The sequence below is a fragment of the Oncorhynchus keta genome, chromosome 2 (assembly GCF_023373465.1).
Source record: "Oncorhynchus keta strain PuntledgeMale-10-30-2019 chromosome 2, Oket_V2, whole genome shotgun sequence".
Lineage (NCBI taxonomy): Eukaryota > Metazoa > Chordata > Actinopteri > Salmoniformes > Salmonidae > Oncorhynchus > Oncorhynchus keta.
In genome coordinates, this window is record NC_068422.1 from 31,433,566 (window position 1) to 31,494,513 (window position 60,948).

Below are 60,948 nucleotides of genomic sequence, written 5' to 3' on the forward strand. Positions count from 1 at the left end.
TCTCCCTACAAATACCTTGGTATCTAGCTTGATGACAAACTGTTATTTAAAAAAGATGTCACTGAGCTGGTGAAGAAGTTGAAGTTCAAGGTTGGTTTCTTTTACAGAAACAAAGCATGTCTGACTTTTGCTAATAGGAAGGAACTTGTCCAGGCCACTTTTATGTCTATTTTAGATTATGGGGATATTATCTATATGCATGCAGAATCTACACTTAAACCACTAAATGCTATATTCTATTGTGCTCTTAGGCTTATTACTGGCGATGGTTTAGAGCCCTCTCTGGTATGCAATCTGGTTTCCGCTCGGGCTATGGATGTGTCACTGCAACCTTAAAGGTCCTCAATGATGTCACCATTGCCCTTCTAAGCAATGTTGTGCTGCTATTTTTATTGAATTGCCCAAAGCTTTTGATGCGGTAGACCATTCCATTCTTGTAGGCTGGCTAAGGAGTATTGGTGCTTCTGAGGGGTCTTTGGCCTGGTTCACTAACTACCTCTCTCAAAGAGTGCAGTGTATAAAGTCAGAACATCTGCTGTCTCAGCCACTGCCTGTCACCAAGGGTGTACCCCAAGTCTTGATCCAAGGCCCCACGCACTTCTCAATTTACATCAACTACATAGCTCAGGCAGTAGGAAGCTCTCTCATCCATTTATATGCAGATGATACAGTCTTAAACTCAGCTGGCCCCTCCCCGGAATTTGTGTTAAACGCTCTACAACAAAGGTTTTCTTAGTGTCCAGCAAGCTTTCTCTGCCCTTAACCTGGTTCTGAACACCTCCAAAACAAAGATGAGAAGGATGCCCCTCTCCCCACAGGTGTGATTACTACCTCTGACAGTTTGGAGCTTGAGGTAGTCACTTCATACAAGTAGTTGGAAGTATGGCTAGACGGCACACGGTCCCCAAAGCACACTAATCCCTGGGTCGCTCGTCTTTTCAGTTCGCTGCAGCTAGCGACTGGAACGAGCTGCAACAAACACTAAAACTGGACAGTTTTATCACAATCTCTTCATTCAAAGACTCAATCATGGACACACTTACTGACAGTTGTGGCTGCTTTGCATGATGTATTGTTGTCTCTACCTTCTTGCCCTTTGTGCTGTTGTCTGTGCCCAATAATGTTTGTACCCTGTTTTGTGCTGCTGCCATGTTGTGTTGCTACAATGTTGTTGTAACCATGTTGTTGTCATGTTGTGTTGCTACCATGCTGGGTTGTCATGTGTTGCTGCCATGCTTAGTTGTTGTCTTAGGTCTCTCTTTATGTAGCATTGTGTTGTTTCTCTTGTCATGATGTGTGATTTGTCCTATATTTTTATTTGATTTATTTTTATTTTTAATCCCAGCAGGAGGCCTTTTTATTATTTTTACATTTCACCTTTATTTAACCAGGTAGGCTAGTTGAGAACAAGTTCTCATTTACAACTGCGACCTGGCCAAGATAAAGCAAAGCAGTGCAACACAAACAACAACACAGAGTTATACATGGAATAAACAAACATACAGTCAATAATAAAATAGAAAAAAGTATATTAACAGTGTGTGCAAATGAGGTAGGATAAGGGAGGTAAGGCAATAAATAGGCCATGGTGGCAAAATAATTATAATATAGCAATTAAACACTGGAGTAATAGATGTGCAGAAGATGAGTGTGCAAGTAGAGATACTGGGGTGCAAAGGAGCAAAATAAACAAAATAAATAACAGTATGGGGATGAGGCAGTTGGATGGGCTGTTTACAGATAGGTTATCTGTGAGCTGCTCTGACAGCTGGTGCTTAAAGTTAGTGAGAAAGATCTGAGTCTCCAGCTTCAGTGATTTTTGCAATTCGTTCCAGTCATTGGCAGCAGAGAACTGGAAGGAAAGGCATCCAAAGGAGGAATCTGCTTTGGGAGTAACCAGTGAAACATAACTGCTGGAGCGCGTTCTACGGATGGGTGCTGCTATGGTGACCAGTGAGCTGAGATAAGGCGGGACTTTACCTAGCAAAGACTTATAGATGACCTGGAGCGAATATGAAGCGAGAGCCAGCCAACGAGAGCATACAGGTCGCAGTGGCGGGTAATATATCGGGCTTTGGTGACAAAACAGATGGCATTGTGATAGACTGCCTCCAATTTGTTGAGTAGTGTTGGAGGCTATTTTGTAAATTACATCGCCGAAGTCAAGGATTGTTAGGACAGTCAGTTTACGAGGGTATGTTTGGCAGCATGAGTGAAGGATGCTTTGTTGTGAAGCCAATTCTATATTTAATTTTGGATTGGAGATGCTTAATGTGAGTCTGGAAGGAGAGTTTACAGTCTAACCAGACACCTAGGTATTTGTAGTTGTCCACATATTCTAAGTCAGAACCGTCCAGAGTAGTGATGCTGGACAGGCGGGCAGGTGTGGGCAGCGATCGGTTGAAGAGCATGCATTTCATATTATTTCCTTGAAGCTATCTACTGTTTGTTTATGCATTTCTGTGAATGACTTAGTTAGTAAATAAATTATTTAAGATGTTGATGTATGGATGACTCAAAGTGAAGACTGGGTTCGTGCAGATAACCAAGAATTTACGACGTTTGGAATGTGACTAAAGAAGAATTCATTAATCAGAAGACTATTTATCAGATATGAAAATATCTGAAAGTTATATTATGAAAATTATAACTTTAACTGTAAGGTCTACAGTTGTTTTCGGAGCATGTGACAAATAACATTTGATTTGATTTAGAGCTCAGAGACAGGATTGTGTCGAGTCACAGATCTGGGGAAGGGTAACAAAACATTTCCCAAGATCCCCATGATCACAGTGGCGTCCATCATTTTAAATGGAAGAAGTTTGAACCACCAAGACTCTTTCTAGAGCTGTCCGCCCAGTCAAACTGACCAGTCGTGGGACCAGTCTCCTCTGTGGAGATGGGAGAACCTTCCAGAAGGACAACCATCTCTGCAGCACTCCAACAATCAGGCCTTTATGATAGAGTGGCCAGACGGAAGCCACTTCTCAGTAAAAGGCACATGACAGTCTTCTTTGCCAAAAGGCATCTAAAGGCCTCTCAGGCCATGAGAAACAAGATTATCTGGGCTGATGATACCAAGATTGAACTCTTTGGCCTGAATGTCAAGCATGGAGGAAACCTGGCATTATGTTGTGGGGGATGTTTTTCAGCGGCAGGGACTGGGAGACTAGTCAGGGTCGAGGGAAAGCTGAATGGAGCAAAGTACAGAGAGATCCTTTATGAAAACCTGTTCCAGAGCGCACAGGACCTCAGACTGGGGTGAAGGTTCACCTTCCAACAGGACAACAACAAGTACACAGCCAAGGCAACATAGGACTAGCTTCAGGACAAGTCTGAATGTATCAAATAAAATCAAATTTATTTATATAGCCGTTCGTACATCAGCTGATATCTCAAAGTGCTATACAGAAACCCAGCCTAAAACCCCAAACAGCAAGCAATGCAGGTGTAGAAGCACGGTGGCAAGGAAAAACTCCCTAGAAAGGCCAAAACCTAGGAAGAAACCTAGAGAGGAACCAGGCTATGTGGGGTGGCCAGTCCTCTTCTGGCTGTGCCGGGTGGAGATTATAACAGAACATGGCCAAGATGTTCAAATGTTCATAAATGACCAGCATGGTCAAATAATAATAAGGCAGAACAGTTGAAACTGGAGCAGCAGCACGGCCAGGTGGACTGGGGACAGCAAGGAGTCATCATGTCAGGTAGTCCTGGGGCATGGTCCTAGGGCTCAGGTCCTCCGAGAGAGAGAAATAAAGAGAGAAGGAGAGAATTAGAGAACGCACACTTAGATTCACACAGGACACCGAATAGGACAGGAGAAGTACTCCAGATATAACAAACTGACCCTAGCCCCCCGACACATAAACTACTGCAGCATAAATACTGGAGGCTGAGACAGGAGGGGTCAGGAGACACTGTGGCCCCATCCGAGGACACCCCCGGACAGGGCCAAACAGGAAGGATATAACCCCACCCACTTTGCCAAAGCACAGCCCCCACACCACTAGAGGTATATTGTCAACCACCAACTTACCATCCTGAGACAAGGCTGAGTATAGCCCACAAAGATCTCCTCCATGGCACAACCCAAGGGGGGGCGCCAACCCAGACAGGAAGACCACGTCAGTGACTCAACCCACTCAAGTGACGCAACCCTTCCAGGGATGGCATGAGAGAGCCCCAGTAAGCCAGTGACTCAGCCCCTGTAATAGGGTTAGAGGCAGAGAATCCCAGTGGAAAGAGGGGAACCGGCCAGGCAGAGACAGCAAGGGCGGTTCGTTGCTCCAGAGCCTTTCCGTTCACCTTCCCACTCCTGGGCCAGACTACACTCAATCATATGACCCACTGAAGAGATGAGTCTTCAGTAAAGACTTAAAGGTTGAGACCGAGTTTGCGTCTCTGACATGGGTAGGCAGACCGTTCCATAAAAATGGAGCTCTATAGGAGAAAGCCCTGCCTCCAGTTGTTTGCTTAGAAATTCTAGGGACAATTAGGAGGCCTGGGTCTTGTGACCGTAGCATACGTGTAGGTATGTACGGCAGGACCAAATCAGAGAGATAGGTAGGAGCAAGCCCATGTAATGCTTTGTAGGTTAGCAGTAAAACCTTGAAATCAGCCCTTGCTTTGACAGGAAGCCAGTGTAGAGAGGCTAGCACTGGAGTAATATGATCAAATTTTGTACAGTAATACAATGCAATATATTAGCAAAAATGTCTAAAACCCTATTTTTGCTTTGCCATTATGGGGTATTGTGTGTAGATTGATGAAAATACGATTTAATCTATTTTAGAATTAGGCTGTAACGTAACAAAATGTGGAAAAATTGAATGAGTCTGAATACTTTTCGAAGGCACTGAATGTACTGTAGTCTATTCAATGCCACTCCGACATTGAGCGTCCTAACATTTACAATTCCATTATTTTACTTTGAGATCTGTGTGTATTTTTGTGAATATTTAGATACTACTGCACTGTTGGAGCTCGGAACACAAGCATTTCGCTTCACCCACAATAACATCTGCTGCCGCCGACGGAGATGGCAGCATTGCTACTAGCTCTTAAGCAACTCTGCAGTATTTTGTTTGTTCATGTACTATTTTTTACATTATTAGCTCAGGAATTGTTTTGTGTCATTACATACTGGGAAGAACTATTGGATATTATAGCGGCTGTAACTCACCAGAATTTCCAGCACTACAACCAGGATTATGACTTCCCTGGAGCGAATCCTTTGTTTGCTCTCCCTAGAGCAATCAAACTTATTCCAGAGGCTGACCCAAAACAACGCCAGCGAAGGAGAGGTACTCGAGGTGGTCTTCTGGTCCGACTCAGGAAATATGCCCAACACCCACCACTTCCGAGTATTTTACTCGCTAATGTCCAATCTCTGGATAATAAAATTGATGATCTCAAGGCAAGAGTTGCTTTTCAGAGGGACACCAGGGATTGGAATGTACTCTGCTTCACGGAAACATGGCTCTCTCTATATATACTGTCTGACTCTATAAAGCCAGTTCGGTTCTCAGTACATCCCACCGACAGGAACAAACATCTCTCCGGGAGGCAGAAGGGTGGGGGTATATGTTTTATGATTAACGACTTATGGTGTAACTGTGATAACACACAGAAACTCAAGTCCTTCTGTTCACCCGACCTAGAATATCTCATAATTAAATGCCGACCGTACTATCTCCAGAGACAAGGAAAACCAGCCACGTCGCGGACACCAACGTCTTGCTTCCAGACAGGCTGAACACCTTCTTCGCTCACTTTGAGGATAATACAGTCCCACCGACGTGGCCCGCTACCAAGGACTGTGGGCTCTCCTTCTACGTGGCCGATGTGAGTAATACATTTAAGCGTGATAACCCTCGCAAGGCTGCCGGCCCAGATGGTATACCTAGTCGTGTCCTCAGAGCATGCACAGATCAGCTGACTGGTGTGTTCACAGATACATTCAATCTCTCCCTATCCCAGTCTGTTGTCCCCACATGCTTCAAGATGGTCACCATTGTCCCTGTATCTAAGAAAGCAAAGGTAATTGAACTAAATGACTATCGCCACGTAGCACTCACCTTTGTTATCATGAAGTGCTTTGAGTGACTAGCCAAGGATCATATCACCTCCAACTTACCTGCCTCCCTAGCCCTTCTTCAATTTGCTCACCACCCCAATAGATCTACAGACGATGCAATCGCCACCACACTGCACACTGCCCAGTCCCATTTGGACAAGAGGCATACGTTAGAATGCTGTTCATTGACTATAGCTCAGCATTCAACACCATAGTACCCTCCAAGCTCATCATCAAGCTCGAGGCCCTGGGTCTGAACCCCGCCCTGTGCCACTGGGTCCTGGACTTCCTGACGGGTCATCCCCAGGTGGTGAAGGTAGGAAACAACTCCTCTTCGCTGATCCTCAAACCTGGGGCCCCACAAGGGTGTGTGCTCAGCCGCCTCCTGTACTTCCTGTTCAGCCATGACTGCGTGGCCAACTCAATCATCAAGTTTGCAGACGACACAATAGTAGTAGGGTTGATTACCAACAACGATGAAACGAGGAGGTGAGGGCTCTGGGAGTGTGATGCCAGGAAAATAAACTCTCTCTCAACTTCAACAAAACTAAGCAGATGATCGTGGACTTCAGGAAACAGCAGCAGGAGCACCCCCCTATCCACATCGATGGGACAGCTATCATTCAGAAGGCGAGGTCAGTACAGGTGCATCAAAGCTGTGACCGAGAGACTGAAAAACAGCATCTATCTCAAGGCCATCAGACTGCTAAACAGCCATCACTAGCACATCAGGGGGGGCTGCCTTATAGACATAGATTAGGAATTACTGGCCACTTTTAATAATGGATCACTAGCCACTTTAATAATGTTCCGTATCTAGCATTACTCATCTTATATGTATAAACTGCACAGCACACTATTCTACAGTATCTTAGTCACTTTAAAATTGTGTTTACATATTGCATCACCCATTTCATATGTATATACTGTATTGCATTCTATACTACACCACTGACTGTTAAACAGCCATGTCCAGCACATCAGAGGCTGCTGCCTATAGACATAGATTAGGAATCACTGGCCACTTTAAGGAAATTAAACACTAGCCACTTTAATAATGTCTCCGTATCTTTCATTACTCATCTCATATGTGTAAACTGTACTATATACTATTCTACAGTATCTTAGTTACTTTAATTGTTTGTAAATATTATGTCACCCATCTCATATGTATATATCGTACTCTATACTATGCCACTGTATCTTAGTCCAATGCAGCTCTGATATATATGTATATATATTCTTAATCCATTCCTTACTTAGATTTATTTTGTATTTTGGGTATATGTTGTGAAACTGTTATATATTACTTGTTAGATATTACTGCACTGTCGGAACTAGAAGCACAAGCATTTCACTACACCCGCTAAACACGTGTATGGGACCAATACAATTTGATTTGATTTAAATATGTGTATGTGACAATTATAAATGTATTTGATTTCTTTGTTCTTATAGGTAGCCAGATCCTGATTACAACAAAACATTTTACCACACTGTCTTGTTACATTGGTGAGGAAAAACTAATGCTTCCTCATACCTTTTAACTTTTTTGTCTGAAAATAAAATATTAATTTGACTCAACTGCGTTACACACTCCAGTTAGCAGATGGCGATGTCGGGCTTTAAGGCAATGCTGCCAATGTGACGTATAATCTAGTGGACGCAACGCTTCTTACACACAGCAACAGTTAGACAGCCACCTCCGTAGCGTGTTAGCCAAACCGATACAGCTCGTTAGACGCTTTCGTGTATATTAGCCACTATGTTTTAAACCCATGTCTGTTGTCTAGTTAGTTATCCCATTTAATGTAATATTTACTGTGTTGTTATTGGTAAACTAGCTGGCTGGTTAAATTAGCACTATCCTAGCAAGCAAGCTGACATCGCCGACCATGACCTCACTAAGCTACTCTCCAACTATTAAAGAAGAGGTCTGCTGGACGGAGAAGGAGGATGCTGTTCGAGTGAAAGAAGAAGAGAAAGAATTTACAGTAAAAGAAGAGGGAGACGCGGTCAGAGTGAAAGTGGAGGAGCAAGAGGAGGATGGAGTTGTCGGAGTGAAAGAAGAGAATAGGAAGATGACTGTCACATCGAAAAAGGAGGAAGAGGAAACTGGATATCTGGGCTCGGTTTCCCAAAGTGGTCTTAAGGCATCCTATGGTTCTAACGATGAAGTTAGCCTTAAAATGCGTTTGGGAAAATCGGCCCAGATTAACACTAGTAAGTAATTTGTAAGTCGCTCTGGATAAGAGCGTCTGCTAAATGACTTAAATGTAAATGTAAATGTACTGTCTTAAAACAGAGGCACAAACTCTGCAGTTGTTGAACTGACGTGTGGTGTTAAAGGGTAAATCTGCAGTTGTTACATCCATATTTAGACTTTATATATAGCCATTTATTCTCGAAGAATATAACATATGCACCATGGGCTTAGTTCAAAGTTTTGTCTTCGCTTGATTATTGTCCAGCTATGTGGTACTGCAAAGAAATATCTAGTTAAGTTGCAGCTGGCCAAGAACAGAGCTGCAGGTCTTGCTCTTAAATGTAATCAGAGGGCTAATATAAATGCAATGTATGCCAGTCTCTTGACTAAGAGTTGAGGAGTTGCCGTTTGGTTGGTTGGTTGATTGTTTGTGTGTCTTTTTTAAAGGGGCAACCAAGGATTTAAAAAGCAACAAAATGGTATCCCTAAGAATTGGTTTGGTTAACATCTGAGGGATGGGAGCTGGAGAAATGTAACCACACTCAAATCCACAGACAAAGCTATTGTAGAAATCTTAACCCAAAACCTAGCGACCTCATCAAGAAGTAAGGACATCTTGGCGTAACGGTTAAAATGTGTCGTCTTGACTGTGGCTGGGCTCCGGTTTGAGTCCAGCTCAGAGCTCCCCCTGAATTCGCTACACTATGGTTACAAGTAGTCATCCACCGATATGACATTTTTGGCCAATACCGATATCCAATATCTTTACTTGCCCAAAAAAAACACGATACCAATAACCAATATTTAAAATTTTAGCGGCCTTTTAAGCATTTTGGTACAGTTAAATAGTTAAAACACACACATGGACGCAACGGTCTAAGGCACTGCATCTCAGTGCAAGAGGTGTCACTACAGTCCCTGGTTCGAACCCAGGCTCTATGACATCCGGCTGTGATTGGGAGACCCATAGGGCGGCGCACAATTGGCCCCATTATTAGTAAAACATCATCAAAACCTATTTCTTTGACTTACTTGCTGTGCTGTTTCGTTGTTCAGTTGTTTCATTCTCAACCAAGATTTATCATACTAGCTCTAGTTAGTTAGCTAACATCATCTAAAATAACCCTAATTTACAAGATCGTTCTTATTTGATTAATGGTGGTCGGACCCATCTATGCGTTTAGCCTTCAAAATAAAAGTATGTAATTGACAGTGACGCAAATTAATACAAATAGTAGTATTATGCCATAATTGCATAAGCAAGGTTGGAGTGTTGTTATATAAAATCAACAAGGCAATAATTTGTTAATTTGACAATCAGTTGAAATCACACTGGATGTATTATATATTAGAATTGCGTTGGGGATATACTTATTTCACTGTACAGCCTTACCTATGGATTGTGGATCAATGACATCAGTCTACTCGGTGACACCCAGAGAACATTAGCGTTGTAGCTCTTATTGCGGTACTCTTAAACAACAGTAAATTGAGCCACATTTAATGTCAAATTATGTGTTTTGAACACTATTCTTGAGGAAAAACAATACTGCGTGGATGTTTTGGAGTCTGATAACTGAGGTGGACATTGGGAAAAAATATATTGTGTATTGAGTAGACTGATACCCCATTTCATTGATCCCCAATCCTTAGGTAAAGCTGTACAGTGTAATATAAATGTCACTACACACAATATGCTGACTGGGGAGGTGATTTCACACAGTCACAGTCCTGCGACAATGCTAATATTTTCCTAAACACAGTTGTGTTCTGTGGGTGTCACCAAGTTGACTGATACCCCATTTCATTGCTTCTCATTCCAATCTTGTTTAACATTATCTAGTCTAAATATGGCATGATTCCACCAATTGTATCCTTCTGCATCACTTTCAAAGAGTTACTTTTATTTTGAAGGCAAACCGCAAATTCCACTATTATGGCCAATCCTTATTGTGGCTAGCTTCACAACATATAACCTGGTCCGGTCAAGCATCACTAGCCAGATGAAGCTAAGTTAAGTAAGCAGGCTAGCTATTTATTTTCATCAACTGAATGTTCAATTTCAATAGGCAGAACAACAAGTGTCTACCTAGCTAATACTTACTCACAAGGATTCTTAAATAATTGCTAAGAATAATGAAAATGACTGCAGTTTCTACAGGTCATTGTTTTCAGGCTGGTTATATTGGTGCTAGCTAGGTACCAAGCTAAAGCTAGCTGCCCCAGAAGTTGCGGTCTAACAAATAATGCTTTATTACCAATGCGGTATTGTAAACACATTGTTCGTGGCCGATGCTTGCTTGTTTGCAGACCTTTTTGTACAGCTTTGACAGTGCTACTGATAGTAGTGGTGGCTCTAGGCTTGCACGTGTGCGTGCAAATTCAGAACACACAACATTCTGTAATAGAACTGTGTTATTTGACATGTTAAATTAAAAGCTTATTTAACGCGTCAAATAGTGTTATTGTCAAATAGTGTTATTTGACGTGTATCTTTTTTTGACACGCAAAGACCCAAACAGCGTTCCATAGTATTTTATTTATTTATTTAACCTTTATTTAACCAGGTAGGCTAGTTGAAAACAAGTTCTCATTTGCAACTGCGACCTGGCCAAGATAAAGCATAGCAATTCGACACATACAACAACACAGAGTTACACATGGAATAAACAAAACATAGTCAATAATACAGTAGAACAAAAGAAAACAAAAAGTCTATATACAGTGAGTGCAGATGAGGTAAAATAAGGGAGTTAAGGCAATAAATAGGCCATGGTGGTGAAGTAATTACAATATAGCAATTAAACACTGGAATGGTAGATGTGCAAAAGATGAATGTGCAAGTAGAGATACTGGGGTGCAAAGGAGCAAGATGAATAAATACAGTATGGGGATGAGGTAGGTAGATAGATGGGCTGTTTTACAGTTGGGCTATCTACAGGTACAGTGATCTGTGATCTGCTCTGACAGCTGGTGCTTAAAGCTAGTGAGGGAGATATGAGTCTCCAGCTTCAGAGATTTTTGCAATTCGTTCCAGTCATTGGCAGCTGAGAACTGGAAGGAAAGACGATCAAAGGAGGAATTTGCTTTGGGGTGACCAGTGAGATATACCTGCTGGAGCGTGTGCTATGAGTGGGTGCTGCTATGGTGACCAGTGAGCTGAGATAAGGCGGGGCTTTACCTAGCAGAGACTTGTAGATAGCCTGTAGCCAGTGGGTCTGGCGACGAGTATGAAGCGAGGGCCAACCAACGAGAGCGTACAGGTCGCAATGGTGGGTAAGTGTATGTGGCTTTGGTGACAAAACGGATGGCACTGTGATAGACTGCATCCAGTTTGTTGAGTAGAGTGTTGGAGGCTATTTTATAGATGACGAAGTCGAGGATCGGTAGGATGGTCAGTTTTACGAGAGTATGTTTGGCGGCGTGAGTGAAGAATGCTTTGTTGCGATATAGGAAGCTAATTCTAGATTTAATTTTGGATTGGAGATGCTTAATGTGAGTCTGGAAGGAGAGTTTACAGTCTAACCAGACACCTAGGTATTTGTAGTTGTCCATGTATTCTAAGTCAGAACCGTCCAGAGTAGTGATGCTGGACCAGGTGAGCAGGTGCGGGCAGTGATCGGTTGAATAGCATGCATTTAGTTTTACTTGATTTAAGAGCAGTTGGAGAGTTGTATGGCATTGAAGCTTGTTTGGTAGTTATTTAACAGTGTCCAAAGAGGGGGCAGAAGTATACAGAATGGTGTCGTCTGCGTAGAGGTGTATCAGAGAATCACCAGCAGTAAGAGCAACATCATTGATGTATACAGAAAAGAGAGTCATCCTGAGGATTGAACCCCGTGGCACCCTCAGACTGCCAGAGGCCTGGACAACAGGCCCTCCGATTTGACACACTGAACTCTATCAGAGAAGTAGTTGGTAAACCAGGCGAGGCAATCATTTGAGAAACCAAGGCTGTCGAGTCTGCCAATAAGAATGTGGTGATTGACAGAGTCAAAAGCCTTGGCCAGGTCGATGAATACGGCTGCACAGTAATGTCTCTTATCGATGGTGGTTATGTCATTTAGGACCTTGAGCGTGGCTGAGGTGCACCCATGACCAGCTCTGAAACCAGATTCGAAATGGTCGGTAATCTTTTTAACTTGGATTTCGAAGACCTTAGAAAGACAGGGTAGGATAGATAGTCTATAGCAGTTTGGGTCTAGAGTGTCACCCCCTTTGAAGAGGGGGATGACCGCGGCAGCTTTCCAATCTTTGGGAGTCTCAGATGATCCGAAAGAGAGGTTGAACAGGCTAGTAATAGCGGTTGCAACAATTTCTGCAGATAATGCTGATTTGTAGGGTCCAGATTTGTAGGGTCCAGATTTTGCCGCTTTTTCAGAACATCAGCTATCTGGATTTGGGTAAAGGAGAAATGGTGGGGGCTTTGGCGGGTTGCTGTGGAGGGTGCCGGGCAGTTGACCGGGGTAGGGGTAGCCAGGTGGAAAGCATGTCCAGCCGTAGAGATGTGCTTATTGAAATTCTCAATTATAGTGGATTTATCGGTGGTGACAGTGTTTCCTAGCCTCAGAGCAGTGGGCAGCTGGGAGGAGGTGCTCTTATTCTCCACTTTACAGTGTCCCAGAACCTTTTTGAGTTTGTACTACAGGATGCAAATGTCTGTTTTAAAAAGCTAGCCTTAGCTTGCCTAACTGCCTGTGTATATTTGTTCCTAACTTACCTGATAAGTTGCATATCACGGGGGGCTATTCGATGCTAATGCAGAACGCCACAGGATGTTTTTATGCTGGTCAAGGGCAGACAGTTCTGGAGTGAACCAAGGACTATATCTATTTCTAGTTCAATTTTTTTTTAACGGGGCTTGCTTATTTAAGATGGTGAGGAAGGCACTTTTAAAGAATAGCCAGGCATCATCTTCTGACGGGATGAGGTCAATGTCATTCCAGGATACCCCGGCCAGGTCGATTAGAAAGGCCTGCTCGCAGAAGTGTTTTAGGTAGCGTTTGACAGTGATGAGGGGTGGTCGATTGGTCGCAGATCCATTACGGATGCAGGCAATGAGGCAGTGATTGCTGAGATCTTGATTGAAAACAGCAGAGGTGTATTTGGAGGGTGAGTTATTTAGGATGACATCTATGAGGGTGCCCGTGTTTACGGATTTGGAGTTGTACCTGGTAGGTTCATTGATAATTTGTGTGAGATTGAGGGCATCAAGCTTGGATTGTAGGATGGCCTGGGTGTTAAGCATGTCCCAGTTTTGGTCACCTAGTAGCACAAGCTCAGAAGATAGATGGGGGGCAATCAATTCACATATGGTATCGTGGGCACAGCTGGGGGCAGAGGGAGGTCTTGCAAGTGGCAACCGTGAGTGACTTGTTTCTCGAAAGGTGAATTTTTAGAAGTGTGGCCGATTAATTAGGGCCGATTTCAAGTTTTCATAACAATCGGAAATTGGTATTTTTAGGCACCAATTTCCGATAATTAAAATATATATATATTTTTATACCTTTTATTTAACTAGGCAAGTCAGTTAAGAACACATTCTTATTTTCAATGACTGCCAAGGAACTGTGGGTTAACTGCCTTGTTCAGGGGCAGAACAACAGATTTTCACCTTGTCAGCTCAGGGGTTCCAATCTTGCAACCGCACAGTTAACTAGTCCAACGCTCTAACCATTGCACTCCACGAGTAGCCTGCCTGTTACACAAATGCAGTAGAAGCCAAGGTAAATTGCTAGCTAGCATTAAACTTATCTTATAAAAAAACAATCAATCATAATCACTAGTTATACCTACTAATCCAGTTTGGCAGGCAATATTAACCAGGTGAAATTGTGTCATTTCTCTTGCGTTCATTGCACGCAGAGCCAGGGTATATGCAACAGTTTGGGCTGCCTGGCTCATTGCGAACTAATTTGCCAGAATTTTACGTAATTATGACATGCATTGAAGGTTGTGCAATGTAACAAGAATATTTAGACTTTATATATTTTTAGATAAAATACAGAACGGTTCTGTCTTTCACTGAAATACTAAACGTTTTGTTTTCTAAATGATAGTTTCCGGATTCGATCATATTAATGACCTAAGGCTTGTAATTTCTGTGTGTTATTATGTTATAATTAAGTCTGATTTGATAGAGCAGTCTGACTGAGCAGCAGCAGGCCCGTAATTATTCATTCAAACAGCACTTTCATGCGTTTTGCCAGCAGCTCTTCGCAAGCACATCGCTGTTTATTATTTCAAGCCTATCAGCCTAATGGCTGGTGTAACTAATATGAAATGGTTAGCTAGTTAGCTGGGTGAGCGCTAATACTGTTTCAAACGTCACTCGCTTTTAGATTTGGAGTAGTTATTCTCCTTGCGCGGCAAGGGCCGGGGCTTTTGTGGAGCGATGGGTAACGATGCTTCGAGTGTGGCTGTTGTCGATGTGTTCCTGGTTCGAGCCCAGGGGCGAGGAGGGGGACGGAAGCTATACTGTTCCACTGTTAATACTATCGTGCCTATAAGAACATCCAATATTCAAAGGTATATGAAATACAAATGGTATAGAGAGAAATAGTCATATAAATACTATATTAACTACAACCTAAAACCTCTTACCTTGGAATATTGAAGTCTCATGTTAAAAGGAACCACCAACTTTCTTATGTTCTGAGCAAGGAACTTAAACGTTAGCTTTTTTATATGGCACACATTTTTACATGGCACTTATGACTTTCTTCTCCAACACTTTGTTTTTGCATTATTTAAACCAAATTGAACGTGTTTCATTAATTATTTGAGGCTAAATTGATTTGATTGATGTTTTATATTAAGTTAAAATAAGTGTTAATTCAGTATTGTTCTAATTGTCATTATTACAAATAAAAAATATATACAAATCGGCCGATTAATCGGTGTTGGCTTTTTTGGGCCTCCAATAATCGGAATCGGTATCGGCGTTGAAAAATCATAATTGGTCGACCTCTAGTACAGATTTTAATAGTAATACAGAACTCTGCAGGATATCTTTGCTGTAGATTGCAACACCACCCCCTTTGGCAGTTCTATCTTGGTGGAAAATGTTATAGTTAGCGATGGAGATTTCAGGGTTTTTGGTGGTTTTCCTAAGCCAGGATTCATACACGGCTAAGACACCCGGGTTGGCAGAGTGTGCTAAAGCAGTGAGTAAAACAAACTTAGTGAGTAGGCTTCTAATGTTAACATGCATGAAACCAAGGCATTTACGGTTGCAGAAGTCAACAAATGAGAGCACCTGGGGAGTGGGAGGGGAGCTAGGCACTGCAGGACCTGGATTAACCTCTACATCACCAGAGGAACAGAGGAGAAGTAGGATACGGGTACGGCTAAATGCTATACGAACTGGCCGTCTCGCACGTTCGGAACAGAGAGAAAAAGGAGCAGGTTTCTGGGCACGAAAGCATAGATTCAAGGCATAGTGTACAGACAAAGGAAAGGTAGGATGTGAGTACATTGGAGGTAAATCTAGGCATTGAGTAATGATGAGAGAGATATTTAAACCAGGTGAGGTCATCGCATATCTAGGAGGTGGGACAACATGGTTGGTTAAGGCATATTGAGCAGGGCTGGAGGCTCTACAGTGAAATAAGACAGTAATCACAAACCAGGACAGTAATGGACGAGGCATATTGATATTAGAGTGAGGCATGCGTAGCCAAGTGAACATATGAGTCCAGTGAGTGGTTGGGCTGACCAGGGACACGGTGATTTAGACATTTAGCAGGCCGATGCTAATTGTTAGTAGGCCGGGGCTAAACAAGCTAGCAGTTAGCAGACTGGGGCTGGCAAGCTAGCAGTTAGCAGGCAAGCTAGCAGTTAGCAGACCGGGACAGGCAAGCTAGGAGTTAGCAGACCGGGGCTAGCAAGTTAGCCTTTGGGGGATGTTGATAGATCAGTCGTGGAATTAATAGGGTTCCAAGTAGCTCTAGGCATCTAGCAGGTTAGCAGAATGGGCCTTCAGCGGGCGTCGGGCCTGTTGAATTCCTCAGGCAGATTATGTCGGTATTCCAGACGTAGAGGATCGGCCGGGTTCCGTGCCCCGTACCGGCAGTAGAAGAGGTCTGGATATTGTAGCCCAGAAGTGGGCTTCGGTGGTAGCACAGGAGTCCTGGCCGGGCTAGCTTCAGGCTAATTGGTGCTTGCTCCAGGATGGAAACGCTAGCCAGGAGTGGTCACCTGGGATTTTTAAATTTTTTATTCCACCTTTATTTAACCAGGTAGGCTAGTTGAGAACAAGTTCTCATTTGCAACTGCGACCTGGCCAAGATAAAGCATCGCAGTGTGAACAGACAACACAGAGTTACACATGGAGTAAACAATTAACAAGTCAATAACACAGTAGGAAAAAAAAGGGGAGTCTATATACATTGTGTGCAAAACGCATGAGGAGGTAGGCGAATAATTACAATTTTGCAGATTAACACTGGAGTGATAAATGATCAGATGGTCATGTACAGGTAGAGATATTGGTGTGCAAAAGAGCAGAAAAGTAAATAAATAAAAACAGTATGGGGATGAGGTAGGTAAAAATGGGTGGGCTATTTACCGATAGACTATGTACAGCTGCAGCGATCGGTTAGCTGCTCAGATAGCAGATGTTTGAAGTTGGTGAGGGAGATAAAAGTCTCCAACTTCAGCGATTTTTGCAATTAGTTTCAGTCACAGGCAGCAGAGAACTGGATTGCGGTTAGCTAGTTGCGAAGATCCAAATGAAAATGTCCAGAGTTTGCATAGGAATCTGGGAATATGGAGAGAAATAGATCCGTTATGCTCTGGTTTGAGTCACGTTGTTTGAACTGGCGAGAGCTTTCCGAGCTAAAGGTTAGTTGATGACCGCTAGCAATGGATTGCTAACTGATAGCTGGTAGGTAGTTAGCTGGCTAGCTTCATTTGAGGGATTACAGATCCGAAGTAAATAGAAATACTTTAGAAAAAAGCAGATCTACCCCACATTGGGTGAGGCATGTTGCAGGAGAGTATTTAGAAGTTAAGGTTTAGGAAAATATTTGTAAAAGATATGCGAAGAAAAAAATGTAAAAATATATATACAAGGGACACGACAGGACAAAGACGTCTGACTGCTACTCTGTCTTGGAAGAGACGTATATGTCATATGTCGTGAAGCTAATAAGAGTGACGCTATCACTGTGTAACTCCGGTAGGGAGACATGTGTCCGGTGCTCGTCTTGTTGGCGAAAACCAACATCACCCACGACAGAGAATGGTTGATTGCAGAAGGCAATGAATTCCATTATCCTGACGTTAATGGATTTCGCCTTTGAGTTGTCTCGCTGAAATGTTCTTACTCTTTCAAATGACTGCTCGGCTTGTTGACTGCTGGATCCATACAGCAGACATTGTGGGCTAGGTTAGGAATGCTGTGTTGAACATGTAGCGCAACATTTTACGTGGCGTCATTTCATCATTTAACCAATGTTATATTTGATCCCCTGCTGATTTTGTACGTTTTGCGCACTGACAAAGAAATGATCAGTCTATAATTTTAATGGTAGGTTTATTTGAACAGTGAGAGGCAGAATAACAACAAAAAAATCCAGAAAAACGCATGTCAAAAATGTTATAAATTGATTTGCATTTTAATGAGGGAAATACTTTTTTCCCCTCACTGTATGCACGTCAGTTGACTAGCAGAGATGTAAACACCCCCTGTTAGTTTTTATGACTTTACAACCACGTCGTAAATCCACTCAGTGCCTTCGGAAAATATTCAGACACCTTGACTTTTCCCACATTTTGTCACGTTACAACCTTATTCTAAAATTGCATAGGATTGGTTTTTATTTAATCAATCTTCACACAATACCCCATAATGACGAAGCAAAAACAGGTTTTTAGAAATGTTTGCACATTTATTAAAACATAAAAACAGATACCTTGTTTACAGAAGTATTCAGACCCTTTGCTATGAGACGTGAAATTGAGTTCAGGTGCATCCTGTTTCCATTGATCATCCTTAAGATGTTTCTACAACTTGATTGGAGTCCACTTGTGGTACATTCAATTGATTGGACATGATTTGGAAAGGCACACACCTGTTTACATAACGTCCCACAGTTGACAGTGCATGTCAGAGCAAAAACCAAGCTCCGAGACAGGATTGTGTCAAGGCTCAGATCTGGGGAAGGGTAACAAAACATTTATGCAGCTTCGAAGGTCCTCAAGAACACAGTGGCCTCCATTCTTAAATTGAAGAAGTTTGGAACCACCAAGACTCTTCCTAGAGCTGGCCACCCGGCCAAACTGAGCAATTGGGGGAGAAGGGCCTTGGTCAGGGAGGTGATCAAGAACCTGATGGTCACTCTGACAGAGCTCTAGAGTTCCTCTGTGGAGATGGTAGAACCTTTCAGAAGGACAACAATCTCTGCAGCACTCCAACAATCAGGCCTTTATGGTAGAGTCGCCAGACGGAAGCCACTTCTCAGTAAAAGGCACATGCCAGCTTGCGTGAAGTTTGCCAAAAGGCACCTAAAGACTCTCAGACCATGAGAAACAGGATTGTCTGTCTGGTCTGATGAAACCAACTCTTTGGCCTGAATGCCAAGCGTCATATCTGGAGGAAACCTGGCACCATCCCTACGGTAAAGCAAGGTGGTGGCAGCATCATGCTATGGGGATGTTTTTCAGCAGCAGGGACTGGGAGACTACTCAGCATTGAGGCAAAGACGAACGGAGAACTACAGAGAGATCCTTGATGAAAACCTGCTCAGGACCTCAGGCTGGGGTGAAGGTTTACCTTCCACCAGAATAACAACCCTAAGCACCCAGCCAAGTCACTGCAGGAGTGGCTTCGGACAAGTCTCTGAATGTCCTTGAGTGGCCCAGCCAGAGCCCGGACTTAAACCCGATCGAACATCTCTGGAGAGACCTGGAAATAGCTGTGCAGCAACGCTTCCCATCCAACCTGACAGATCTTGAGAGGATCTGCAGAGAAGAATGGGAGGAACTCACCAAGTACTGGTGTGCCAAACTTTTAGCGTCATACCCAAGAAGACTCAAGGCTGTAATTGCTGCCAAAGATGCTTCAACAAAGTACTGAGTAAAGGGTCTGAATACTATTGAAGATTTTTTATTTTTCATAAATTAGCAAACATTTCTGAACCTGTTTTTGCTTTGTCATTATGGGGTATTGTGTGTAGATTGATGAGAAAAAATAACTTAATACATTTTAGAACAACATGGAAAAAGTCAAGGGAGCTGAATACTTTCCGAAGGCATTGTATATACAATGCCTATGTGGACACCTTCAAATTAGTTGATGTGGCTATTTCAGCTATACCTGTTGTTGACAGGTGTATACAATAGAGCACACAGCCATGCAATCTCCATAGAGAAACATTGCCAGTAGAATGGCCTTATTGAAGAGCTCAGCAACTTTCAATGTGGCACTGTCATAGGAGGCCGCCTTTACAGCAAGTCAGTTTGTCAAATCTCTTTCCTGCTCGAGCTGACCCGGTCAACTGTAAGTGCTGTTATTGTGAAGTGGAAATGTATAGGAGCAACAACGGCTCTGCCACGATGTGGTAGGCCACACAAGCTCATAGAACGGGACCACCGAGTACTGGAGTGTGTAGCTCGTAAAAATAGTCTGTCCTCGTCTGCTACACTCTCTACCGAGTTCCAGACTGTCTCTGGAAGCAACGTTAGCATAATAACTGTTTGTCGGGAGCTTCATGAAATGGGTTTCCATGGCCGAGCAGCCACACACAGGCCTAAGATCACAATGCCAAGCGTCGGCTGGAGTGGTGTAAAGCTCGCCTCCAATGGACTCTGGAGCAGTGGAAACACATTCTCTGGAGTGATGAATCACGCTTCACCATCTGGCAGTCCGACGGACAAATCTGGGGTTGAGAACCGCTACCTGCCCAAATGCATAGTGCCAACTGTAAAGTTTTGTGGAGGAGGAATAGTAGGGCTGTTTTTCATGGTTCTGACGAAGCCCTTCAATTCGGGTGAAGGGAAATCTTAACGCCACGATTCTATGCTTCCAACTTTGGGGCAACAGTTTGGGGAAGGCCCTTACCTGTTTCAGCATGACTATGCCTCCATGCACAGAGCGAGGTCTATACATGAATAGTTTGTTGAGATCGGTGTGGAAGAACTTAACTGGCCTGCACAGAGCCCTGACCTCAACCCCATCAAACACCTTTGCGATGAATTGGAACGCCGACTGCGAGCCATGCTTAATCGCCCAACCTCCGTAATGCGCTTGTGGCTGAATGGAAGTAAGTCCCCGCAGCCATGTTCCAACATCTAGTGGAAAGCCTTCCTAGAAGAGTGGAGGCTGTTAAACCAATAAAGAGGGGACCGTCTCCATATTAATGCCCATGATTTTGGAATGAGATGTTCGAAGAGGCCCAGACGGCATCCCTAGCCGCATCTTCAGAGCAGTCTCTGATCAGCTGGCAGGAGTGTTTACGGACATTCAATCTTTCCCTATCCCAGTCTGCTGTCCCAACTTGCTTCAAGATATCCGCTATTGTTACTGTGTCCAAGAACGCAAAACGAACTTAACTAAATGACTATCGCCCGTAGCACTCACTTCTGTCATCATGAAGTGCTTTGAGAAGCTAGTTAAGTTGTCAGCGATGTATACGCCGAGGAATCTGAATACTAAATGCACGCTTGGAGCTAGGAACACAATCATTTCATTACACCCGCAAAGAAATCTGCTAAATATGTGTATGCGAGGCAATAAAATTTGATTTGACGAGCAGGTGTCCATATACTTTTGGTCATATATTGTAGATGTCCAAGCCTACCTCTTTCAGGTAATACATTCAATGCATTAATAGCCTTATATTTAGCTCGTTAATAATGGATTATGCATAATAAGCTTCTAACTTATAGCCTCTGCCTCTTGTGCAATACGCACTCACATGTTGGAGTCCCATGCAGGAAAAGCTAGACTAGAATAGCTTGCTGGACTGTTTTTATTTTTGAATTTCTTATACAAATAGACTATTCGAAGAGGGACGCTAGCTCTTGTTTTCTGAATGTTAAATACAGCAGCCAATAGAACTCACGGGTAGTTTGAAATAAGAGCGAATGCGCGATTGCAGTAGGCCAAAACAGTTATTTATTCAGACCCATAACCATTTGATCTTCATGAAGAGTTGTGAAAGTCTTCTGCATCTAATTCTAATCCTATATTATTCAAGGATGTCATTAGAATGATGAAGATTAGGACAACACAATTTATTTAATTTAACTGTTTACAGCGAAGAAGGAATGAAGCAACAATAGAGAGAAAGAGATAGGCTAATAACATTAGCGGAAAGATTATGACAGGTATGTGTCAGCCTACTAATTATACAAATAGGCCCTGTTATATTTCAAAATTACATTTGTTAGCTCATACTTGAACTTTGTAGGCAGCATGTGCTGCACCAGAATCATATGTTCGCTTCCCTGCTTTATCATGGTTTGAAAGATGTATAGTTGAAGTCTGAAGTTTACATACACTTAGGTTGGAGTCATTAAAACTAGTTTTTCAACCACTCCACAAATTTATTTTTAACAAATTATAGTTTTGGGAAGTTGGTTAGGACATCTACTTTGTGCATGACACCAGTCATTTTTCCAACAATTGTTTATGGACATATCATTTCACTTCTAATTCACTATCACAGTTGCAATGGGTCAGAAAATGATGGCATTTTGATGGCATAGAAGCTTCTGATAGGCTAATTGATATAATTTGATTCAATTGGAGGTGTACCTGTGGATGTGTTTTAAGGCCTACCTTCAAACTCAGTGCCTCTTTGCTTGACATCATGGGAAAATCTAAAGAAATCAGCCAAAACCTCAGAAAATCAATTGTAGACCTCCACAAGTCTGGTTCATCCTTGGGAGCAATTTCCAAACGCCTGAAGGTACCACGTTCATCTGTACGAACAATAGTACAGATGAACACCATGGAACCACGCAGCCGTCATACCGCTCAGGAAGGAGACACGTTCTGTCTCCTAGAGATTAACGTACTTTGGTGCGTAACGTGTAAATCAATCCCAGAAGAACAGCAAAGGACCATGTGAAGATGCTGGAGGAAACAGGTACAAAGTATCTATATCCACAGTAAAACGAGTCCTATATCGACATAACCTGAAAGGCCACTCCTCCAAACCCGCCAAAAAAGCCAGACAACAGTTTGCAACTGCACATGGGGACAAAGATCGTACTTTTTGTAGAAAAGTAATCTGGTCTGATGATACAAAAATAGAACTGTTTGGCCATAATAACCATTGTTATGCTCGGAGGAAAAAGGGGGAGGCTTGCAAGCCGAAGAACACCATCACAACCATGAAGCACGGGTGTGGCAGCATCATGATGTGGGGGTGCTTTGCTGCAGGAGGGACTGGTGCACTTCACAAAATAGATGGCATCATGAGGAAGTAAAATTATGTGGCTATATTGAAGCAACATCTCAAGACATAATCAGGAAGTTAAAGCTTGGTCGCAAATGGGTCTTTCAAATGTACAATGACCGTAAGCATACTTCCAAAGTTGTGGCAAAATGGCATAAGGACAACAAAGTGAAGGTATTGGAGTGGCCATCACAAAGCCCTGACGTCACTCATAGAACATTTGTGGGCAGAACTGAAAAAGTGTGTGCGAGCAAGGAGGCCTACAAACCTGACTCAGTTACACCAACTCTGTCAGGAGGAATGGGCCAAAATTCACCCAACTTATTGTGGGAAGCTTGTGGAAGGCTACCCGAAACGTTTGACCCAAGTTAAACAATTAATAAAGGCAATGCTACCGAATAGTAATTGAGTGTATGTAAACTTCTGACCCATTCGGAATGTGATGATAGAAATAAAAGAGGAAATAAATAATTCTCTCTACTATTATTCTGACATTTCACATTCTTAAAATAAAGTGGTGATCCTAACTGACCTAAGACAGGAAATTTTTACTAGGATTAAATGTCAGGAATTGTAAAAAACTGAGTTTAAATGTATTTGGCTAAGGTGTATGTAAACCTCCGACTTCAACTGTATGTAATTCCAGTTTGTATAATACAGTACAGTAATGTAGTTCACACTAAAAAATGATCCTACTGGAGCTAGTTTCAAATCAAACCAAATTTTAATTGTCACATGCGCCAAATACAACTGGTGTAGACTTTATCGTGAAATGCTTACTTACAAGCCCTTAATCAGTTCAATAAATAGTTAAGAAAATATTTACCTAAGAGCATATAGCTATCTACATCTATGGGCTTTTATGTTTTTCTGTCGTGCATAATGTGCAGTAGGCTATATCATTGGCTACAGTATATGTATTGGATAAGGCACAATCATTTGGGTTTTTTTTGCGCTTGGGCTCATTAAATGTCTAATGCAGGGCTCATATTTAATGTATAGCTCTCATCAAATCCAGACAGGCCTATTGATGTGCTTTTGAATGACACTTACAGTTTTGGCGGGAAATACCGGGTTACCCAGGAGAACATTTATTTATTCTCTGGGAAAATATTCAACCCTAGTTAAGCAATAACTCAAGGAGGGGGTGTGGTATATGGCAAGTATACCACGGTTAAGGGCTGTTCTTACGCATGACGTGACGCGGAGCGCCTAGATATATTCCTTAGCCGTGGTATATTGACTATAAACCCCAGAGAGCAGTAAAAATAAATGTTTTGTCAGCCAATCAGCATTCAGGGCTCGAACCCCCAGTTTATAATCTGTTATTCCTTTAAGTTCACATGTGGAACTGCATGAAATGTGTACTTACTTTTGTTTCTAATCATTTAGAAAACTTTGAGCAAAAATAGTTTTTAGCAAATTTAAAAAAGAAATATTCCATTTACACAAGTATTCAGACCCTTTACTCAGTACTTTGTTGAAACACCTTTGGCAGTGATAACAGTCTCGTGTCTTCTTGGGTGTAACACTACAAGTTTGGCACAGCTGTATTTGGGGAGTTTCTCCCATTCTTCTCTGCAGATCCTCTCAAGCTGTCAGGTTTTATGGGGAGCGTTGCTTCACACCTATTTTCAGGTCTCTCCAGAGATGTTAGATTAGTTTTAAAGTCCAAATATGGATGTACCAAGCCTGGCTCATGCAGCCCGTGGCAACCTGATGAAGGCCGAGTCACGTCATAAACAAGTACGTGGGGGAAAACAACAGACGTTTGCCATCTGTGCCCATTCAGCAGCCTAGATTTACCAGGTTATTACTTCTACACAAACACTTTTTGGGGTTCTCATAGGCTTACAATTGTTGTTTTGATTATTTCTTGAACTGCCGCTATGATAATATTTGGTTGTGATAAGTTGCAAAATACCTATTTTTGGATATAGCACTTGTTAGCTTGAATGCTAACGCTCATTGACAGGCTTGTAGCAAAGCTAGCCAAAGAGCATTTTACTGGTTGAAGTGTTTAAGTATAAAGCAGTTGCGATGATGACACAAAATTAAGCAGGACATTCAAACGAACCTTACGATTAATAATCCAAAAGTAGTGTGAAATGCACTCAAACAACATTTTTTTGCTGGCATCCTACGGGGACTCCCATGAGTTCCCCCCCATGGTGGGGAAATTGTGAATAGCAACACAGCTTAATGTGAGTTTTCTTGAGTAGCACTCCCGATCTTGTACTGGTAATGTGCGGTAATTTACGGAATACATAGAAAAAACCCACACTGAACAAAAATATAAACACAACATGTAAAGTGTTGGTCTCATGTTTCATGAGCGAATTAATAGATCCCTGAAATTTCCATACGGACAAAAAGTGTATTTCGCAAATTATGTGCACAAATTTATTTATATCCCTGTTAGAGCATTTCCAGGTCTGTGAGAGCCAGAAATCTTGCTTGTTTGTAGGTGACCAAATACTTATTTTCCACCATAATTTACAAATAAATTCATTAAAAATCCTACAATGTGATTTTCTGGAATTTTTTTCTCCATTTTGTCTGTTGTCATAGTTGAAGTGTACCTATGATGAAAATTACAGGCCTCGTCTTTTTAAGTGGGAGAACTTTCACAATTGGTGGCTGACTAATACTTTTTTGCCCCACTGTATACTGCTCAAAAAAATAAAGGGAACGCTTAAACACAATGTAACTCCAAGTCAATCACACTTCTGTGAAATCAAACTGTCCACATAGGAAGCAACACTGATTGACAATAAATTTCACATGCTGTTGTGCAAATGAAATAGACAACAGGTGGAAATTATAGGCAATTAGCAAGACACCCCCAATAAAGGAGTGGTTCTGCAGGTGGTGACCACAGACCCCTTCTCAGTTCCTATGCTTCATGGCTGATGTTCTGGTCACTTTTGAATGCTGGCGGTGCTTTCACTCTAGTGGTAGCATGAGACTGAGTCTACAACCCACACAAGTGGCTCAGGTAGTGCAGCTCATCCAGGATGGCACATCAATGCGAGCTGTGGCAAGAAGGTTTGCTGTGTCTGTCAGCGTAGTGTCCAGAGCATGAAGGCGCTACCAGGAGACAGGCCAGTACATCAGGAGACGTGGAGGAGTCCGTAGGAGGGCAATAACCCAGCAGCAGGACCACTACCTCTGCCTTTGTGCAAGGAGGAGCAGGCGGAGCACTGCCAGAGCCCTGCAAAATGACCTCCAGCAGGCCACAAATGTGCATGTGTCTGCTCAAACGGTCAGAAACAGTTCCATGAGGGTGGTATATCCACAGGTGGGGGTTGTGCTTACAGCCCAACACCGTGCAGGACGTTTTTCATTTGCCAGAGAACACCAAGATTGGCAAATTCGCCACTGGCACCCTGTGCTCTTCACAGATGAAAGCAGGTTCACACTGAGCACACGTGACAGACGTAACAGAGTTTGGAGACGCGGTGCAGAACGTTCTGCTGCCTGCAACATCCTTCAGGTTTGGCGGTGGGTCAGTCATGGTGTGGGGTGTAATTTCTTTGGGGTGCCGCACAGGCCTCCATGTGCTCGCCAGAGGTATCCTGACTGCCATTAGGTACCGCGATGAGATCCTCAGACCCCTTGTGAGACCATATGCTGTTGCGGTTGGCTCTGGGTTCCTCCTAATGCAAGACAATGCTAGACCTCATGTGGCTGGAGTGTGTCAGCAGTTCCTGCAAGAGGAAGGCATTGATGCTATGGACTGGCCCGCCCGTTCCCCAGACCTGAATCCAATTGAGCACATCTGGGACATCATGTCTCGCTCCATCTACTAACGCCACGTTGCACCACAGACTGTCCAGGAGTTGGCGGATGCTTTAGTCCAGGTCTGGGAGGAGATCCCTCAGGACACCATCCGGCACCTCATCAGGAGCATGCCCAGGCGTTGTAGGGAGGTCATACAGACACGTGGAGGCCACACACACTACTGAGCCTCATTTTGACTTGTTTTAAGGACATTACATCAAAGTTGGATCAGCCTGTAGTGTGGTTTTCCACTTTAGTTGTGAGTGTGACTCCAAATCCAGGCCTCCATGGGTTGATAAATTTGATTTCCATTGATAATTTTTGTGTGATTTTGTTGTCAGCACATTCAACTATGTAAAGAAAAAAATATTTAATAAGAATATTTCATTAATTCAGATCTAGGGTGTGTTATTTTAGTGTTCCCTTTATTTTTTTGAGCAGTGTATATATATTACTAATAAAAAGACACATGATCATTACACAGGTACATCTTGTGCTGGGGACAATAAAAGGCCACTCTAAATTGTGCAGTTTTGTCTCACAACACAATGCCACAGATGTCTCAAGTTTTGAGGGAGTGTGCAATTGGCATGCTGACTGCAGGAATGTCCACCAGAGCTGTTGCCTGAGAATTTAATGTTCATTTCTCTAACATAAGCCATCGCAACGTCATTTTAGAGAATTTGGCAATAGGTCCAACCGGCCTCACACTGCAGAACATGTGTATGGCATCTTGTGGGCGAGTGATTTGCTGATGTCAACATTGTGAACAGAGTGACCCATGGTGGGGTTATGGTAAGGGCAGACATAAGCTATGGACATCAGATACATTTGCATTTTATCGATGGCAATTGGAATGCACAGAGATACCGTGACGAGATCCTGAGGCCTATTGTGGTGCCATTTATCTGCCTCCATCACCTCATGATTCAGCATGATAATGCACAGCCCAATGTTGAAAGGATCTGTATACAATTCCTGGAAGCTGAACATTTTCTAGCTCTTCCATGCCCTGCATACTTACCAGACTTGTCACCCGATGAGCATGTTAGCGATGCTCTGGATCGACGTGTACAACCGCATGTTCCAGTTCCCGCCAATATCCAGCAACTTCGCACAGCAATTGAAGAGGAGTGGGACAACATTCCACAGACCACAATCAACAGCCTGATCAACTCTATGTGAAGGAGATGTTGCACTGCATGAGGCAAATGGTGGTCACACGAGATACTGCCCCTTTTAAAAAATATATACATTAGCAGTCAACTTTGAACACATCTACTCATTCAAGGGTTTTTCTTTATTTTTTACTATTTTCTACATTGTATAATTATAGTGAAGACATCACAACTATGAAATAACACATATGGAATCATGTTGTAACCAAAAAAGTGTTCATCAAATCTAAATATATTTGAGATTCTTCAAAGTAGTCACCCTTTGCCTTGATGACAGCTTTGCACACTCTGGCATTCTCTCAATCAGCTTCATGAGGAATGCTTTTCCAACATACTTGAAGAAGTTCCCACATACTGAGCATTTGTTGGCTGCTTTTCCTTTGCTCTGTTGTCCAACTCACCCCAAACCATCTGAATTGGGTTTAGGTCAGGTGATTGTGGAGGCCAGGTCACTCTCCTTGGTCAATTGAGTCCCACAAACCAGATGGGATGTCCTATTGCTGCAGAATGCTGTGGTAGCCATGCTGGTTAAGTGTGCCTTGAATTCTAAATCACAGACAGTGTCACCAGCAAAGCACCATCACACCTCCTCCTTCAAGGTGGGAGCCACACATGCGCAGATCATCTGTTCACATACTCTGTGTCGCACAAAGACACGGCAGTTGGATCCAAAAATCTCAAATTTGGACTCATCAGGCCAAAAGACAGATTTCCAACCGGTCTAATGTCCATTGCTTGTGTTTCTTGGCCCAAGCAAATCTCTTCTTATTATTGGTGTCTTTTAGTAGTTTCTTTGCAGCAATTCAACCATGAAGGCCTGATTCACGTAGTCTCCTCTGAACAGTTGATGTTGAGATGTCTGTTACTTGAACTCTGAAGCATTTATTTGGGCTGCAATCAACTCTAATGAACGTATCCTCTGCAGTAGAGGTAACTGGGTCTTCCTTTCCTGTGGCGGTCCTCGTGAGAGCCAGTTTCATCATAGCACTTGTTGGTTTTTGCGACTGCACTTGAAGAAACTTCTTGAAATGTTCTTGATTAATTTAAGACATGAAGGTCAGTTAATGATGGACTGTCGTTTCTCTTTGCTTATTTGAGCTCTTCTTGCCATAATATGGACTTGGTCTCATCTTTATACAACACAACTGATTGGCTAAAACGCATTAAGAAGGAAAACAATTCTACAAAGGAACTTTTAACAAGGCACACCGGTCAATTGAAATGCATTCCTGGTGACTACCTCATGAAGCTGGTTGAGAGAATACCAAGAGTGTGCAAAGCTGTCATCAGCCTAGGGTGGCTACTTTGAAGAATCTCAAATATATTTTGATTTGTTTAACACTTTTTTTGATTACTACATTATTCCATATGTGTTGTTTCATAGTTTTGATGTCTTCACTATTATTCTACAATGTAGAAAATATTTAAAATAAAGATCAACCCTTTAATGAGTAGGTGTGTCCAAACGTTTGACTGGTACTGTATATGTGACTAACAGATGCATATCTGTATTCCCAGTCATGTGAAATCCATAGATTAGGGCCTAATTAATTTATTTCAGTTCACTGATTTCCTTATATGAACTGTAACTATGTAAAAACGTTTAAATTGTTGCATGTTGCAGTTATATTTTTGTTCTGTATAAAGTCTTAGCTCACCATTTTTGCTCCATGCAGATCTACTGCATCCGTAACTAGCGGTTTCTGCATTAGCATGGAGCTAACATTAGCGTGCACACCGCCCTCATGCGGCAAATTTTTAGCAAACCTAGAAGGGAGCCTGCCTATATTGGTGACCAAAAGTAATCTGGCACAGAATGAAGGGTTTCAGAAAGTCTCATTTATTTGGAGCCTACTTTACCACTAATGTGAAAAAATATAAAATATGACTGTTGTTGTCACTTGACTGTCTTTAAGACAATTGGCAAATGCATTTGTAAAAGCATTTATACTTCATTAGACAGTCATGGGCATCACCTTTTAGCTGAAATAAACAGGATTTCTGCTGTTGTGGGCTTCTAACCATCTGTCTGACTTTGTTGTTCACACAGGAGAGAGACTTGACTATCATGGATCCTCTGTAGAGCCTCAACAATATTTTGAAGCTGACGAGGCAGAGAAGAGTCTCTCCACATCAGAACACCTCAAGAAAAACCAGCGGAAACCCACAGGGAAGAAATCTCACCGATGCTCCGACTGTGGGAAGAGTTACTCAAGATCAGATTCACTAAAGGTACACCAGAGAATTCACAATGGAGAGAAACCTTATACCTGTGATCAATGTGGGAAGCGTTTTGTTACATCTAGCCGTCTGACTATACACCAGAGAACACATACAGGAGAGAAGCCATATAGCTGTGATCAATGTGAGAAGAGTTTTGTTACGTCTAGCCATCTGACTATACACCAGAGAACACACACAGGAGAGAAATCTTACCATTGCTCTGACTGTGGAAAGAGTTACTCAAGATCAGATTCACTAAAAGTACACCAGAGAATTCACACTGGAGAGAAACCTTTTATCTGTTATCAGTGTGGGGAGAGTTTGAATGATCCAAGCAGCATGAAAACACACCAGGGAATTCAGGCTGGAGAGAAACCTCATTGCTGCTTTGACTGCGGGAGGAGATTCACCCCTTCAGAGGACCTTAAAAAACGCCAGAGAATTCATACAGGAGTGAAACCTTATAACTGTTATCAATGTGGGAAGAGTTTTACTGAATCTAGACAGCTGACAATACATCAGAGAGCACACACAGGAGAGAAACCTTACCCCTGCCCTAACTGTGGAAAGAGTTTTGTTTCTTCAGTACATTTAAAATCACACCAGAGAACACACACTGGGGAGAAGCCTTATAGTTGTAATCAATGTGGGAAGAGTTTTACTCACTCAAGCTGCCTGATGGTACATCGGAGAACACACACAGGAGAGAAACCTTATAGCTGTATCCAATGTGGGAAGAGCTTTGTTACATCTAGCCGTCTGACTATACACCAGAGAACACACACAGGAGAGAAGCCTTATAGCTGTGATCAATGTGGGAATAGTTTTACTACATCTAGCCATCTGACTATGCACCAGAGAACACACACAGGAGAGAAGCCTTATAGCTGTGATCAATGTGGGAAGAGTTTTACTACATCTAGCCATCTGACTATGCACCAGCGGACACACACAGGAGAGAACCCGTTTTGCTGTAATCAATGTGGGAAGAGATACACTGGTAGAAAATCTCTGATTAAACATCAGAAAATACATATATGAGGACGTTGTACCATGATTTCAATTAAATAATGTCACAATGTAGAATGTTTTTAACATTGTAGTAGGAGTATTTTAATGTCACAATGTATAACCCTAAACGTTTGCCCCCATTCTATTGATATTAGCCTCATAAGGGCAAAAAACAGGCTCTGAATTGAAAGAGCACTATTTATGTGATTAACAAAGAAAGTGTTGCGTTACACTTACCATGTTGGGACCCACTTGAAAAAAAATGCAACACTTCAAAATGTAGCTAGATGTTTTCTACAAATTGTCCTCTAACCAGTGATGTAAACATTATTCCCAGATTCCATGTGGTTTTTGAGCTGTTACTTTTAACAGGACATGTAACCTCATCTCCCCCCTCTCGTGCAACTGATTTCAATGTGATATCTATATGAGTGATGACATAAGTGTTGCATTTCTCTTAATTCTTGCGGCCCCTAAATTTAAACGCATTACTCCAAAATGTTGCGGACTGAAATTCAACAAATGAACTTTTAACAAGGCACACCTGTTAATTGAAATGCATTATAGGTGAAGCTGGTTGAGAGAATGCCAAGAGTGTGCAAAGCTGTCATCAAGGCAAAGGGTGGCTACTTTGAAGAAATTCAAATATAAAATATGTTTTCTATTTGTGTTATTTCATAGTTGTGATGTCTTCACTATTATTCTACAATGTAGAAAATAGTAAAAACAAAGAAGAACCCTTGAATGAGTAGGTGTGTCCAAACCTTTGACTGGTATTGTACGTTCACTTTTGGTTGACAGTGAAAGTTGAAAATACATATGTTTCAGTTTGTTATTTCAATGACTTGAAAACAACTTAATTTCAAAATACTTGCAGCTTATACACATGGACAGAGTATTAAAAAATTGGTCTATTAACAATTGTATTAACAATCGTACATCACTCTATTTATACACACTATTTATTTACAACATTCAAGTGCTAATTGTATTTATTCCTCTTCTGAAGAAGCGTGACTCAAATCACCTACTCATGTCAAACATCCAGCGTGGCAAAATATATATTTTGTATTATTCCATGCCTCACCATTAAGGGAATTATTGCCAATACCTATTAACAAAGGGGTGTACATTTGGTTTTGATATGTCATATTTACATTTCATGTAACATTTATTTATCTTAATTATTCATGCAACCAACTTTTTACAAGTATTTTGTTTACAAACAATGGAGTAAAACAAGATTATATTTTGGGTTGGACAATGCATCCTATTCTTATTATTTTAGCTAATGGCATTTCCTGCTTGTTAGTCTTTCAGTTTTTATCGTTATTTTTGTGTTTTTTTATCCTCTTATGTTTGTTGTGTAGTAAATATTTCAGTTCTTTTTTTATTTTATGATTGCGTTGCATCCATGTCTGAAATGTGCTATATAAATAAAGCATAAGTTAATTTTAACATATTGCAAAACATATGGAACCAATGACCAACTTCACCCAATCCAGTGCATTTTTGTTGAAAAGGAAAAATGTTTAAATCAATAATGCGTCAAAGGATTCAACTACTTAAAACTGAAACAAACAAATGGATCAAACAGATCAATCTTCCTAGGTTTTGGGCACCGTGCTTCTACACCTGCATTGCTTGCTGTTTGGGGTTTTAGGCTGGGTTTCTGTACAGCACTATGAGATATCAGCTGATGTAAGAAGGGCTATATAAATACATTTGATTTGAATTTGATTTGAATCTCACTTTTCAAGCCTGCTGAAGGCCTGGTGGCATGGTAAACACCACCCCGGGCTCTACCAGGGGCACACTTGAGGTGGTCTCCCACAGCTCTGCATACTGTATTTAGCAGTAGGTAGTACCAATGCCTGACCTAGCGCCTGAAGACAAAAGTCAGACACAGATACCAAATGATGGTCATTAAATGATTCCATTAGGTTCAATACATTTACATTACATTTAAGTCATTTAGCAGACGCTCTTATCCAGAGCGACTTACAAATTGGTGCATGAACCTTATGACATCCAGTGGAACAGCCACTTTACAATAGTGCATCTAAATCTTTTAAGGGGGGTGAGAAGGATTACTTTATCCTATCCTAGGTATTCCTTAAAGAGGTGGGGTTTCAGGTGTCTCCGGAAGGTGGTGATTGACTCCGCTGTCCTGGCGTCGTGAGGGAGTGTGTTCCACCATTGGGGAGCCAGAGCAGCGAACAGTTTTGACTGGGCTGAGCGGGAACTGTACTTCCTCAGTGGTAGGGAGGCGAGCAGGCCAGAGGTGGATGAACGCAGTGCCCTTGTTTGGGTGTAGGGCCTGATCAGAGCCTGGAGGTACTGAGGTGCCGTTCCCCTCACAGCTCCGTAGGCAAGCACCATGGTCTTGTAGCGGATGCGAGCTTCAACTGGAAGCCAGTGGAGAGAGCGGAGGAGCGGGGTGACGTGAGAGAACTTGGGAAGGTTGAACACCAGACGGGCTGCGGCGTTCTGGATGAGTTGTAGGGGTTTAATGGCACAGGCAGGGAGCCCAGCCAACAGCGAGTTGCAGTAATCCAGACGGGAGATGACAAGTGCCTGGATTAGGACCTGCGCCGCTTCCTGTGTGAGGCAGGGTCGTACTCTGCGGATGTTGTAGAGCATGAACCTACAGGAACGGGCCACCGCCTTGATGTTAGTTGAGAACGACAGGGTGTTGTCCAGGATCACGCCAAGGTTCTTAGCGCTCTGGGAGGAGGACACAATGGAGTTGTCAACCGTGATGGCGAGATCATGGAACGGGCAGTCCTTCCCCGGGAGGAAGAGCAGCTCCGTCTTGCCGAGGTTCAGCTTGAGGTGGTGATCCGTCATCCACACTGATATGTCTGCCAGACATGCAGAGATGCGATTCACCACCTGGTCATCAGAAGGAGGAAAGGAGAAGATTAATTGTGTGTCGTCTGCATAGCAATGATAGGAGAGACCATGTGAGGTTATGACAGAGCCAAGTGACTTGGTGTATAGCGAGAATAGGAGAGGGCCTAGAACAGAGCCCTGGGGGACACCAGTGGTGAGAGCGCGTGGTGAGGAGACAGATTCTCGCCACGCCACCTGGTAAGAGCGACCTGTCAGGTAGGACGCAATCCAAGCGTGGGCCGCGCCGGAGATGCCCAACTCGGAGAGGGTGGAGAGGAGGATCTGATGGTTCACAGTATCGGAAGCAGCCGATAGGTCTAGAAGGATGAGAGCAGAGGAGAGAGAGTTAGCTTTAGCGGTGCGGAGCGCCTCCGTGATACAGAGAAGAGCAGTCTCAGTTGAATGACTAGTCTTGAAACCTGACTGATTTGGATCAAGAAGGTCATTCTGAGAGAGATAGCGGGAGAGCTGGCCAAGGAGGGCACGTTCAAGAGTTTTGGAGAGAAAAGAAAGAAGGGATACTGGTCTGTAGTTGTTGACATCGGAGGGATCGAGTGTAGGTTTTTTCAGAAGGGGTGCAACTCTCGCTCTCTTGAAGACGGAAGGGACGTAGCCAGCGGTCAGGGATGAGTTGATGAGCGAGGTGAGGTAAGGGAGAAGGTCTCCGGAAATGGTCTGGAGAAGAGAGGAGGGGATAGGGTCGAGCGGGCAGGTTGTTGGGCGGCCGGCCGTCACAAGACGCGAGATTTCATCTGGAGAGAGAGGGGAGAAAGAGGTCAGAGCACAGGGTAGGGCAGTGTGAGCAGAACCAGCGGTGTCGTTTGACTTAGCAAACGAGGATCGGATGTCGTCGACCTTCTTTTCAAAATGGTTGACGAAGTCATCTGCAGAGAGGGAGGAGGGGGGAGGGGGAGGAGGATTCAGGAGGGAGGAGAAGGTGGCAAAGAGCTTCCTAGGGTTAGAGGCAGATGCTTGGAATTTAGAGTGGTAGAAAGTGGCTTTAGCAGCAGAGACAGAGGAGGAAAATGTAGAGAGGAGGGAGCGAAAGGATGCCAGGTCCGCAGGGAGGCGAGTTTTCCTCCATTTCCGCTCGGCTGCCCGGAGCCCTGTTCTGTGAGCTCGCAATGAGTCGTCGAGCCACGGAGCGGGAGGGGAGGACCGAGCCGGCCTGGAAGATAGGGGACATAGAGAGTCAAAGGATGCAGAAAGGGAGGAGAGGAGGGTTGAGGAGGCAGAATCAGGAGATAGGTTGGAGAAGGTTTGAGCAGAGGGAAGAGATGATAGGATGGAAGAGGAGAGAGTAGCGGGGGAGAGAGAGCGAAGGTTGGGACGGCGCGATACCATCCGAGTAGGGGCAGTGTGGGAAGTGTTGGATGAGAGCGAGAGGGAAAAGGATAAAAGGTAGTGGTCGGAGACTTGGAGGGGAGTTACAATGAGGTTAGTGGAAGAACAGCATCTAGTAAAGATGAGGTCGAGCTTATTGCCTGCCTTGTGAGTAGGGGGGGGAAGGTGAGAGGGTGAGGTCAAAAGAGGAAAGGAGTGGAAAGAAGGAGGCAGAGAGGAATGAGTCAAAGGTAGACGTGGGGAGGTTAAAGTCGCCCAGAACTGTGAGAGGTGAGCCGTCCTCAGGAAAGGAGCTTATCAAGACATCAAGCTCATTGATGAACTCTCCGAGGGGACCTGGAGGGCGATAAATGATAAGGATGTTAAGCTTGAAAGGGCTGGTAACTGTGACAGCATGAAATTCAAAGGAGGCGATAGACAGATGGGTAAGGGGAGAAAGAGAGAATGACCACTTGGGAGAGATGAGGATCCCGGTGCCACCACCCCGCTGACCAGAAGCTCTCGGGGTGTGCGAGAACACGTGGGCGGACGAAGAGAGAGCAGTAGGAGTAGCAGTGTTATCTGTGGTGATCCATGTTTCCGTCAGTGCCAAGAAGTCGAGGGACTGGAGGGAGGCATAGGCTGAGATGAACTCTGCCTTGTTGGCCGCAGATCGGCAGTTCCAGAGGCTACCGGAGACCTGGAACTCCACGTGGGTCGTGCGCGCTGGGACCACCAGATTAGGTGGCCGCGGCCACGCGGTGTGGAGCGTTTGTATGGTCTGTGCAGAGAGGAGATAACAGGGATAGACAGACACATAGTTGACAGGCTACAGAAGAGGCTACGCTAATGCAAGGAGATTGGAATGACAAGTGGACTACACGTCTCGAATGTTCAGAAAGTTAAGCTTACGTAGCAAGAATCTTATTGACTAAAATGATTCAAATGATACAGTACTGCTGAAGTAGGCTACCTGGCAGTGGCTGCGTTGTTGACTTTGTAGACTAGCTGGCAGTGGCTGCGTTGTTGACACTACACTAATCAAGTCGTTCCGTTGAGTGTAATAGTTTCTACAGTGCTGCTATTCGGGGCTAGCTGGCTAGCTAGCAGTGTTGATTACGGTACGTTGCGTTAAAAGAACGACAATAGCTAGCTAGCTAACCTAGAAAATCGCTCTAGACTACACAATTATCTTTGATACACAGACGGCTATGTAGCTAGCTATGTAGCTAGCTACGATCAAACAAATCAAACCGTTGTGCTGTAATGAAATGAAATGAAAATGTGATACTACCTGTGGAGCGAAGCGGAATGCGACCGGGTTGTTGAGTGCAGAAGTTCTATTCAGTAGACGTTGGCTAGCTGTTGGCTAGCTAGCAGTGTCTCCTATGTTAAGGACGACAAATAGCTGGCTAGCTAACCTCGGTAAATTAAGATAATCACTCTAAGACTACACGCTCTAAACTACACAATTATCTTGGATACGAAGACAGCAAAGACAACTATGTAGCTAGCTAACACTACACTAATCAAGTCGTTCAGTTAAGTGTAATAGTTTCTACAGTGCTGCTATTCGGTAGACGGTGGACGTTTGCTAGCTGGCTAGCTGCTGGGCAGATAGCAGTGTAGACTATGTTAGGACGACGAAATACATGAAGTAATAGCTTCAAAATAGATGTCTACCATCTCTATAATGAATAGGCTGATCAAAATATAGCAGTCATTTCGAGTTTCAATAATAATAAATCAGTTATTTATTGCTTTTGTGCCAAAAGTGACGAAACAGTGTGAGCCAGCAATCTTTCTTTACATTGAGCATCACCCCTTACCTGCGATATCGTGATTTGTCAAAATGATCAGTGTCGCAAAATCTGCATACCTGAACAAAGTTCCTCGTTAGTCGTTTCACAGTCTTGACAGCATAGAGATAGATAGGCCTCAACTTTGTGTCATTGTGGCATCCGTGACCGCATGGGCTGCACCATTGAGGCTTACAACCCATAGGAATCCCCACCCAGTTGACAACTCTGACTATTTTAAAATGGTGGAAGCCCTCAATGTCTCTGCCCCATGCTAAAACGGCCATTTGGCCACTAGAGGCCTCTATCATTCTCTATGGTTGACATGCTGCTACTGTACAATTTATGTTACCTGCATCTGTCCCTGAGTTTTCTCTCATGGACAGAGTACAGCTGACAAATTACGCAAATTCTGGGTTAACCTAGATTAGTTCATGAGAAATTACATATTCCATAAACCATGGTTCATGAACATAAATTAGCATTTTTGGCAACCAGAGGGAAATGAGTGCCAATTTCCTGTTTTGATTTGTGTTTAATAAGGATGAGTGGGTGTTTATGTCTGGCAGCTCTCGTCAAACATGAGGTCTGGGCCATGTTGACATTGATGTGCTATTGGCACACAGAAGCCTTGGGCCTCTTTCTCTGTTCCCACTCTCTTCCTCAAATGCAAAACTGGTAACCTGGGAAAAAGGTCTGAACAGAAATGCATCACCGGGGCATTAAGTTTCTTATCGAGGACCATCCTCCCCAAATGCTCTTTATGGTAAGTATAGGAGCATCACAGGGCCATCAGAGATGATTTAACATCCAGATTGGATGTCTGACCTGGTTAGCAACCTTGCTTGGAGCAATCTGAAACCTTTTCCTGTCAAATAACAACACAAGACTTACAATACGAACTGCATGGGAAGACTGCATTTGAGCCCTATTCAATTGGATAAGACCGCCAATATATGTAAGGCGCTAACTATGTAGTTGCTGTGTGTTGCCCTATACGACCTCCAAGTACTTCCAAATATCTGAGGTTTTCTGGACACTAATCACACGATTGGTGTAGCAGATGCAACTGTTGGTGTTCGCAAGCAAATAACTGTTAGGCCTCTTAGTGCAATAAATCGTTATGCTTCTGAGTCAATGGAGGTGTTTACAATACTTACACAGTTCTAACAATGCTCAAGTTTTAGCCAAATTATACTAACCGAGTAATCGAAAATTCACCACAGCTGTGGTTTCTGTATGTGCTTGACTGTATTACTGCATGCATGGTTAATGAATACCACGGTAAAACACTTTTTAGGCTTTTGGATTAAGAGTGTTTTCTAAGTAGTCTTGTTATCAAAGATATTAGATGTAACCATAGATCTTGTGGCAATGCTGAGATGCTTAAGCAGTGTTGGAATGTCAACATTTCCAATGCTAGGCTCATTGAATAGAGAACAGGTATGACATCAGTATACTTCTGCTTCAGTATCTAAACACCAGCTGTATACAGACATCCACCATGCCCAACCTGTCTGTCCAATAGTTGTACTTTTGAATATCATGAAGTCAGTGTGGAAGAGGTGCAAGACAACAATCATTTTATCTTAAATGTAAGTCTACGAGAAAGTGTGTGCCATCAGGCCTGGCGAGAAGCTAAAGTCATTCCGCTACCCAAGAATAGTAAAGCCCCCTTTACTGGCACAAATAGCCGACCAATCAGCCTGTTACCAACCGTTAGTAAACTTCTGGAAAAAATAGTGTTTGACCAGATACAATGCTATTTCACAGTTAATAAATTGACAACAGACTTTCAGCACATATAGGGAAGAACACTCAATAAGCACAGCACTTACACAAATGACTGATGATTGGCTGAGAGAAATTGATGATAAAATGATTGTGGGGGCTGTCTTGTTAGACTTCAGTGCAGCTTTTGACATTATCGATCATAGTCTACTGCTGGAAAAACTTGTGTGTTATGGCTTTTTAGGCCCCTTGCTTTTTTCAATCTTCACTAACGACATGCCACTGACTTTGAGTAAAGCCAGAGTGTCTATGTATTTTTATTTATAAAAAAAAAAAATTGTACCTTTATTTAACTAGGCAAGTCAGTTAAGAACAAATTCTTATTTTCAATGACGGCCTAGGAACAGTGGGTGTTCAGCCTGTTCAGGGGCAGAACGACAGGTTTGTACCTTGTCAGCTCAGGGGTTTGAACTTGCAACCTTCCGGTTACTAGTCCAACGCTCTAACCAGGCTACTCTGACTCAACACTATACACGTCAGCTACTACAGCGACTGAAATGACTGCAACACTTAAAGAGTTGCAGTTAGTTTCAGAGTGGGTGGGAAGGAATAAGTTGGCCCTAAATATTTCTAAAACTAAAAGCATTGTATTTGGGACAAATCATTCACTAAACCCTAAACCTCAACTAAATCTGGTAATAAATAATGTGGAAATTGAGCAAGTTGAGATGACTAAACTACTTGGAGTAACCCTGGATTATAAACTGTCATGGTCAAAACATATTGATACAACCGTAGCTAAGATGGGGAGAAATCTGTCCATAATAAAGCACTGCTCTGCCTTCTTAACACTGTCAACAAGGCAGGTCCTACAGGCCCTAGTTTTGTTGCACCTGGACTACTGTTGAGTCGTGTGGTCAGGTGAGACAAAAAAAGACTTAGGAAAATTGCAATTGGCTCAGAACAAGGCAGCATGGCTGGCCCTTGGCTGTACACAGAGAGCTAATATTAATAATATGCATGTCAATCTCTCCTGGCTCAAAGTGGAAGAGAGATCACAATCCATCACTACTTTTATTTCTGAGAGGTATTGACATGTTGAATGTACCGAGCTGTCTGTCTAAACTACTGGCACACAGCTCGGACACCCATGCATACCACACAAGACATGCCACAGGAGGTCTCTTTACAGTCCCCAAGTCCAGAACAGACTATGGGAGGCGCACAGTACTACATAGAGCCATGACTACATGGAACTATATGGAACTCTATTCCACATCAGGTAACTGATGCAAGCAGTAAAATTATTATTATTTTTTTTAAATTGTATAAACTGCCTTAATTTTGCTGGACCCCAGGAAGAGTATAGCTAATTGGGATCCATAATAAATATAATACAACGAGAGGAAATCATAGGATGCCTCCTTTCTGTCTCCAAGTGTGTGACATTTACAAAAGGCTACTACTTTGCATCCACACACTGCCATGTGACTGACTGAGAGTTTTACACAGTTCTAGCACTAAAACCAACCGTGTGTTTGAGTAGTTCACATAGAACCAGAAGCATCACACAAAGACAAAAACATATCACCTTGAAAATGTATTCTGAAGGTAAATGTTATGTTATGTATCAAATCAATGCTACAAAGTATCGAATAAATGCTACTTTCTAATAACTAATTACAAAGGTTCATGCAGGTGACTGACTGATCGTCTATGGAGGAATCCTCACTATCACTGTTCATCAACTTGGCAGTATGCCCAGAATATTGCTATGGGAACAACCGAGGTATCTCAGTTTCAAGATCTCAACTTGGAGACAGAGAGCCTCGTGAGGTATTGGTCAATCACATGGGCGAGCCACCAGTAGTGATGAATTAATTATGCTAAATCATGCAAATACAGTGGGGCAAAAAAGTATTTAGTCAGCCACCAATTGTGCAGGTTCTCCCACTTAAAAAGATGAGAGAGGCCTGTAATGTTCATCATAGGTACACTTCAACTATGACAGACAAAATGAGAAAAGAAATCCAGAATTTTAATTTTTTATTAATTTATTTGCAAATTATGGTGGAAAACAAGTATTTTTCCTATTTTGTTGCCTTACAACTTGGAATTAAAATAGATTTTTTAGAAACATTTTATCATTTGATTTACACAACATGCCTACCACTTTGAAGATGCTAAATATTTTTATTTTGAAAAACAACAAATAAGACAACAAAAACAGAAAACTTGAGCGTGCATAACTAACTATTCACCCCCAAAGTCAATACTTTGTAGAGCCACCTTTTGCAGCAATTATAGCTGCAAGTCTATTGGGGTAAGTCTCTATAAGCTTGGCACATCTAGCCACTGGGATTTTTGCCCATTCTTCAAGGCAAAACTCCCCCAGCTCCTTGATGTTGGTTGGGTTCCGCTGGTGTACAGCAATCTTTAAGTCATACTACAGATTCTCAGTTGGTTTGAGGTCTGGGCTTTGACTAGGCCATTCCAAGACATTTAAATGTTTCCCATTAAACCACTCGAGTGTTGCTTTAGCAGTATGCTTAGGGTCATTGTCCTGCTGGAAGGTGAACCTCTGTCCCAGTCTCAAATCTCTGGAAGACTGAAACAGGTTTCCCTCAAGAATTTCCCTGTATTTAGCGCCATCCATCATTCCTTTAATTCTGACCAGTTTCCCGGTCCCAGCCGATGAGAAACATCCCCACATCATGATGCTTTCACCACCATGCTTCACTGTGGGGATGACGATCTCGGTGAGGAGTTTGGTTTGCACCAGTCATACTGTTTTTCTTGATGGCCACAAAGCTAAATTTTAGTCTCATTTGACCAGAGTACCTTCTTCCATATGTTTAGGGAGTCTCCAATGTGCCTTTTGGTGAACACCAAACATTTTTGCATTGGCTTTTTTTCTAGCCACTCTTCCATACATCCCAGCTCTGTGGAGTGTATGCCATTCTCTTTCCATTTTTTTAAATAATGGATTTAAATGGTACTCTGTGGGATGTTCAAAGTTTTTTATATTTTTTTATAACCCAACCCTGATCTGTACTTCTCCAGAACTTTGTCCCTGACCTGTTTGAAAAGCTCCTTGGTCTTCATGGTGCCGCTTGCTTGGTGGTGCCCCTTGCTTAGTAGTGTTGCAGACTCTGGGCCTTTTCAGAACAGGTGTGTATATATATTGAGATCATGTGACACTTAGATTACACACAGGTGGACTTTATTTAACTAATTATGTGACTTCTGAAGGTAATTGGTTGCACCAGATCTTATTTGGGGGCTTCATAGCAAAGGGGGTGAATACATATGCACGCACCACTTTTCCATTTTTTTTTTTTTTTAATTTTAAAAACAGGTTCTTTTTTTCACTTCACCAATCTGGACTATTTTGTGTATGTCCATTACATGAAATTCAATTAAAAATCCATTTAAATTACAGGTTGTAATGCAACAAAATAGGAAAAATGCCAGGGTGGATGAATACTTTTTGCATGTCACTGTATGGTTTCATACTGATCGGTAAGAGACAGAGGAGTGAAACACTGGTTTCACACATACCTTCATTAGCAAGGTCTAAAAAACAAAAAAAAGTGAAACCCAGGCTACCTAAGTATGATTCTCAATCAGAGACAACTAACGACACCTGCCTCTGATTGAGAATCATACTTAGGAAGCCTGGTTTTCACTTTTGGTTTGTGGGTGTTTGTTTCCATGTGAGTGTTTTGGCCACACGGTACTGTTTCGGTTTTGTAAATTCACGTTGTTATTTTCTGTTTAGTGTTCTGAGTTTGAATTAAAAATCAGTCCGGGCGATTCCACACTTACCACGCTGCGTTTTGGTACTCCTCTCTATCTCCAGACGACATCCGTTACAGAAACACCCACCACAAAAAGACCAAGCAGCGTGGTAACGGGCAGCAGCAGCAGAAGCAGCGATCGCAGGACTCCTGGACTTGGAAGGAGATTCTGGATGGCAAGGGACCATGGGCACAGGCTGGAGAATATTGCCGCCCCAAGGCTGAGCTGGAGGCAGCGAAAGCCGAGAGTATGAGGAGGTAGCACGGCGGCGCGGCTTGAAGCCCGAGAGGCAGCCCCAACAAAGTCTTGGGGGAGGCACATGGGAGTGTGGCGAAGGCAGGTAGGAGACCTGCGCCAACTTCCCGTGCTTACCGGAGAGAGAGAGGGACCGGGCAGGCACCGTGTTGTGCGGTGGAGCGCACGGTGTCTCTGGTGCGTGTGCATAGCCCGGTGCGGTACATTCCAGCTCCTCGTATCGGCCGGGCTAGAGTGGGCACCGAGCCAGGTGCCATGAAACCGTCTCTACGCATCAGGTTTACAGTGCGTCTCCTCGGGCTGGTGTACATGGCACCAGCCTTACGCATGGTGTCCCCGGTTCGCCAGCACAGCCCAGTGCGGGCTATTCCACCTCGGCGCACTGGCCTGGCTACGGGGAGCATTCAACCAGGTAAGGTCAACCAGGTAAGGTTGGGCAGGCTCGGTGCTCAAAAGCTCCAGTGCGCCTTCACTGTCCGGTCTGTCCGGTGCCACCTCCACGTACCAGCCCTCCGGTGGCAGCCCCCCGCACCAGGCTGTCTCTCAGTCTTCTCCCTACAGGTGCTCCCGCCCGTCCAGTGCTGTCAGAGCCTTCCTCCTCTGCAGCGCTTCCAGAGTCTCCCGTCTCTCCTGAGTCGCCAGAGTCTCCCGTCTCTCCTGAGCCGCCAGAGTCTCCCGTCTGTCCTGAGCCGCCAGAGTCTCCCGTCTGTCCTGAGCCGCCAGAGTCTCCCGTCTGTCCTGAGCCGCCAGAGTCTCCCGTCTGTCCTGAGCCGCCAGAGTCTCCCGTCTGTCCTGAGCCGCCAGAGTCTCCCGTCTGTCCTGAGCCGCCAGAGTCTCCCGTCTGTCCTGAGCCGCCAGAGTCTCCCGTCTGTCCTGAGCCGTCCTGAGCCCAGAGTCTCCCGTCTGTCCTGAGCCGCCAGAGTCTCCCGTCTGTCCTGAGCCGCCAGAGTCTCCCGTCTGTCCTGAGCCGCCAGAGTCTCCCGTCTGTCCTGAGCCGCCAGAGTCTCCCGTCTGTCCAGCCAGGTCTCCCGTCTGTCCTGAGCCGCCAGAGCCTCCCGTCTGTTCTGAGCCGCCAGTCAGCCAGGACCTGCCTGAGCCGCCAAAGTCTCCCGTCTGTCCTGAGCTGCCAGAGTCTGCCGTCTGTCCTGAGCCGCCAGAGTCTCCCGTCTGTCCTGAGCCGCCAGTCAGCCAGGACCTGCCTGAGCCGCCAGAGCCTCCCGTCTGTTCTGCGCCGCCAGTCAGCCAGGACCTGCCAGAGCCACCAGTCAGCCAGGACCTGCCGGAGCCGCCAGAGCCTCCCGTCTGTCCTGAGCCACCAGTCAGCCAGGACCTGCCGGAGCCGCCTGTCACGCCAGCGATGCAGAAAGCGCCCGACACTCCGGAGCTGCCGGAGGCTCCCGCCTGTCCGGCGCTGCCAGAATCTCCCGCCCATTTGGGACCCATGGCTAGGGTCCTCAGTCGGAGGTCGGCGGTGAGGTTCGCCGCTCGTAAGAGGCCACGGGGACGCTTGAAGAGGCGGACAAAAACTGTGGTGAAGTGGGGTCCACGTCCCGCGCCAGAGCCGCCACCGCAGACAGACGCCCACCCAGACCCTCCCCTATTTGTTCCGAACCTTTGGGGGGGGTAATGTCATGTTCTGACCTTAGTTCCTTTGTTTTGTCTTTGTTTATATGGTCAGGGCGTGAGTTGGGGTGGGCAGTCTGTTTGTTTTTCTATGTTGGTTTTTGAGTTCGGCCTAGTATGGTTCTCAATCAGAGGCAGCTGTCAATTGTTGTCCCTGTTTGAGAATCATACTTAGGTAGCCTGGGTTTCAGTTTTGGGTTGTGGGTGTTTGTCTTCCGTGTCAATGTTTGTCGCCACACGGGACTGTTTCGTTCATTTCACGTTTATTGTTTTGTATTTTGTGGTGTTCAGTTTGTTTTAAAATAAACATTATGGACACTTACCACGCTGCGTTTTGCTCCTCCGATCCTTCTCGCTTCTCCTCCTCAGAAGAGGAGGATGAGGTTTGTTACAATTCTAAGTTAAATAATCTGTCTGTAACAATTAATTGTCATGCACAAAGTAGATATCCTAACCGACCTGCCAAAACTATAGTTTGTTAACAAGAAATTTGTAGCGTGGTTGAAAAATTAGTTTTAATGACTCCAACCTTCTGACTTCAATTGTAAACTTCCGACTTCAACTGTATTTCCTATAAATCTGGAAACACTGGACAGTTACAAAACTTAAAAGAGGCCCTATATAAACCACCGCCCCTTTTGAAAACCAGGCTAATTGCAACAACACTTGCATGCATTCAAACAACTCTCCACATCTCCCACATCCCCTTCTCCACAACCTCTGTGGATACTATGTCTTGAGTCATTTACCTTTGGTTTTGTCCACCAGCTTCAAACAGCTAAAAATATGATAATTGTGGTTATTTTAAATGTATTTCACAGCGATTTAGATGGTACAATGATTCTCTACACTCTACATTGCTTTTTTGTCACAAACTGAAATTGAGCGAACAGTGTAGAATTTTAGCAGCTATGAAATGGCAGAGTGTTTTCTACATGTACGTTCACCCCAGTCTGCCAGTCTGAGTGAAGCTGATCGAAGAGAGGGAGGGTGCGTCCTTCCAATTTGACAACAAGAAAAAAAATATTGTGAAACACTATTATTCCACTATTACTGTAGATCTATTAGGGACATTTTCTGAAATTACAATGCAAAACTAGTGTGTGACAAAAAATGTGTGACAGCTCTTTGAAAGTATTTTTGTGGCAGTGGATAGGATAGCTTGAACATGTGAAAGTTGGTTTGGTGTCTCGAGCTTGAACGGTTCAAGAATTACTGTTGGGGAGTTATTTTATGCAAATGTTTTAAATGTTTTATGTCACATGCATAATAACAGTGACATGCCTTTCTTGCTCCTAACCCAACAATGCAGTAATCAATATCAATGTAGCTCTAAAAATACACAAGGTAGATCAAAAACACATAAGAAATAAAAATGAGAAGTAAGAAGCTATACAGGGTCAGTTCCAATACCACATTTACCATGTGCAGGAATACTTGGGTGATAGAGGTAGATATGTATAGGGCTAAGGTGACTAGGCATCAAGATATATGTTAAACAGAGTAGCAGCAGTGTATATGATGATTTTATCTGAGTATGTAGAGTCAGTATAAATGTGTGTGCATGTTATGTGTGTGTTATTGTGCCAGTGTGCATAGAGACAGTGCTAACTTAAAAATTAAATACAAGTGTCAACTCAGATTCTGTTAGCTACATAGCAGTCTCATGGATAGAAGCTGTTCAGGAGCCTGTTGGTGTCAGACTATAAATACATTTTAAGCACTGATATAGAGGTCCTCGTGATGTTCTCGTCTGTCCGCACCACACTCTGTAGCGCCATGTGATCGAGGGCAGTGCTGCTGCCATATCAAGCAGTGATGTAGCCAGTCAAGATGCTCTAAATGTTGCAGCTGTAGAACTTTTAAGGATTTGAGGCGATGTTGCCTACCCTCACCACCTGGGGTTGGCCCGTCAGGATTTCCAGGATCCAGTTGCAGAGGGATGTGTTCAGTCCCAGGGTCCTAACCATGGTGATGAGCTTGGAGGGGACAATGGTGTTGAACACTGAGCTGTAGTCAGCATTCTAGCATATGTATTCCTCTTTTCTAGGTGGGTGAGTGGAGTGTGGAATGCAACTAAGATTGCGTCGTCTATGGATCTGTTGGGGCGGTATGCAAATTGTTGACATGTGCCAGGGATGGCAGGTAGCCTAGTGGTTAAAGCGTTGGGCCAGTAACCAAAAGGTTGCTAGATCGAATCCCTGATCCAACAAGGTTAAAAAAAAATGTAATTCTGCCCCTGAACAAGGCAGTTAACCCACTGTTCCCTGGTAGGCTGTCATTGTAAATAAGAATTTGTTCTTAACTGACTTTGCCTAGTTAAATAAAAAATAAAAAATATATATAATAAAATAACCAGCCTTTCAAAGCACTTCATGATTACAGATGTAGTACAGGGCAGTCTTAACACATATGGGGATTACAGACTGGGACAAGGAGAGGTTGAAATTTACCATGAATATGCCTGCAAGCGGCCTTGCAAGTGCTGACCTGATTAAAGGCCGTACTCAAGCCGGCCTCGAATAGAGTGAAATAACCCAGTCAGTGGGGACTATCAAACCCGGTACGGTGTTGTTATTGTCAAAGCGTTCATAAAATGCACTGCTTTTTCTGGAAGAGTGGCATCTTTGGACAGAACCCTGCTGGGTCTTCCTTTGTAATTTGTAATGGACTGTAGCCTGTAGCCATCGGAGCCTGTGTGGTATGATTCCACCTTATTCCTACATTGTCCGTCGTAACAGGACTTCTTGTACTTGTTTCTGTCCTCAGCCATAGCCTCACGGTTGTCTGCGATATTCCTTTGTGTGGTAGCCCTGTCCTTTATTTTAGCGCCAACCTCAGCTTCTGCTTGTAAACAGAAAAAAGGAGTACAGCATCATGATCTGATTTGCCAAATGGTGGACGAGGGAGGGCCTTGTATGGTTGCTTGTGTGTAGAGTAACAGTGGTCTAGGACTTTATCGCCGATAGTGGCAAAGGAGATGTATTGATGGAAGTTGGGTATCACGTGTCTTAATGACGCAGAATGAAAATCACCGGTGACAAGAAAGGCAGCCTCCGGATGTTAATGTTCCTGTTTGTTCCTGCCTCGTACAGTGCATGTAGTTATAGCTGATAAAGATTCTAAATAATTTGAAGTTAGAATAGCCTAAATGTTTCAGTTGGTCTTGAAGCTTAATTCATTTTGTTTACCTTTAACTAGGCAAGTCAGTGAAGAACACATTCTTATTTACAATGACGGCCTACACCGGCCAAACCTGGACGATGCTGGGCCAATCACGGCCGGATTCAAACCAGGGTGTCTTTAGTGACACCTCTAGCATTAAGAGTGTGCCTTAGATGCAGTGCCTTAGACCTCCACGCCACTCGGGAGCTCCCAAGGAGCCAAGGACCATTAATTGGCCAAGGAGCAGAACCATTTTGAATAGCTACCTCTGTATTGCTATGGTTCTCATTCAAACCCATGTTAATTTATGCACATTTGAAATGTTTATAGTTCAAAAAGTATATATAGTATCTAAAATATTTTGACAAGCAACCTAAGTAAGGTCAGTCTGAACATCTCAAAATTGACTTGGAGTGAAAAAGAAGACAGGTCTAGATTTTTTTAAAGAGGTTTTTACCATTCTAGAGTATGGTCCTTTCTTTTGCTATTGAAATGCATTGGTATCCATAGCAACGGCTCCTTTGGGCTGCTCAATGACAAGACATTAGAGTAGAGAGCTGTTAGCTGACTAGCTAGTTAGTTTTCGTCACTCTAAACTCTGACAAACAGCTGTAGCTTTTGTTTGGTAGCATATCATTCTTATTCCATATCTTGTTGTGATAAAGCCTGAATTCAAAATGTATTACATTATTTTGTTTCTCACATGTCTACATCCCATAATGACAAAGTCAAAAAATGTTTTTAGAATGTTTTGCAAATGATTTGAAAATAAAATATTGACATGTCTAATTTACATACATTATGTATTCACAGCCCTGAGTCAAAACATGTTAGAATCACCTTTGGCAGTAATATATAATAATATATGCCATTTAGCAGACACTTTTATCCAAAGCGACTTACAGTCATGTGTGCATACATTCTACGTATGGGTGGTCCTGGGAATCGAACCCACTACCCTGGCGTGACAAGCGCCATGCTCTACCAACTGAGCTACAGAAGGACCACAGTGATTACAGCCGTGAAATTGTATGTGTAAACCTAAGAGCTTTGCAGACCTGGATTGTCATCAGGTTTCAGGTAGGACCCAGATGCAGACAGTGTCAAAGAAACAAAAGTTTATTTCTACTACAGTTGCAGGCAAACAACAGATTAAAGGCAAGCAGAGGTCAGTAATCTAGAGAGGGTGCAAAAGGTCCAGAACGGCAGGTATTCTCAGGGCAGGTGGGTCAATAATCCAGTGAGGTGGGGCAAGGTATAGAATGGCAGGCAGGTTCAAGGCAGGCAGAATGGTCAAAACTGGGAAGTACTAGAAAACATGCGCAAGAGCAGACAGGAGCAGGGGAACAAATGCTGGTAGGTTTCACAAAACAAAACGAACTGGCAACAGACAAGCAGAGAACACAGGGGATAATTGGGAAGATGGGCGACAACTGGAGGGGTGGAGACGAGCACAAAAACAGATGAAACAGATCAGGGTGTGACAGATTGTAAAATATTTGCACATCATTATTGAAAAAAATGATTGAAGATTCATTTTTAGATGGATATTTTCAAGTCTTGCCACAGAATCTCAAGACGATTTAAATCAAAACTCACTCAGGAACATTCAATGTTGTCTTAGTAAGTAACATTGTATATATTTCAGTGTATATTTGACCTTGTGTTTCAGATTATTGTCCTGATGAAATGTGAATTTGTCTCCCAGTGTCTGTTGGAAAGCAGACTGAACCATGTTTTCCTCAAATACTTTGCCTGTGCTTAGCCCTATTCCATTTATTTTATCCTAAAATAAACTCCCTTGCCGATGACAAGCATACAAGCATAACATAATGCCGCCACCACCATGCTTGAAAATATGAAGAGTGGTACTCAGTGATGTGCTGTGTTGGATTTTCCCAAAACATAATGCTTTGTATTCAGGACATAAAGTTAATTTATTTGCCTCATTTGTTCAAGTTTTACATTAGTGCCTTATTGCAAACAGGAAGCATGTTTGGAATATTTTTTTCTTTACAGGTTTCCTTCTATTCACTCTGTCAATTAGGTTAGTATTGTGGAGTAACTACAACAGTTTTCTCCTTTCACAGTCATTAAACTCTCTGTTTTAAAGTCATCATTGGCCTCATGGTGAAATCCCTAAGCGGTTTCCTTCCTCTGCGGCAACTGAGTTAGGAATGACGCCTGTGTCTTTGTAGTGACTTGGTGTGTTGATACTAAGAGATATTTAATATCTGCTTTAAAAAAAATCTTTATCCATCTACCAATAGGTGATTTTTTTTCTGAGTCATTGCAAACGAATGAGAGCCCACAGTCCTCGGGAGTAGCCCGTGTCGTGGCACTGTGTTAACCTCAAAGTGGGCGAAGAAGGTGTTTAACTTGTCCGGGAGCAAGACGTCGGTGTCTGCGACATGGCTGGTTTTCCCTTTGTAATCTGTGATTATCAGGAGTCCCTGCCACAAATTCTTCTGTCTGAGCCGTTGAATTGCGGCTCCACTTTGTCTCTGTACTGACATTTTGCCTGTTTGATAGCCTTACGGAGGGCATAACTGCACTGTTTGTATTCAACCATATTCCCAGTCACCTTGGCGTGGTTAAATGCGATTGTTCACGCTTTCAGTTTTGCGCAGATGCTGCCATCTATCCACGTTTTTTGGTTTGAATAGGTTTTAATAGTCACAGTGGGAACAACATCCCCTACACACCTCCTGATGAACTCTGTCACTGTGTCAGTGTATGCATCAATGTTGTTCTCAAAGGTAACCTGGAACATATCCCAGTCCACGTGATCAAAAACAGTCTTGAGGCATGTATTCCAATTGGTCAGACCAGAGTTGAATAGATCTCAAATCAAATCAAATTTTATTTGTCACATACACATGGTTAGCAGATGTTAATGCGAGTGTAGCGAAATGCTTGTGCTTCTAGTTCCGACAATGCAGTAATAACCAACAAGTAATCTATCTAACAATTCCAAAACTACTACCTTATAGACACAAGTGTAAGGGGATAAAGAATATGTACATAAAGATACATGAATGAGTGCTGGTACAGAGCGGCATAGGCAAGATACAGTAGATGGTATCGAGTACAGTATATACATATGAGATGAGTATGTAAACAAAGTGGCATAGTTAAAGTGGCTAGTGATACATGTATTACATAAGGATGAAGTAGATGATATAGAGTACAGTATATACGTATACATATGAGATGAATAATGTAGGGTATGTAAACATTATATTAGGTAGCATGGTTTAAAGTGGCTAGTAATATATTTTACATCATTTCTCATCTATTCCCATTATTAAAGTGGCTGGAGTTGAGTCAGTGTGTTGGCAGCAGCCACTCAATGTTAGTGGTGGCTGTTTAACAGTCTGATGTCCTTGAGATAGAAGCTGTTTTTCAGTCTCTCGGTCCCAGCTTTGATGCACCTGTACTGACCTCGCCTTCTGGATGATAGCGGGGTGAACAGGCAGTGGTTCGGGTGGTTGATGTCCTTGGTGATCTTTATGGCCTTCCTGTAACATCGGGTGGTGTAGGTGTCCTGGAGGGCAGGTAGTTTGCCCCCGGTGATGCGTTGTGCAGACCTCACTACCCTCTGGAGAGCCTTACGGTTGAGGGCGGAGCAGTTGCCGTACCAGGCGGTGATACAGCCCGCCAGGATGCTCTCGATTGTGCATCTGTAGAAGTTTGTGAGTGCTTTTGGTGACAAGCCGAATTTCTTCAGCCTCCTGAGGTTGAAGAGGCGCTGCTGCGCCTTCTTCACGACGCTGTCAGTGTGAGTGGACCAATTCAGTTTGTCTGTGATGTGTATGCCGAGGAACTTAAAACTTGCTACCCTCTCCACTACTGTTCCATCGATGTGGATAGGGGTGTTCCCTCTGCTGTTTCCTGAAGTCCACAATCATCTCCTTAGTTTTGTTGACGTTGAGTGTGAGGTTATTTTCCTGACCCCACACTCCGAGGGCCCTCACCTCCTCCCTGTAGGCCGTCTCGTCGTTGTTGGTAATCAAGCCTACCACTGTTGTGTCGTCCGCAAACTTGATGATTGAGTTGGAGGCGTGCGTGGCCACGCAGTCGTGGGTGAACAGGGAGTACAGGAGAGGGCTCAGAACGCACCCTTGTGGGGCCCCGTGTTGAGGATCAGCGGGGAGGAGATGTTGTTGCCTACCCTCACCACCTGGGGGCGGCCCGTCAGGAAGTCCAGTACCCAGTTGCACAGGGCGGGGTCGAGACCCAGGGTCTCGAGCTTGATGACGAGCTTGGAGGGTACTATGGTGTTGAATGCCGAGCTGTAGTCGATGAACAGCATTCTCACATAGGTATTCCTCTTGTCCAGGTGGGTTAGGGCAGTGTGCAGTGTGGTTGATAAAACTTTGTGAAACATGCATTAATTTATTTTGGGTCCCTAATAACAGCTCCTGTACTAGATATAATTATATGAATAGCTCTATTGGCCTTTATATCTCTCAGCTGGCGCGCCAGTAGTTTATCCAAGTGTTTTTGTTTAATCTTTAATAGCATTGTGTTTACTTGGTTAGAGAGAATAGTATTGTATTCATATTTGAGTTTCATTATGTCATTCAACTTGGAAGATAAGGGCGCTTCCATATAGTCTCTCTCAAGCACCTGGAGCTGGGCCTCCATTTCTAATCATCTTCTTTGCCTACATTTTTTCATGGTAGCCTCATATGATATTATATGCCCACACATAACAGCCTTAAATGCCTCCCACAAAGTGGAGTCGGATACATCAGCAGTATCATTCTGGGACATATAGTTCAAAATGAAATAGAAGTTTCATGAAAATGAAAGTGAAATTGTCCATCATTGAGTAATCGCCAACTGAATTGAGGCTTTGTTCTGCCGAAATCCATTTGTAATAAAAAATCAAATCAAATTGTATTAGTCACATGCGCTGAATACAACAGGTGTAGGTAGACCTTACAGTGAAATGCTTACTTACGAGCCCCTAACCGACAGTGCAGTTTCAAAAAATACAGATAAGAATGAGAGATAAAAGTAACAAGTAATACAAAATTTTAAGAAATTCACCTTTATTTAACCAGGTAGGCTAGTTGAGAACAAGTTCTCATTTGCAACTGCGACCTGGCCAAGATAAAGCATAGCAGTGTGAACAGACAACACAGAGTTACACATGGAGTAAACAATTAACAAGTCAATAACACATTAGAAAAAAAGAGAGTCTATATACATTGTGTGCAAAAGGCATGAGGAGGTAGGCGAATAATTACAATTTTGCAGATTAACACTGGAGTGATAAATGATCAGATGGTCATGTACAGGTAGAGATATTGGTGTGCAAAAGAGCAGAAAAGTAAATAAATATAAACAGTATGGGGATGAGGTAGGTCAAATTGGGTGGGCTATTTACCGATAGACTATGTACAGCTGAAGATCGGTTAGCTGCTCAGATAGCAGATTTAGCAGAATTAAAGAGGAGCAGTAAAAAATAGCAATATACACAGGTGGGTGCCGGTTCAGAGTCAATGTGCGAGGGCACCGGTTAGTTGAGGTAGTATGTACATATAGGTAGAGTTAATTAAAGTGACTATATCACTGTTCTCGTCGTATTATTCCTTCCATGCATATAGATACAATCAGTAGTCACTATCGCCATAACTTCAAGAGAGGCCAGACCAAAACAACAGTTTCATTAATTTCTGATTCAGAAAATCCAAACAACTATTTACCATATGTGACCCGTATCAGGAAAGTAGGTGCATGTCATGGGTCATTACTTCACAGGAGAGCCATTTGAAGAGCCGTTTGCATTTTTATCAAAATGCGTTTTTTGGCAGAAATGCCTTCTCAAACATATGAATTTTCATGTGCCTTAATAACAAATGTGTATGCCATCTGTAAATACGAATACAATTGCTAAATTACGAGCCTACTTGGTTTAGCCAAAGAAAATGTGAGCAACCTTCCCACTAGCCATGATTGGCTAATGAGTGTTTCTCTCCATTTTCTGGAGGACTGAGTTTTGAAATCGGTCGAATTCGAGTAGGATAGCTAAGGAGATGGAGAAAACACCTGTCTCCGGATTACATCTTCAAACTTAGGGCAAACATGGCATCCGACAGGAGACATGTCCAATCATGAATGATGTATACAGGTAAGATAGTCTAGCTAGCTACATTTTCAGATATTACACGTTTCTAACTTTGACAGAAAGAGCCATTTGCTTGGCTAGCTATAGCCTAATGTTAGCTAGCTAACATTGAACCTGGTCAGTTAGCTACCTGCAGATTCATGCAGGATAGTAATGTCATGAGTTGTGACTATGTTTCATTGTTTACCTAGCTAGCTAGCTAACGTTATCTGGCTGGATCGCTAGCTAACGTTATGTATATGACCTTATTAGTCGTATCGCAGAGACATTTGGTTAGCTAGCTATAGGCCAATTTTATCTAGCTAACATTGAACCTGGTTGGTTAGCTACCTGCAGATTCATGCAGGGTAGTAACGTCATGAGTTATGGTTATGGTTCATTACTTACCTAGCTATTGCTAGCTACATTTCTTAACAACAGACTCCACAATGCAAGTCACCATTTCGGGTGCCTTTGTAAATTCAGTCTGGCAACCTACTCCGATTTCAGCGCACTCTCGTGTGAGTGTTCCAGAGAGCGCAGAATAACTGATGAATTTACGAACCCTCAAGACCCGTTGTATATGGCCGGTGTTAGTAAACTCATCGGCCAGAGCATCCAGTGTGCGCTCTGAACGCGAAACGCAAGGAATTTACGAACGGACAATCTGAAAGCACAGTTGCAGTCACCAACACTCTGGATAACATAACAGCCTAACCAGCTTTGGTAGGGCGAGTAATGTTCAGTGAGCTGTTCTCTCACACTTAGATGTCTGAAAGTAGCTAACAAGTTAGCTTGGGTGCTTGACTGCTGTTGTTCGTACATTGGGACTGTTAAAGAGATGGGTGGGGCTGAAGCTTAAGAGGGTGTGAACAATGCTGAATGGGTGTAGACAAAAAGGGCTCTCCAATAGTAGTACCAAAACATTCAAAGGCCATTTTCTCAAAACTGAGTTTACAAGTTGATCAACTTTCAAAGCAAAATTACTTTCCCATTGTTCCTCAACTGTAGTGTATGATATACCATTTATATACCATGATTTAACATTTTGCTAGATAAGAAAATGATTATCTTCACAATTTTCTTAATACAAAATTCCTGAGACACTCATACTCCCTTATCATACTGGCGATGTCACACCCTGATCTGTTTCACCTGTCTTTGTGATTGTCTCCACCCCCCTCCAGGTGTCGTTCTGCACGCCTTCCAGATTCCACCCCCAGTCCAATGTCCAGTCGGAGCGAGCCAATCAGGACTTAGAGGCGACTCTTCGCTGTCTAGTCGCTGCCAACTCTACCACCTGGAGTCAGCAGCTGGTATGGGTTGAGTACACCCGCAACACCCTTCCTTGCTCCGCCGCGGGTCTCTCGCCCTTCGAGTGTTCCTTGGGATATCAGCCTCTTCTCTTCCCCGAGCAAGAGGAAGAAGTCAGCAATCCCTCTGCCCAGATGTTCAACCGCCGCTATCACCGTACCTGGAAGAGAGCCCGGGCCGCTCTGTTGAAGATCACTTCCAGGTATATGCGACAAGCGGATTGCCACCGGTCCCCTGCTCCATGCTATCGGCTCGGGCAGAGGGTATGGCTCTCCACCCGGGACCTGCCCCTCTGGGTGGAGTCCTGTTTCCCTCCATTTCATCGGCCCGTTCCCCATCTCTAGAGTCATTAGCCCCACTGCTGTTCGTCTTTTGTTACCCCGTACCCTCAGTATTCACCCTACTTTCCATGTGTCTAGGATTAAGCCCGTTTCTCACAGCCCTTTGTCTTCTGTTTCCAGGCCCACCCCTCCTCCCCACCTGGTTGACTGGGAGGGTTATGGCCCGGTTATGGCCCAGAGGAGAGCTGCTGGGTCCCTGCTAGAGACATCCTGGACCCAGCCCTCATCGCCGACTTCCACCGTTGGCACCACGGTCAACCAGCTACGCGCCCAGGTAGGATGCCGTGTGGCGCCCCTGGAAGGGGGGTACTGTCACACCCTGATCTGTTTCACCTGTCGTTGTGATTGTCTCCACCCCGCTCCAGGTGTCACCCATCTTCCCCTGTGTATTTATACCTGTGTTCTCTGTCTGTCTGTTGCCAGTTCATCTTGTTTGTCAAGTCAACCAGCATTTTTGTTCTCAGCTCCTGCTTTTCCCAGCCTCTCTTTTTCTCGCCCTCCTGGTTTTGAGCCTTGCCTGTCCTGACTCTGAGCCCACCTGCCTGACCACTCTGCCTGCCCCTGACCCTGAGCCTGCCTCCCGCCCTGCACTTTTGCCCCACCTCTGGATTATTGAGCTCTGTCTACCCTGACCCTGAACCTGCCTGCCGTCCAGTACCGTTGCTCCACCTCTGATTTACTGACTACTGCCTGCCTTGACCTGCCTATTGCCTGCCTTCTGGTCACGCGCCTCTATCTCAAATCAAATCACATTTATTTATATAGCCCTTCGTCCATCAGCTGATATCTCAAAGTGCTGTACAGAAACCCAGCCTAAAACCCCAAACAGCAAGAAATGCAGGTGTAGAAGCACGGTGGCTAGGAAAAACTCCCTAGAAAGGCCAAAACCTAGAAAGAAACCTAGAGCGGAACCAGGCTATGAGGGGTGACCAGTCCTCTTCTGGCTGTGCCGGGTGGAGATTATAACAGAACATGGCCAAGATGTTCAAATGGTCATAAATGACCAGCATGGTCAAATAATAATAATCACAGGCAGCACAGTTGAAACTGGAGCAGCAGCACTGCCAGGTGGACTGGTGACAGCAAGGAGTCTAACAGTATCTAACAGTACACTTCAAGTGACCCTCGTTCCAGATGGCCATACTTCTTCATTACACAAAGGAATAACCTCAACCAATTTCTAAAGACTGTTGACATCCAGTGGAAGCGATAAGAACTGCAAGAAGGTCCCTTAGAAATCTGGATTCCCAATGAAAACCCATTGAAAAGAGAGTGACCTCAACAACAACAAAAAATGTAATGGTTTGTCCTCTGGGTTTTGCCTGCTAAATACATTTTGTTATACTCACAGACATGATTCAAACAGTTTTAGGAATGTCAGAGTGTTTTCTATCCCAATCTACTAATAATATGCATATCTTATCTTCTGGGGATGAGTAGCAGGCAGTTGAATTTGGGCATGCATTTCATCCGGACTTGAAAATACTGCCCCCTGTCACCAAGAAGTTAAGCTTTATTTTGATGTATTACACTTGTGATTTTATGAAAGTTAAATATTTATAAGACTGTCGTTTCAATTTCGCGCTCTGCAATTTCACCGGATGTTGGCCAGGTGGGACGCTACCATTCTACCTGCCCATAAGAAGTTAACCCGCTGTTTCTAGGCCATCATTGTAAATAATAATTTGTTCTTAACTGACTTGCCTAGTTAAATAAAGGTTAAAAAATGTGAGGTTGATCAGAAAGTCAGGACAAAGGTCAATCAACGCCATTATGTAGCTTCTTTCCCTTTTCTTTCCTTCAGAAACCATTTAACAACATTTCAAACATTTCCATCATTCTGCGTACCCGGTCAACAACCAAATTAAAAAGACCCCACACAATAAAGTAAAAACGGTATTAACACCACTAACAAATATTCATAACCGGTGAGTTGTGTGTGCTGGTGTTGGCTTTCACCCTCCCTTTACGGGTCTAATAGGGAACCAACACCACTCGTGATTTACCCCCTAGGACTTGCCCTCTGCAGGTATCAGCCTGCTCAGGCTTAACTACCGGGACTTACCCTATACTTTATGGTACTAGCAGGAACCAACTCACTTGGGATTTACCTCCTAGGACTTACCCTCTGCAGATACCAGCCTGCTCGGGCATACCTTCCAGGACTTACCATATACCATAAATCTACAACCGGTCGTATTACAATGGGACTACTGAATATACTCAGGCTTTCTAGCTCTGTATCCTATAATTGGTTCAGCCTACGACTCTCATCTCCCCAAGATGTCAGAATGAGTGGCAACAGGTGTAGGAACTGTGCCTACGTGCTGGCTCCTGTTTCACTGATTCGGACTCTCTAGTTCGACTGTAAATCGTGGTGATCCCTGCTCACTGTTAGATTCTAAATAAACAGAGTAAAACTCACAGATGACTAGTAAAGCTCAAACCAAGTTTATTCACCCACTAGGTCACATAGCTGCATAAGACAAAAACATGTTTCCACCAGCACAAGTCTTTATACCCCCCTTTAGACGGAGTCTCCTCTTTTTCTCTAAACAAACGCGTTCTCCTGAGTGATGAATCACGCTTCACAATCTGCCAGTCTGATGGGTGAAGATGTCTTTGGCATATGCCAGGAGAACGCTAGCTGCCCCAATGCATAGTGCCAACTGTAAAGATGAATGGTCTTGGGCTGTTTTTCATGGTTCGGGCAAGGCCCCTTAGTTCCAGTGAAGGGAAATCTTAACGCTACAGCATACAATGACATTCTAGACGATTCTGTGCTTCCAACATTGCGGCAACAGTTTGGGGAAGGCCCTTTCCTGTGCACAAAGCAAAGTCCATACAGAAATGGTTTGTCAAGAACATTGTGGAATATCTTGACTGTCCTGCACAGTGCCCTGACCTCAACTCCATGGAATACCATTGGGATGAATTGGAACAACGACTACGAGCCAGACCTAATCGCCTACCATCAGTGCTCGACCTCACTAATGCTGTTGTGGCTGAACGGAAGCAAGTCCTCGCAGTAATGTTCCAACATCTAGTTGAAAGCCTTCGAAGAAGAGTGGAGGCTGTTATAACAGCAAAGGGTGGACCAACTCCATATTAATGCCCATGATTTTGGAAGGAGATGGTCAACGAACAGGTGTCCACATACTTTTGGTCATTTATGGTCATTAATATGGAGTTGGTCCACCCTTTGCTGTTATAACAGCCTCCACTCTTCTTCGAAGGCTTTCAACTAGATGTATGATTGTACAACAGTTGATCTGACACAAAACCACCTTGTTCACACAGTCACACCCTTGTAAACACACTCCATCAACCAATTCAACCACCTGTCTATAGAGATGCAGTATCATCTTCTAGAAAATCACCTTCTAGAAAATCTCAGTCTATAGTTTTTCCAAAAATGTGAGGTTCATCTCACTCTCTATCAACATGTTTGTCTAGAAGCCATGGTTAGCATTTAAAACATTTCATATCAAAAGTGTGACGAACAACAAAACAACGTAATATGGTACTTGACATTTCAGATAAGGGGTGTGGAAAATATTGAAGAGAACTTTGACCTGCTTTTGGTTTTTCTACATGTCACATGACGATGTTGTCATCTTCAAACGTGACAAATACATCAGTTACACTTCAGAGCTGGGATTCGATTCTCCATTATAAAACCCTAACAGAGAGAAGCACACAGAAACCTGTCATCTACTGGTATTAAGACACACCTAATTTGCATACAGTAGTGATGGGCGTCACATTCATATGTACAATTCATGTACAGTACGTAAATTAAATGAGTTGTCAGATTATGTTTTTTTTTTAAACAGTCCAGCACTAGAATACCTGATTCAGCAAATCATGGTACAGGGACCAGCAGAGTCATTGACCAAATTAAATAATAGATCAACATTACAACCTTGAATATTTAGAATTTTGAGAAATGAGGCTCAAACATGTTCACAGTTAATTAAAAAATCACAACGGCTTCACTTCTGAAAGCAGTGAAATGAGCAGGTAAATGTCAGACGATGTCACTACAAAGTGCGGTCTGTGTAGGATCAGACACTCAAGAGATGCGAGCACTCCCACATGACAAGGTGCAGTGTTGTGGTTTCCCAAGTTGCCCTTACATCACCTCAACGAGAAACACTCAAACCTATTCATCACATTATTAGAGACTTGATACAATGAAACCATCCTCTACGACTGCAGTACTGCATCGTCCAAGAACCCTCGGCACTCCTTCATGGACCAGATCCACAACAAGACAATGGGCCTGGGTCTTTAAATGAGTAGTGGGGAGTAGTGGTATTTAATATAAGATTGGAATAATGCACGTCACATACACGTCTACAAGTGGTTGAGAGCTTCAAGTTCCTCAGTGTCCACATCACTAAGGACCTACCATGGTCCACACACAACAACACAGTCGTGAAGAGGGCACAACAACGCCTCCTCCCCCTCAGGAGGCTGAAAAGATTTGTCAGGGGCTCTTAGATCTTCAAAAAGTTATTCAGCTGCACCATTGAGAGCATCTTGACTGGCTGCATCACCGCTTGGTATGGCTACTGCTTGGCATCCGACCGCAAGGAGCTACAGAGGGTAGTGCGTGTGGCCCAGTACATCACCGGGGCCGAGCTCCCTGCCATCCAGGACCTCTATACTAGGCGGTGTCCAAAGAAGGCCCTAAAAATGTGATCTCTGCTAACGCACGGCAAGTGATAGCAGAGCACCAAGTCTAGGACCAACAGGCTCCTGAACAGCTTCTACCTCCAAACCATAAGACTGCTGAACAGTTAATCAAATGACTACCTGGACTATTTGCATTTTGGCTCTATGAACACTCACTGGACTCTACCCACACAGTCACAGATACTATACTGACACTCCAACACACACACACACACACACACACACACACACACACGCATGCATGCACACGCACGCACGCACGCACGCACGCACGCACACACACACACACACACACACACACACACACACACACACACACACACACACACACACACACACACACACACACACACACACACACACACACACACACACACACACTCTTCACATATGCTGCTGCTACTCTGTTTATTATCTATCCTGATTGCCTAGTCACTTTTACCTCGACCTACATATACATATTACCTCAATTACCTCAAATAACTCGTACCCCTGCACATTGACTCTGTACCAGTACTCTTTGTATATAGCCTCGTTGTTGTTCTTTTACTATGTTACTATTTGTTTTGCTAACATTATTGTACTTTATAATATTTTTTTCTTTATAGTACTTTATAATATTATACTATTTTAGTACTTTTTAACCCAGCATTGTTGGGAAAGGCCTTGTAAATAAGCATAACAAATACAATTTGATTTGATTTGAGAATGCATCATCATAATAGTAAGACTGCTATCTAGTGGCATCAGATAATAGTGCTCTTTTCACCATGAAATCAGTCATATCTCAAACCCATCAATCAGTATGCGAGGGGAAGTTTTTTTTAAGAATAGTGTTTCTTTTATATAACCCAGTGTATGGTCCTGAGAGTGGACGCAGTTTTAAGTGGGGTTTGATGACGGTCTCCTCTGATATTGGTATGTCTAGAGGTAGTGTTAAAGAAATGTTCCGGAACTTTGGCGACTACTAAGTATTTTTTAAACCCCCCCCACTTTG

The 60,948-nt window shown here is 43.4% G+C and overlaps 1 protein-coding gene across 2 annotated transcripts; it reads left to right on the forward strand.

Moving 5' to 3' along the window:
- Positions 1-7,721: 7,721 nt before the first annotated feature.
- On the forward strand, positions 7,722-58,283 carry LOC118399310 (zinc finger protein 501-like). Of its 2 annotated transcripts, XM_052475245.1 has the most exons (5): positions 7,722-8,299; positions 29,702-29,883; positions 54,783-55,111; positions 55,371-55,524; positions 55,715-58,283. In XM_052475245.1, exons 1-5 carry the CDS (start codon positions 7,972-7,974, stop codon positions 55,880-55,882), a joined length of 1,161 nt encoding a protein of 386 aa, XP_052331205.1. In that variant the 5' UTR covers positions 7,722-7,971; the 3' UTR covers positions 55,883-58,283. The 2 variants fall into 2 exon arrangements, with proteins under 2 accessions (XP_052331205.1, XP_035651191.1); XM_035795298.2 differs by lacking the exons at positions 54,783-55,111; positions 55,371-55,524; positions 55,715-58,283 and having other exon boundaries at positions 7,731-8,299; positions 29,702-31,019.
- The last annotated feature ends 2,665 nt before the right edge of the window (positions 58,284-60,948 follow it).

Coding starts and splice junctions, on each gene's coding strand:
- LOC118399310 (XM_035795298.2), top strand. CDS start 7,972: ATGACCTCACTAAGCTACTCTCCAACTATTAAAGAAGAGGTCTGCTGG. Junction 8,300..29,701: donor ATCGGCCCAGATTAACACTA/GTAAGTAATTTG, acceptor TTGTTCACACAG/GAGAGAGACTTGACTATCAT.